Below are 72,089 nucleotides of genomic sequence, written 5' to 3'. Positions count from 1 at the left end.
ATTAACAACTAGCGTAGCTCACGACTTGTGGGTAAAGTTGTGCAACCTCTCGAGAGTGTAAAACTGATATATCAGCTGTGCTCACAGTCATGAGCGGCCCAGATCCTCCGTCTGATTAGTGGGTTGTACCTTTGGTGGTTTTGGCTTGGTTTTCAGTAGTCTCATGATTAATTTTGATTAACTTTTATGTAACTTGGGTTATGGTAATTCATCCACTGGTAGTAAATAGCTTTAATAAAATTTGCCAAGATTAAAAGCTAATGCAGTTGAGTCTGCTAACCTTAGAGCCTCATGCTCGTGTTATACTTGTTGAGTACAAGTTGTGTACTCACACTTGCCTCTTCCTCTCTTCTGTTCTCGTTGGGACATCTTCGACTGCTGCTCAGTACCAGGAGACGTGGAGGACTACATCAGCGGACTCGACGATTTCTAGGCGTTGTCTCCCAGTTGATGTCCCTGTGGCGCCCCGCTCTTCATGTATTTATTTTACGCTTCCGCATTCCTTGAACTGATTCTTGATTCAGTTGTAATAAAGATATTCATTTTATAATTTATATGCTTTTAATTCGTGACATGTGTTGTGATATCTTGATAATCTGTTGTATATATGCGTGACTTGATCCTGGCGCATATATGATTGCTCGATTTATGTTCTTATAAATCGGGTGTGACACTAGAACTCAGCATCACTTTCTCCTCTAAGCAGGAATTATAACAAGCGTGAGTACACTTATGGTTGGTACTCAGCAAGTGTTGGGAATTATATGACATGAAGGCCAAAATCAAGGAAAGGCTGACTGGCTTACTTCGATAAGTAATTTTACTTGGTCAAGTTTTATTAGCACCTGATTACTATAGTATAAGTTCATACCAAAACCCACATTAAAAGAGATAGGAGAGATACAGCATAAGCATAACCATAACCATAACCATAAACATGGTCCACGATTTAATTCATCTTCAAGTTCAATTATCATGCGAGGGTCCAAGCCGCTCTTAACCGTGAGCACGGCTGATATATCAGTTTTCACTCTGCAGAGGTTGTACACTTTATCCATAATTCGTGTCTCCCAATTTGCCCGAGGTAGCTAGCCTCTTAAACACTTCCGAGGTGAGTGGTAAGGGATTCACTACGAGGCCTTTACAAAGATTCCCTAACTTATGACAATCAGCTAAGGTTTCAAGTTAAAGCGGTCATAACTCTCCATAATAAGGTAGACGCCTTAACCAGGACCATATCATACCCTCAAGAGGACCGAGCAATACCCCGATGATGCAACCCCTCTTGCCCTTTCGGTAAGATCGTCATAAGCTAGTGTTTCTAATTAATCAGCCAAGATAAGAGCCATGTAGTATTGTGGTTGCACTGTTTTCCTGGGTGGTTCTCCATGTTCCAATTAAAACATATTGTCTTGTGATTAACAACACAAAGAGCATGAACATGGATAAAATAGGTGTAACATCATCATTCTTGTCATCATGGTTATATATTATTCCCAAACCAGAACTAGTTATAGCAACTAAGTAATAGCTACCCAACATAAAGGTAAAACCTAGGTTGACAAGGAATGATCATAAAGACTAGGCATATCGTTAATTAGGATCCATCAAAATTAGGACACATGCATGCATAAAGAAAAGTTATATTTATTGTGATTATTAGGATAAAAGCATGATCAAGGAAACATTTCCCTTTCTTTTAGAGAATGGCTGCTTAGAGTCTTCAACTCTTGTTCTTAAAACTCTAAATCTTCAAAGCTCTTGGATCACGCTCCTTCTCACGTCACACAAGTATCGGACTGAAGCATACAAGAAACCAAACAAACAAGAACGACTAAGAACAGATACACCAAAGAAAAGGAAAGCTTCAAAAGAGTGTACAAAAGGACTAGCTCGCTGCTACGGTCACGAGAGCGCAAGAAACACGGAAAACGGAGCTAGGGTTGAAAAGAAACACCTATCGGAAGATTTATGTTATAAAAGAGAACAAATAAACTATAAGCTTCATTTATTTTAATTTGGAAAACTAATGTAAAATATATAAAAGAGAATATCCATAATTATAATTAATGCATATTATATTTGCATTTATAAAGATGAAGTACAAATCAAATTTTATATATAATTATCAATGTACAAATTATCCTATTTAAACAATTAATTATAAAAGAAACTAGTGAGAGCATATAAACGCATAACTTCATATGATTCATGTTGAGCTAACAAATTAAATTACAAACATATTTAAGTTAATATTAATCAAATTAACATTAATTATGAAAACCGGAGTAAAGACTTAATTGGAATTTAATAGGAAAAAGCTAGATGAGAGGACATTAATCAAATTAAATCTACATTTAATTTTAAAAATAGGAATTATGGTACAACAGCACTACTAAACGATAGCTTTGGGTTTTAGAAGACTAACGCAAAAAGAACGGATCGAAACGAATCTAAAACGCGAAAACTACGCATGAAAAATTGTTACAGGGACCTATACATAATTAACTATAGACTTCAGGGGCTAGCAGCAAAGAATAGCAAGACATAGAAAATAGTGCTTGCAAATTAGGAAAAATTTATGGTTAGATCTGAAAAATTCCACGGTGGCGCTGGATTGAGAAGATGTAATAGATCTAGGGGGTTTTTTGAAATTTTTGCAAGACACAGAAAAATACACGATAATTATACATTTCTCCAGGGACTAAATTGCAAAAAGCTTCAGCACTCAGCAATGGTGACCGGCGGCCACTGTTCTCCAAATTTCCGGCAATTCCGGGCATGAGAGGTCGCAAGAAGCGGGGCAAATGAAAGAGGACGATGAGGGGATTCGATTCCATACCTTACTTACCACGGGGATGCATCGTGGTGATCGAATTTCGTCAAAGAAGAGGTGACGGCGGGTCTATTGCAGGCGGTTTCACTGCTGTTCGTGGTGGCGGTACTGCAGGGCACCAAGGCAGTGCAGGAGGAGGTGCAGGGTGTGGCGCAGGAGGAAGAACAGGGCCAAGGCGCATAGCTGGGCATGGAGGAGCGTGTCAGACCCGGGGCCACCGGGTTGGGCACGTTACTTAGTCTAAGAGATTAAGCCCGTCTTATCTCTTATTCATTTTGTTTATCTCTTGTTTATCCCGTTTAAATAGGAGATAGAGCTAACCAACACGAAGAGGATCTACTCGAGATGTGTTCTGGCGTGATTCCTCGACGGGAGTTGGTTAGCACCTTTGTGACTCTGACCTCTCGGATATATAAGGGAGGTCAGGGACCCCTCTCAAAAAAAAAAGATCATTAGGTCATTCTACATTAAAGGCAATACAAACCATACAGGACGTAGGGTGTTACACTCCGTGCGGCCCGAACCTGTCTAAGTCTTGTGTTCCTTGCACCTTCGAGTTCCTAATCTCGGCGTCTCCTCACCTAAAACTTACCACCTTGGGCATATCCCTCGGTGGGCAGCCGGTTAAACACCGACAGCTGGCGCGCCAGGTAGGGGTGCGCGTCGAAGATCCATCGGCGAGCTTGATGGCATCGTTCAAATTCATCAGGTCAGTTCCCTCTCAGGGCACGACATTCATTTTTGGTTCATGGGTCTGCGTCGCAGATGGTGCGGGCAGTTTCCGACAATTCCTCATCGACATGAAGCCAAAGACCTCCGTTGCGGATCTCCGCGGCGACCTCGACAAGTTCGTCGACGGGCTCGACAACTTGTCGCTCCACACTTCCGCAGCACAGATCGAGATGGAGTCCGCTCCAGCCTCGACTTCTTCTGGTGTTGCGGCAATTCCCCCTGGTTTGGACTCGTTCCAATCTAGGGATCTGCATAACCGATCTCAACTCGGCTTGTGCGAATCGGCCACTAATCTTCAGGAGGCCAATGCCTCTGGGTCCCTCTCCATGTTAGAGAAGGACCTAGACTTGCTACTCCAAGTCGGAAAGCCTGAAGTCACCGCGTGTCGGGGGGCTTCGGGTTGTTCCGGTACCGGTGATTTGGTGGTCACCTCTCCGTCGGAGGGGTACGTGGTGCACTGGAGGGGCATGACGCTCCCCAATCTACTCAAGGCAGAGGGTCGACTCGTGGCCCACCTTGAGCCCTTGCCTTTTCAAGAGGGCAGGCCTTTGGCCACCATGGCGGAGGGGTTGACTGAACTAGTCGACGAAAGTTCTCATGAGCTTTCCTCCCGCCAGGTGCTGATGGCCAAAGAAGGTGAGGGCGATGGGGACCTCCTCATCATCAACTTTGAAGCGATCTCTAAGGATGAGATCACAGCCGACGCCGTTGACGAGAACGACGCCGATCGCGAAGCGCGGAGGGCCACGAACAGGGCCCGCGCGATCCGGCGGAGGAGGGCCAACGAGCGAAGGCGATCTATGCATCGCGAGCTCGACCCTGAGTTTGCCGCCGTAAGCGAGCGGGGTTTCCGGACTCCGGTGGCCAACATCGCCAGGGTAACGGCCATCCTCGAGCACAGCCATGATCCGGAAGTGCGTCAAGCGCTCCTTTATGCACAGAGGGCCTGGATCCAGTTGGATCAGCACAACCCGGCGCCCACCATCAGGAAGGAACGCGTGGGTGAGAGCCGGAGCCAGGCTCACAGCCGAACGGCTGGCGGCCGTCCTCGACACCAGCCCAGCAACGACAACGCTCGTGGGAGCCAGACCCCTGGCGGGAGGCAGCAGCCACCGCAAGGGGGTCAGCCACGACAAGCCAATCATCGACTTCCTCCGGAGGATTTGCGCCAGCACATCAATGAAGGCCGCGATGCGCGGACCGTGATTTCTTCCAGGCGCAAGACCTGCGAAGAAGTCGAAAATGAAGGTACTGACTGTAGCGATCGATTTCCTGGTTTCTCTGCACGTTTCAGCAGCTACAAGTACCCAGAGGGTTTCAAACCCATTGGCATCACCAAGTACGACGGCAAGCAAGCTCCTCAGCAGTGGCTCCGTTGTTACTCCACGGCTATCGAGGTAGCAGGGGGCTCAAACGTCACCAAGGTCGTCTACTTCCCGATGGCTTTGGATCCTGCGCCGCTCACTTGGCTGGAGAGCCTCGGCAGCAACTCCATCGACTCCTGGGAACGACTTAAGAAGGTCTTCATCGACAATTTCCAGGGAGCGATTGCTCGTGCAGGTACTCGACATGATCTTGCCCAGTGCAAGCAAGAATGCAACGAGCTCCTACGGTCCTACACGCGTCGCTTCTTTGACGTCCGCGCCACCATCGCGAACATCTCGGAGGAGGACATCATCGACTATTTCTACAACGGCATCACCGACCCAAGCATATACAGAGACTTCGGGCGGAACAGGCCGAAAACTGTTGCGGGCCTTCGTGATATGATGCATGATTGGTCCGAGCAGGAGGAGAAGATGCGGGAGCGGTTCCCACGGCACCACGATAGCAGTCTGCGGTGCCCAAACGACAACCGCAGCGACAAAGGCCAGCGGGACTTTTCCGGGCCACCTCGGAAATGAAAGCCAGATGATGTCATCGCGGCTATCGATCGTCCTTCGCGGGGCAAGAAGTCGACAACTCAGGAGGAGTTCGAGAAGCTCCTGCAGAAGAAGTGCCCGTGGCACCCGGGCGCCAGCCACGCCACCATCGACTGCTACCACCTTCGGAGGACGTTCAGCAACTCTGGTGGTGGCAAGAAGAATAAGAAGCCTGCTGACAAAGAACCCGAGGACGATGATCAGGAGGATCACGGGCGCAACCCGAAATTTCAGGATGTGTCCAAGGTGGTCAACGTCATCTTCGGGGGGGGGGGGACGAGGATTTCTGTTCCACGCGGGATCAGAAGCTGCTCCTCCGAGAGATTTTGTCCATCGAGCCAGCGGTACCACGACCACTCCGTTGGTCGGAGGTCCCCATCTCGTTCTCTCGTGATGACCAGTGGACGAGCTTTTCCGAGCCTGGCAAGTTCCCCTTGGTCCTGGACCCTGTGGTGGCGGAGGTCAAGCTTACCAAGGTCCTCATCGATGGCGGGAGCGGGCTCAATCTCATCTTCGTCAACACTTTGAAGAAGATGGGCCTGGATTTCAAGGAGATGCTGGTTCCCAGCAAGTCTCCCTTCTACGGCATCATCCCAGGTAATGCGGCGCACCCGCTTGGTACGGTGGTCCTCCCAGTCACCTTTGGCACGCGGGAGAATTATCGTACTGAATTCATCAAGTTCGAAGTGGCTACTTTTGATTCTTCTTACCATGCAATACTGGGTTGTCCGGCACTTGCCAAGTTCATGGCAGTGCCGCATTATGTCTACCTGCTTCTTAAGATGCCAGGACTCGATGGAGTGCTCACCCTCCGCGGCGACTTGAAGAAGTCGTACGACTGCAATCAGGAGGCGATCCAGTACGCTTCGACTACTCGCGTGCCAGATGCTTCGGGAGAAGTACTCGCGGCCGCGCAGCAGCTCTCCCAGACCGGGCTGGAGATCCCTTCCAAGAAGGCCAACAAGTCGAGCATCCAGTCGACTGATGATATGGCCCTCAAGACGATCCAGCTCCAGGAGAGAGATTCATCCAAGACTGCCATCATCGGTGCGGGCTTGGGTGACAAATAGGAACTCGTGCTCGTCAGCTTTCTTCGGGCCAACCGAGACATATTCGCATGGAAACCAGCGGATATGCCAGGGGTGCCCAGGGAGTTGATCGAGCATGCTTTGAATGTACACCCGAAGGCTACTCCTAAGAAGCAACGCCTGCGGAGGTTTGCCCACGACAAGCGTGAGGCCATTAAACGGGAGATCGCTAAACTTCTCGCAGCTGGATTCATTAAAGAAGTAATCCATCCAGAGTGGGTAGCGAATCCCGTCCTTGTAAAGAAAAAGAACAATGAATGGAGAATGTGTGTCGACTACGCCGATCTCAACAAGCATTGCCCAAAGGATCATTTTGGGCTGCCGCACATTGACCAAGTCGTCGATTCGACGGCTGGATGTGTCCTTCTTTGTTTTCTTGATTGTTACTCAGGGTATCATCAGATTGCGCTCAAGGAGGAGGACCAAATCAAGACTGCATTCATCACCCCGTACGGGACTTACGCCTACAAAACAATGTCCTTCGGGTTGAGCTGTTGTTCCTTGAGCTGTTGTTGCTCATAGCTTGTTGCTCCTTGAGCTGTTGTTGGAGCTCGGAGTTGGCCTTCTCCATGTTTTTCAGGTCATTCTTGAGCAGCCAGGTCTCTCGAGTCCTTTCTTGCTTCAGTATATCAAGCTCTCGCTGCAGATAGTAATTCTTTGTGATTTCCTCGGAGATGCGCTTGTCCAGGGCGGCTAATTCCCGCGCGTCACTCACAACCGCGCGGAGTTTCTCCGACTTCTTCTAGGATTTGGTGATTACATGCTGCGCCAAAGGAGGAGAATGAGTCCTAAACAACTCACCAATGCGCACATCTGGAACATTACCCGAGTATTACCATGGAGAAGTCGTATAGCTCCTTGAAGGTGCTCTTGAAGGTCTTCAGGTTCTCTGCCGACAGCAGGAGGTCATCCACCAGGTCGGTGGTGATGACGTTCTAGTGCCCTGGCCCGGCTCTCAACACCTCACGGGGACTCCCCCAGGGCCCGGCGGCATCCCCGGACAGCGGCGGCTGGACACCTGCAAGCATACGAAGTGGTCACCACATTATGCCCAGACCCCGGCAGCTAGTCGCGGGCGGGTAACTGCGTACCTGTGCCATCGGTAGGAGCGGCACCAGGGGCCACGACTTGTTCCTCGCCACCGGGTCCGGCTCCCTCTTGTCGGGGCTCGGGAGGCGGCAAGTCGGGGAGCGCCGCATCTGCTTCAGGGGCCACCTCTGCGGGTACTGGCCCCCCAGGCGCCGAGGGCTCGGGGGCTGCTACAGCCGGGGCAGGCGCCGCAGCCTTGCCTGGTTCCAGCTGGAGTTGCACTGCGCTTGCAGCCCTGGTGATATCGACAACATTGTTATCCAAGTGGGCACGGTCAAGATCTTCAAGCGATTGAAGTAAAACTTACAGTGTCGACTTCTTCTTGGCGGCCTTTTTCACCCGCCAGGCCCGTCGAGGAACGCCCGTCGCTGATGGCGAGGCCTGGTCAGCCGATGGAGGGGTCCCCGCCACGGCAATTGTCACCGCCGCGGCGGCGGAGGGGCCTGTCTCCACCCCTTCGGGTTCAGTTCCGGGTGCAGAGAAGGGAGACTGCAAGGGGGCGCTGTTAGTATTCAGCATCATTGGTACTTTGCAACTGGCCAAAACAGCAACTCCGTACCTGGAGGACTCGATTTCTTCGGCCTTGCGTTTGCGCGTCTGTCGCTGGCCCTTCGGCACCGGTGGTAGAGCGCCGGCCAACTCCAAGCTCTGGTTGGAGGAGTTCTCCCGGCGCGTTTCCCCTTCGGTTCCTTCACTCGCCTGCGAGTCCACGCACTCGGAGGACTCGCCGCTGCCTTGAACCGTAGCAAGGCGAGTCGTCTTGGTGGCAACGGCGGCAGCAAGGCGCGGTCCTCCTTCGGCTTCTTCCCCCGCCTGCGAGTCCACGCATTCGGCGGACTCGCTGCGGCTTTGAGCCGCAGCAAGGCGAGCCTTCTTGGCTGCCGTGGCTGCAGAAGGGAGGAGGTGATACGCTCGGGGGATGTCCAGCTGCGGCGGGTAGCTGCAGTACAGCTCCGAGTGTCCCTGCAGAAAGTTTTTCAGTTCAGTACCGGTGCAGTAGCAGATTTCTTCAGTGAAAGAAGTCGAATACTCACCGGCGGGGGCGGATTTCGCGCGGAGAACAAGATGGGCACGTACGGCACGGCGTTCACGTCCAGCAGCACCCGCTGAACTCGCTGGAGCGCGACTTCGTCTGGCACCTCCTCTGTGCACATGCGAGAAGGGTCAGCGGGGCCGGTGTACTCGAAGCCCAGGCAACAGCGCTGTTGGATGGGTTGGACGCGGCGCTTGTAAAATGAGAACATGACGGAGGCGCCGGTCACTCCCTCCTTCTTCTGTGCCTCGATGGCCTCCAGCAGCTCTCTGACCTGTATCATCTCCATGCCGGAGGGTTCAAGGTTCCATTCCCCCCTCACCACTGGCGGTCCGCTCGACTTCGTCGGCAGGTGGGGAGCATGGTTTTCGATGTAAAACCATAGGTTTTTCCATCCAGGAAGGTTTGAGGGGAATTTATATGAAAGGTATTTTTCGCCGGCCTGCTGTCGCAGTTGGATGCCGGCACCCCCCACTACGGCAAGTTTCTTTGTGGTCGGCTAGGGTTTGACGCGGAAGAGGAAGCGGAACAGATCCCAGTGGGGTTCGATTCCGAGAAATGCTTCGCAGAAATGGATGAAAATGGAAATATGGCAAATGGAATTCGGGTTGAGGTGATGGAGCTCAAGCCCGTAGTAGTAAAGAAGGCCACGAAAGAAGGAACAAGTGGGGAGGGCCAATCCCCGTTCGGCAAAATGGAAGAATGTGACGATTTCGTCAACATTCTCCATGGGGAAGGGCTCACGGAACGAGGGGCGCCAGTTGACAAGGTTCTTTTCTTGCAGCAACCCCTCGGAAACAAATTTTTTCAGATTGTTGAGGGAGCACTTACTGTGTGTCCACCCCGTCGTCAATAGCTCCGCATCCTTCTTCATTTCCTCGATCTCTGATTTCTTGGACGCCATCTTCGATGCGCCGGCCACGAGATGCTCGGGGGCTGCGGGGAGAGGGGCGGGGAGGTCGGAGTGGGAGGTTTTCTTGGGGGGAAGGAGGCGGCGTTTGGCTCAGATTGGGGTTTTGGTGGTTTTTGGCGGAATGCGAACTGAAAGCATAATTTTCCCTCCTATTGCCGCGGGGTTAAGTAACCAGCGGGATGGGGAAAAGTTACTGTTCTAAAGTTCAAGAGTCGTTTTGTGGAATATTCCGAAGGTGAGGGGTCATTTGGTGATTTGATTGGATTAAAAATTCGATTAATCATTTTTTCAGGGCTAATTAGCCCGAAAAAAGGGGTTTTTTGAATCTTTGGTCTAATTACATCATTTGTATCATCACTTTGGTCTCCCCTTCAAGTGTCATTGTTTAGCCTGTATGCCACGATTTTTGGACCCTTATCTCCAATTTTGTGGGATTTGGATTCAAGGCTCGGGGGCTGCAGGGTACGTGGCATCAACTACTTATTTTTCAAATTTCTTTGAAGGATAAGGAGGATTATAGATTAATGGGACCCTCATCATGATTCTCCAATTCAACCTAAGGCTCGGGGGCTACTCCATATGGAGTGCGATTTTTCAATCGCACACCTTAGCAAAAATAAAATTCGGGGCATGAGCACCTCATAGCTTCGATGCAGCCAAGGAAGTACTCGAAGGAGGATTTCACGATGAAGCTTCAAAAGAAGTCGAAGACTACTTCGAAAGTACTCGATAAGCCTGCAGAACTCAGCTACGAAGAGCTCGGGGGCTTGTCAGACCCGAGGCCACCGGGTTGGGCACGTTACTTAGTCTAAGAGATTAAGCCTGTCTTATCTCTTATTCATTTTGTTTATCTCTTGTTTATCCCGTTTAAATAGGAGATAGAGCTAACCAACACTGAGAGGATCTACTCGAGATGTGTTCTGGCGTGATCCCTCGACGGGAGTTGGTTAGCACCTTTGTGACTCTGACCTCTCGGATATATAAGGGAGGTCAAGGACCCCTCTCAAAAAAAAAGATCATTAGGTCATTCTACATTAAAGGCAATACAAACCATACAGGACGTAGAGTGTTACGCTCCGTGCGGCCCGAATCTGTCTAAGTCTTGTGTTCCTTGCACCTTCGAGTTCCTGATCTCGGCGTCTCCTCACCCAAAACTTACCACCTTGGGCATATCCCTCGGTGGGCAGCCGGTTAAACACCGACAGAGCGTGCACAGGGCAGGGACAGTGGCGTGCTGGTGGCTGGCGGTGGTTCTACTCGTGGTGGCATGGTAGCAAGGGGAAGAATAGGCGCAGGAGGTGCAGGGGGAAGGGCGCGTCCCATGGTGGCCGGCGGCCCTACTCGTGGAAGCAGATGTGCAAGAGGAGGAGGAGGCGGCGTTGGGTAGGGACGCTTTTGCTCGTCGTCTCCTGGCGGCGGTGGGGTTGCAGGGTCACAGGAGAAGGAAGGGCAGAGCAGGATGCGCATGGCCAGGGGTTGCGGTAGGGTAGGGGCTCAGGCGCCTGGAGGAAGGGCATGTGCGGCACTGGCTGCATGAAAAGAGAGAGGAGGCCGCGATGTAGGGCTGTGCACGAGGGAGACGCAGAGGCTACGGGGAACGGAAGATGCAGGGCGCGTTTAAATAGACCTGGAGATATCGTGCTAGGCTCAAACTCGGACGAGGATAAGGACGCGGTGGCGCATCGAGCTGGGACTCATTCTTGAGCCCAGATTGCTCACGGGAGATGAGATAGGGCTGACCAACGGGCCCCACAAGTTAGCGAACAAAGAGAGGAAGGAAGAGGTAACGGAAAAAGTTAGCGTCAATGGTTGAGCGAGTTCGGTTAAGGGTGTTATCACCATAATTTGGCTGGGCCAGAAGGTGGGCCGCGAGCAAGATGGGCTTAAAGGATAATTGTAATGGGCTTGCGAATTGGCTCCTGCGCGGGCGGTTTAAGGTCGGGATTGGCCATGTATCTAGATAGGTGTGTGCGTTTAAATTAGTTTAGATAGAGATAGCCAGGATTCGTGTCGTAGTCAGTTTGGATTAGTTAGGAGAGGCAAGTCTTGGACTATAAATATGTATCCTAGGATATTGGAAAGAACGAACAACAACCATTCACAAACAACTCTCAGCGCATCGCCACCCCTGTTCTAGGGTTTGTCTCGGGTAAGTGCTATGCAGCCCCGATACACTTCGCGTGATCGGGGCAGCATCATTCCTACCTATTTATCTTTGTGCTTCTTGTGCTGAAGCGTTGTTGATGGTGAGTAATACTAGTTATCTTAGCGTTTAGAGGGTTGGGCTCTTATATCTTATTCATACATCGTTTGCCGCCTGTAAACGTTTAGCTGTCCTCATGCCCGAGCTCGAGTGCGAGGGCAGCACCTTGCTCTGTTTTGATTAGTAGATCCAATCTGTTATGGTTAGTCTTTGTTCATCAAAGATTTAGCTTAATATCCACATGGTTAGGCCCTTCAAACGGGTTGAATGTGCCGATAGTACGTTTGATGCTTTATATCGATCTAAAGAGGGATTGTTCTGGGAATCGGCTTTTTGTTGGTTTTTAGGCCTCTATTTAGGTCATTATTCTTTTATCTTTCGCATTTGTTAGGCTTAATTACGTGAGGGATGTTCCGGTTATGTGGTGAAAGCTTTAACCGTCGTAGGTTGAATTAGCTTATTGTGACAGAGCAAGTTTATATTAGTATCGGATATATGCACTCTGTTTAGATATATAGATCCGATCTGATGCTGGGAGACAATCGGCTCTTTACAGCCGATATCGGGTAACACCCGATGAGCCAATAACAGCTCAGAATAACGTTTGAACATGTCTGTGTACGCAGGAAACTAACTGAAATAATATCTACACCTTCCTGATCAGGTATAGGTCAGTTGGCACGCCTAGCAAACCCAGACGCGAGGTTGTGTGCCGAATCCAGGGCTGTTGACCAAGGGATCGAGGCCCGTCAGCAGTCCCGAGAGCCTCCCAGCTCCTCGAGTTGCCTATCGCTGCTCGCCAGGGTTTCAACTGACAACACGTTCTGGCACGCCTGGTGGGACCATCTTCATCGACTACATCAACTTCCGCTGTCGGGATGTCGAGGGAGGATCCAGTCACGTACGAGGAACTGCTTGCTGAGCACAAGCAGAAGTACAATGAGATCAAGGCTCTCTTCAAAGCCGATCTCATCGGCTCATTTGAGAGAACCCGCCACTACGCTTCAGAAGATCGTACCAGAGCTCTACCTGAAGGGGTTCTTGATGACGTAGACCTATCAACCCATTCAGAAGATCGTACCAGAGCTCTATGTCAGGAGGTGAACTACATGGTGGCTCATTCACTTCATCAGCACTCTGAGAGCCTGGTGAACGCTTTTGAGCGTGTCGCGCTGCGCGTGGTCCAGGAAATCATGAAGCATCAGTACTCTCCATCGGGACCTGCCCTGGGGAGTCACAAAGGGGAATTGCCGTTCCAGGCCAGGCCACCACTACCCTACACATTCGCGGCTCCAGAATCGCAAGGTCCACTGGCATACGTCGTCTACAAGATGGGTGGTGATCCTGCGGATCATCAATTCTTCAGCGAGCCGCCCAAGGAGATCCCACATGGGTACATGTGTGTGTATATACTGGACGGCAATAATCTGGTACGTTCGGTGCAGAGGGCGGCTGGAGGAGTTTCCGGAGTAGATGTTGATAAACAAGCGTGGCTAGCTACTTACGCCACCGGGCCGAGTCATGAAAGCACGCACTCGGTCCCAGGACTGCAAACGGTAGACCAAATCAGCGCCATCTTAAGTGATCAATTTGGTATTTTACCAAAGAGGCGGGCGATCGGCTATACCAAGCCATATCCAAGTGAATATGACTTGATCCCTCTACCACCTAAGTATCGGCTCCCTGAGTTCACTAAGTTCAGTGGAGTGGAAGGATCTAGCTCCATCGAGCATGTGAGCTGATACTTGGCACAGTTAGGGATGATCTCAGTGTCGGATCCCTTGCGAGTAAGGTTCTTCTCGCAGTCTCTTACAGGGCTAGCCTTTGGATGGTACACTTCATTGGGCCCTGACTCGATCCGCACCTGGAAGCAGCTGGAGGAGCAGTTCCACATTCAATACCACTCAGAAGCTGCGGAGGCCGGGATTGCCGATTTGGCAAAAGTCCGACAGAAGCGAGGGGAAATCGTGACAGAATATATCCAACACTTTAGAGAGGTCAAGAACCGATGCTACTCGACCCGTATTTCAGAAAAGGAGGCAGTCAAGCTGGCATCCTTGGGATTGGTAAAGCTGATCAAGGATCTGGTTTTTCAATTGGAGTTCAATTCTTTGGCTCATTTGGTGCAGAAATTGACATCTACGAGCAGCGTCACCCAGAATTGTACCAGGACATGTTCAAGCGTCAGGTAACATTGATTGACACAGAGGATGCTAAAGATTCTGGGATGATCAAGAGGTAGCAGTTGCAGAGTGGACTCAGGGGGCAAATCCCGTGTCCTGTAAGTGGGTGAAATAGCAAGGACCCACAAAGGGTTTTGACTTTGACGTGAGCAAGGTTGAGCAGATATTTGATCTGTTACTGAAGGAAAAGCAGTTGAAGTTACCTGAAGACTGCAAGTTTCCTACAGCACAAGAGCTGCAAGGGAGGTCATATTGCAAATGGCATCATTCTTTTACCCACAACACTAGCGACTGCAAGGGACTCCGTCGATAGATGCAATCGGCTATTGAACAAGGCCAATTGATCTTAGGTCAGTATGCCATAAAGGTCAACACCCAGCCTTTCCCAAGCGTAAACATGGTAGAGGGTTGTGACCGATCTGCAAGACGACAATTGGATTTCGCATTTGGCATCAATATGGCAGGGCCTGCGCCACGTCGCTATGCAAGGAATGAAGAGGCTGATCCCTACGATCGGCCCCAAAAAGGGGAAAAGGAATACATCACAGAGGGGCAAGTAAGGCATGTCAAGAATCAACGGCCGGCTTCTTCCCATCTCCTCAAGGAGTATGAATACCAGTATCAGCAACGTCTCCAGCTTGAATTGGAGGATGAAGAGTATGAGCATCATACTAGGAAAAGTTTGAAGAAGCGGGGAGATACACACGATCATTGGCATAGCCCATTCTTCAGGTATTGCTGGGATTCCGGTATAAGCCGATTGCCTACTATCAAGGATTGCCCGGAGTGCGGATCTCGAAAGCGTGATGCAGATGGGGTCTCGGTGTTTCGGTGTTCGGGACCTGTGCCGCCCTAACATGAGCAAATTAAGCCATCATGCAAAAGGGAGGACTCTGAAGAGGAGGAGGACAAATAACACCAGCCGCGCTGGTGCCCTGATGGACTTAATCATTCCTAGAAGCGTAGGGTGCAGCGGCTGCGCAGTTTGGAGGAAGTCGAGGCCAAATATCTCAAGGTGCTAAGAAAGGCGCGCTCGGATCTGGCGGATAAGGTTCACCACACCCAGAAAAGGGAATCATGCCCTTCTTGGAAAGAGTGGCGTCCCAAGCCAACAAGAGCCGATGCGAAGACATCAGCTGACATGCATATGGTGTTCGTACTCCCTGCGGAGTTCCATGCCTAAGGCCGTGAAGAGTTACCAATAGCCCAGCTTGACTTGGGGCCATGGCCAGTCATATTCGAGAAGCCCCGAGTAAAGAATTATAGGCATTTGAAGGCTTTATACCTCAAGGGTTACATTAACGGCCAGCCTGTCAACAAGATGTTGGTCGACACCGGTGCTGAAACGAACCGGATTTCCAAATCGAGGAATTTGACTCCCTGTATCATTGTGATAGTCCCTGGATCAAGCGCTATCACATACAGAACTCATTTCAGGCATAATATCACAGTCATACTCATTATAAGGTCAAACACGGGTTTAATTATTACATAAATCCAAAGGATCTGTAGTACGGAATTTATTACAAGCCTCTCGGCTAGATCGAACAAGCAGAAGGCGCCAAAACGGTAGCTAGGTCTTCGGCCACTCATTATCTTCGGGAACCTCCTCCACAGGCGACTTGAGCGTAGCTCGGGCCTCAGTTGTACCATCTGTCGTCGTTGGGGTCGAACTCCGGATCGGATCCTGCATCATACCAGGCTATCCCCAAGGATTGGGATAGGTTCACGTCACCATCTGTATGCAAGCTTTATCGTGGTCCATACTACGGATATAACAGAGTTCAAGAGGTAAAGCTGGGGTTTCCCTATGCATGCAATATGTATTTATATATATATATAAGTATACACTTCTTCCTTCATTCCCGACTCGGGCCCTTCCGGCATCCCGGACTCCCGGTCACACACACCTTCCAAAACTACCAAGTCGATGCGAGAACTCCCTCTCCTCGCATCTCAGCTGCCCCTGGCAGGAAGTCATTCTAGAGGGAGGTAGAAATCATGAGTAACACTAACTAATAAGAGCAACAGAGGAGTAGGGATGTCCATAACCGAGAACGCGGCTATACATATAGTTTTCACCCTGCAGGGGTTGTACACCTGGACCCACTCGAATCGACTCTAGCCGGGGATCAGCCGACTAGTATACGAAACACCGGTCTACAGAAACGGAACTAGGAGCCACGGCACCATCTGGCTTTCCCGGGTCTTGGGCGCATCCTCCCACGGGAGGTCGCCCTGGGACTGTGAAGCCACCCTTGCGTCTCGGGGAATGTGAGGTTAGCACCTCCTCCCCCTGCACTGATACTCGATCCTCCCACCGGCTTGGTACCGCGCTTGCTAACCCCGGACCAGGCCCACCCTCATAATGGGTAAGTGGTGTGCACGCTTAACAGATTCCCACAAATCATAGTTACTCTCACTCGGTCCTTAACTGCCGAAGCGGGCATCTTCGTCAAAAGCGTATCCACCAAGATGGTCCGCGACTGCACCCTTAACGGGTGCCTCTAACACCTCAATCTCGTAACCAAAACTGTACCCGCCACAGGTACTCCATAGGGTGTGCCAAGATACACACCCCAAGCCCTCGATCCACGATCGAGTTAGGTTGCCCACTCCCGGCTAAAACCCTAATCACCAACTCCTGATGAGTACCACTTCACACACGCCAAGACTATCCATCCATTTCCTACACATACACTTTCAAGGATTTACAAGGCATTTCATATAATGAACAAGTAAGATAGGTTGGCAAGGAGTAAGGTACATGAAGTGGGCCATGCAGGTTCATCTCGATATAAGTAAACATATAGCGATAGCATATCTACAAGCAAATGCCTAATAGGAATTCAAATCGTAGATGGGCATCAACCTGGCGTCTCTTCGAAGTCCTCCTGGGCCTCCAGGTAGTCCTGGCCGTCGGTCAACTCCTCGTGGTCGGGTCCTATTCATAAATACGAGTAAGAGTAGGGCCAAAGTGCAAATATGCACAAAACGCTACAATAAGATCCAAATCACCACAATGCCTACCCTAACAGGTGGTTCATGATTTTAGAAAAATTATGGAACTGGTTTCATAATTTTCCGAGGTCCGGTTGATTTATTATGAATTTTCTACGGAAAAACCTATTTCTGAAATTAATAAAAGAATTTCGGAAAAGAAAATCATTAAACAGTGACACGTGGCAGCACCAGGTCGTGCCATGTGGCATGCTGATGTCAGCATGACGTCATCAGGGGGTCTGGGTCTGCTGACGTCAGCAGTGGGCCCTACTGACGTCAGCGTTGACCGGTCAACGTTGACCGGTCAATGTTGACCGGTCAACGGTCAACGGTCAAGGTGGGTCCACGGTCAACGGGCCCCACTGGTCAGCCTTGCCCCAAGGCTGATAGGTGGGCCCCTCGGGTCAGGCCGGGAAAATAAAAAAAAGGAAAAAGGGCTCGGCTTGATTCTGGGCTCATTTCAGTTGGGTTGGCTCGATTGGCCCAACAAGGCTCGGCTCGGCTCGTGGTTCAGCTCGGCCTGCGGCTCGGGCAGTGGGCAGTGGGCTGGCTGGGCGTGCAGGCTGGCTCGGCTTGGATTCCTTCGCAGGCCGGCTCCTTCCCCCCTGTGGGCTGGGCTCGCCTCATCGCCCTCTCCTCCTTGCGGCCCGGCGGCTTCAGTTCATCTCCTCCTTGCTGACAGAGAGGTCCCACGTGTCGGCCTCCGCGGGATCTGGTGCGGCGGGGATCGTATCCTGTGCGGCAGGCGGGTGCGCGCGTGTGCGTGTGGGCGACGTGAGCGCGTGCGGGGGTGACCGCCCGGAGGGTGTTCGGGGGAAAGCCCCAAAGGGTCGGCCGCGACGCGAACACGACGTCGCGGCGCCTGCGTGTGGTCACCGCGCACGGCAAGGCCGTGGCGGGGTCGTGGCGAGGTCGTGGCGAGGCAAGGCTGGGGTGCGGCTAGAAGTGAGGGCAGGCTCGGCCGTGTTGGTCTGTGCGGGGGCGTGCGTGCGCGCGGCACGGTGAAGGCGAGGCCAGCGGCGACGCAGCGGCGGAAGGACGACGGCGGCTGCGGGTCGATGGGCGGCGCGATGGGTCCTTGCACAAGAATGGCACAGAGGCCAGAAGGGAAAGGGGGGTCCTACGGCTGGCTACGGAGGGTTCCTCGGTGGCGCTAGGCATCACGCCAGCAGCAGAGGGGAAAGGAAGGGAGGCGGCGGTGTGGCTCACGGGCGGGGCTGGAGAAGAGGGCGCTCGGGGCTGCGGAGAGGCGAGGCTACGTTGGTGTCGTCGTACGGGCGCAGGCGCAGTGGTGCTCCGGGGACGGCGTCGGCGTCCTCCTCCTCGGGCTCTTCTCCTCCTTCTCCTCCTCTCCTCTCTCTACTCCTCGTGCGGCGGCGGCGGAATGGCGCAGAGACACGGGTGGCTAGGGTTTTTGGCGGCGACCGAGGGGTTCTTATGGGGGCGGCCCCTAGGGCTTGCGGCGCGGGTCCGAACGCCGAGGGCGGCGCTGCCTGGCGTCCTTGCCACGGCCACGCGGCACACATCTGGCGGCTGCGGCGCGGGGTTAGGGTTTGGCGGCGTAGGCGGCCGAGGCGCGGGGGGGGGGGGGGGGGGGGGGGGGGAAGGGGCGCGCGCGGGCGGGCGGTTACGCCGGTTGTCGTGGAGCGGAGCGGCGTGCGGGCTGGCGGATGACGTGAGGGAGCGGGGCCGCGGCGGGAGGAAAGAGGAAAAGAGAAGCGGGCGGTTGGAGCTTCTGTCGCGGAGCGGGGCGACGCGGCGGAGGCGAGCGGGCTGGAGCCGAGAGAGGGAGCGGGCGAGAGGAAGGGGAAAGCTTACGGGTGGGACCCGCCCGTCAACTGCCCCGGGCGGAAGGAAGGCAAGGCGTCGCGACGGATCGCGACGCTAGGCTGGGCCGTGTCACGCGGGCTGGCTCGCGTGCGGGGAAGGAAAGGGAGGAAAGGAAGTGCAGCTGGGCTTGGGTTGCGTGGGCCGGTGGGCTGGTGATCCATGAGGGGTATTAGAGGGAGGTTTTGGATTTGAATTTGAGTGGTCTACTCAAATTCAAATCCCACACATTTAAAGTGGCAAAATGGGAAATTCCAAGCAAGTAAAATACAACAACAAATTTAAATCAAGTTAATCCACAAAGAGTTTTTGAAATTCAAATTTTTTTGCTATTTAAACACCCTAGGGTAAAACATGGAATGTTATAGGTGCAGCGGTCAACATAATGCCTTACTCAGTGTTGCATCGGTTGGGGCGTTCTATTAGAGATTTAATCAAGACCAACGTCAAGTTGAGTGACTTCAACGACCAAACATTAGAGGCACAGGGCGTCCTTAATGTGGATCTGACTGTGGGAAGCAAGACTGTCCCCACCTCTTTTTCATCATCAACAGCAAGAGCACTTACACCATCCTACCGGGGAAGGATTGGATTCACGCCAACTGCTGCATTCCTTCCATGATGCACCAATGTTTGATTTAGTGGGATGGAGACGAAGTAGAGGTGGTTCATGCGGATGATTCGATCAAGATTTCACATGCCGCTACGAGCATTTGGGACGCAGAAAATCCAGAGCTGATTTCAGGAATCAGTCTGAAAGGCTGTGATCGTGTGGAAGCTACAAAAAATGGGGTGAGGCTGGTCTTATCCACTGGCCTTACAGAGTAGATGACACATCAAGGGTGAGCTGTTCTGATGCACTTGGCAAGGCTGATCCTTGCGATCAGCCCCAAAAAATAAAATGTAATCTCCTGATGACAAGTATAATGCATAATTGTGGCAATTACAAGGAGGCCCACTCTAGCAGCCGGCCATACATTAATTGTGAAGTTTCAAAGATTAATGAAGATTATAAGGCAGCCGATCTTAACGATCGGTCGAAACTCTTTTCGTCATATTCTTTGCCCATTTGCAGCATTGACTCGACAGATGACGGAACGTTAGGATATGGGTTTACATTGGCTGACGAGCTAGAAGAAGTCGACATCGGTCCTGGGGATAAGCCACGACCAACATTCATCAGCAAAAAGTTAAGCCTGTGCCTACGAGAGCTGATGATAGCTTTGCTGATGGAGTACGCAGATTGTTTGGCCTGGGATTACACGGAGATGCCTGGGTTGGACAGGAGCATCGTCGAGCATCGGCTCCCTCTCAAGAAGGGATTTCGGCCGTTTCAGCAGCGAGCGCGACAAATGAAGGCTGAAGTTCTAGAAGAAGTCAAGAAAGAAGTGGAGAAAATGCTAGAAGTAGGATTCATCAGGCCGTGCAGGTATGCCGAGTGGATTTCGAGTGTTGTAACTGTGCAAAAGAAAGATGGCCGATGGCAAGTCTGCATGGACTTCAGAGACCTCAACAGAGCTACACCGAAGGACGAATTCTCGATGCCTATTGCAGAGACATTGATCAACGCGGCTGCTGGTTACAAGATCTTGAGTTTCATGGATGGCAACGCCGGCTACAACCAGATTTTCATAGCTCCGGAGGATATACACAAGACCGCGTTCAGAGTGCCTGGGGCGGTGGGATTGTTTGAGTATGTGGTCATGACCTTCGGGTTGAAGAATGCCGGCGCCACGTATCAGCGTGCCATGAACTACATCTTTCACGATCTGATCGGCAAGTTGGTGGAGATATACATTCATGATGTCGTGGTTAAATCTGCATCAGTTGAGGGACACTTAGAAGACGTACGGCAAGTTCTAGAACGAACCAGAAGGTTCGGGCTTAAGATGAATCCGAAGAAGTGCGCTTTCATCGTATCTGCCGGTCAGTTCCTAGGTTTCTTGGTTCATGAAAAAGGGATCGAGATCGGCCTAAAGAGTTAGGAAGCAGTAAAAACAATGGTGCCACCTACTACAAAGAAAGAGCTCCAGCAACTCATTGGCAAGATCAACTTTGTCAGAAGGTTCATTTCCAATCTCTCCGGACAGATCGAGCCGTTTATGGAGTTAGTGAAGATTAAAGTCAACGATGAATTTTGCTGGGGGGCAGAGCAACAATGGGCGTTCAAAAATATCAAAGAATATTTGTCAAAATTACCCGTGTTGGTTCCGCTCCAGTAGGACAAACCATTCTACATTTATTTGTGAGTAGGCGACACCTCCATCGCTTCGGTGGTGATCCAAGTGCATGATGGCAAGGAGAGGGTTGTATTCTATCTCAGCAGAAGGATGCTAGATGCGGAGACCAGGTACCCTGAGATTGAAAATTTATGCCTGTGTTTGTTCTTTACCTGTACAAAGCTTCATCATATCTTGCTATCAGCCGAAACGGTCATCATCTGCAAATCGGACGTTATCAAGCACATGCTATCGGCTCCTGTGTTGAAAGGCCGACTTGGAAAGTGGATGTTTGCATTGTCAGAGTTCGATATCCGATACCAACCCATGAAGGCAGTCAAAGAGCAAGCGCTGGCAGATCTTATTGCAGAAAGGATCAATAATGACATAGCAGCACTGTCCATGCGCGCATGGGCCATGTACTTCGACGGATCGGCTTGTGGAGATGGATGTGGCATAGGTATCCTGCTTGTGTTATCTCGGGGGGCAACTTATTCTTTTTCAATCAGATTACCTACCGCTTGCCCCAACAATCTAGCAGAATATGAAGCGGTACGTAATGGTATGGAGTTGCTTCTTGAGGCCAGAGCTGAAGCAGTAGAAATTTTTGGAGATTCAAAGCTGGTGATCTCTCAGCTTACAAAAGAGTACAGGTGTGAGAGCGAGTCGCTTTTCCCTTTGTGGGAACAGTGTCAAGAGCTGATGGCCCAATTTAGGTACATAAATTTCTATTGGATACCAAGGATACAAAATTCGGAGGCCAATGATCTCGCACAGATGGCTTCAGGATACAAGGCTGTGGCAAATGGAGCCAATCTTTAGGTACACCTGCTGGACCAAGGAGACTGGAAGCCGATATCTTCAATTACTTGAAGGATCCAGCTCAGGGGGCACCTAAGAGGATACGTTAGACTGACTCCAACAATGGAGACTCAAATCCACGACCAATACCCGAAATCGGTCATAACGGGCTCATGGAAACAAGACCCAAAAGCTCGCTTCTCCAACAGACGGAAGAGAATGGGCCTCCGTCAACTGTTTTAGCGTCAAGAGGCGGGAAGCCAATATTCTGTCCCGTCTCCTCCCGCCCAGAAACGAGGAACCCGTCGCCCCTCGCCCGGCACCGATCGCTCCTCGCCCCTCGCTCGGCACCGATCGCTCCTCGCCCCTCGCCCGGCACCGATCGCTGTCAGCCTGGTCGCCCACTCATCCAGCTGCTTGAAGGTACCTTTGTTTTCTCCTCTCCTTCAAGGCAATGTTGTTGTTCATCTCTGTTGTCGGTCAAAACCCGCCGGCGGGCAGCGACAGGCAACACGAGGAGCCGGGAGGCTTCCGGGACGGCTGGTGGGCCCCGGTCCCTCGGTCAACGGCCCAGTGATCTGGCGCGCGCCCTGGCTGAGAGTCGCTAGGCGTGCCACCTGATCCTATACCCGATCAGGAAGGTGTGACGTGTCGAACTCCTGCATACACAGACATGCGTATAGGTCAATCCGAGCCGTGATCGGCTCATTACCTCCTCCCCGGTATCGGCTATGAAGAGCCGATTGCATCAATACCTGATCGGATCTTTGGAACAGGCAATATGGAAACTGGTATGTATGTATATATTTAAATAAAACTTGCTTCATAAATGCAATCTAATCCAATCCACAACAACTAAGCCCTCACTACACGATCGGAACATCCTACACGTAATTGAGCCTAACAGATACACAAGAGCATCGACAAAACAATCTAAACAGAGAGCAAGAGAATAACGGAAAGCCGATTCCCAAACAACCTCTATTCAAGCACAAGCCGATACAGAGCATACTACCGGATCATTCAATTCGTTTGTAAGGCCTAATCGTGCACATATTGAACCAAGCTTCTAAATACATAGAAACCAGCCATAACAGATTGGATCTACTGACAATTACGAAACAAGATAAAACCATCATACCCACGATTGAGTACGATGATCAAACATGCGAGAACGATGCATAAAGCACAATGAAAGCACCAAAAGAAAAGATTATTCAACGCATGCTAAGATAAATAACGCTACTCGCCATCCACAAGGCTTCAGCGCGAGCAACGTATAAGCGAACGAGCAAGGGTAACGCTACCCCGATCACGCAAGACGTGATCGGGGTCGCGTGGCGCTTACCCGATGAAGAACCCTAAAACAGGGGAGGCGATACGCCGAGAGTTGATGATGATTGATTCTCTTTCTCGTTTATTCATGGTACATATTTATAGTCCGTAGACTTGTTCTCTTTAACCAATCCCTAACCTAACACAACACGAATCTTAACTGCTTACTCCTAATTTACGCGGCCTTATGGCCTCCATCTTCCACGCGGGCCCAACTCGCAAGCTTTGTCACGACCGACTTCCAAGCCCATCTTGCTCCGTGGCCCACTTCTGACCTGGTCAAAATACGGTGATAACACATGCCCCCCTGGTTTCGGTAATAGAAATTCCGAAATCATTACTACCTTGACCCTTCGTCTTCCGATCCGTACGACCGCGCCCTTTCGGCTCCCGATGGACGTGACTGCTCTGCATCGACCTCCTGGGGAACCGTTACGGTGCCGATTCATTTCATCCACTCGTTGGCTTTATAAATTTGTTTCCAGCACCTTCTTTACCCACTTTCCCTCACAACCATCGTCGACTCCCTCTCCTTCCTTCACCATGGCCTCTTCTTCCTCTGCTTCCTCTGTCATCTCCTACGAGTCCGGAACAACACGAGAACCCACTCCAGAATATGACCCAATCGCCGCTTATGAGGTCCGTGCTCCCCTGCATTGGGACGCGGTGGAGTGGGATTTTGATTACCAGTCCGAAGATGACGGCTCTCTGACTGACGGCGAGGATCTCGCTCTCCTCCTCGGAGCCGAGCTGGAGGAAGAGGAAGATGATGCCCTTTGGGGAGAAGACCTTTCTTTCTCAGAGGAAGGATCCGACTCCCTCTCCTCCGAAGAAGATCCGATGGCAGGTAACTTTCTCTTTGACAGGTCATCGGACGACACTTCCAACAGCCGCGGAGGAACCGACGATGATGACGGCTTCACCAGTGGCAACGATGGGAACGACGCTGACGATGATGGCGACGACGGTAGCAGCAGCAGCGGCGCCAGCATCGCTCCACCGTCCAAGCGCCGCAAAGCCTCTGATGTGCACTGGTGGTAGATTGTAGTACCCCTGTTAGGTTGTTTCCAGGAGTAGCTAGTTCCTCTTTTGTTCTTGCTGACTTGCCATGAATACAATCTGCTTTGTGTTAATCCCTCTTATTATGCACAACAATTCATTCAAGAGCCGATGGCATCGCATCGGCTTTAAGGTATGCCACCCCGGATCTGAAACCGCTCTTCAATTTACTTTACCTTCTGCCAGTCAATCCAGCGCAAACCTCTACAGGCCGATTCCGATCCCCTTTTCGCTCGCAAACCCTAGCCGCAAGATCTCCCCTAGTCCTTGAGACACACGCTCGATCTTGCGCCGCCACCCTAGATTCATTCTCCAAGGTTTCGATCCACGTCTCCCGATGGCGGGATCTTCACGCACCGCCGCCGCCGCCTTTGGTCTGAAGGTAAACTCCGACCCCCATTAATCTAACCTAGCATCCGCACATTTTTTTACTGCGCCGTTAAATGACTTTTCCCCCGGCGATTTTTTGGGGTTTTTCAGGCTTCCGATATCTTCTTGCCACATCCTTCCTCCCCCGATTCCTTTTGCCTTGGACCTCGCTCTTACGAAAAACCCATAGATCTGATCTCGTGTGAGGCCAACCGAATCCCCTTTGTGAGCCAGAATGTAGACCTAGAATTTTGGTCGGATAGCCTCCGCGCCTGGCCAAACCCTCCTGAAGGCTGGGTGGCTTGGTACAATAGGGTAGCGAACACCTACCAGCCCTTGTGGGAATCAATTGGAATAGCCGATGCCCTGTCTTTATCACTCTCTCCTCTTGAGAAAGATGAAAACCTTCTGAAGACCATTGGCTATTTCTGGTCTGATGCCTTGAATTGTTTCCTCTTCGGACATAGCCCATTAACACCAACACTGTTAGATGTTGTGATGATTACTGGCCTAAACATATCTTCAGCCTGCCCTTCTGCTTACAGCCTCCATGTGGTTCCTTACAAATTATCTTCGAAAACTGAATGCACCAACTGGAGCACATACCTGAGCCAACACCAGAAGAGCAAAGGCCCTGTGTCGGAAAAGGAGCATACGGCCTTTCTGAACTTATGGCTTGAACACTTCCTTTTCTGTGGTCCTTCCCTTGCCCCGACCAAAAACTATCTTTCCTTGGCTTATGAACTGGCCAAAGGTCAACCCATTGGCCTCGGCAAACTATTTCTAGGGGAACTCTACCGTTATCTTCATCTGATGACTTCCAGCCTCCTTACCCAGAAGAAGATTAGAACCGGTGGCCCGTGGTGGTTCATTCAATTGTGGGCTCGTCTTTACTTCCACAATTCTGATCCTGATTTCCCTTCCTTGGTCGGTAATTCCTTCCCTGATCTGAGTGGGAGACAAATTAGATGTACTAGCTTTGGGCAGGCCCTATACAGTCTCCCTGGCGGGAAACTGAATCCCCCAGATGCTTCCCGTTGGTTCAAGATTTTCTATAAAGGCCTCGCCAACCCGGACTTCCTTCCTTATGCCGACTCTGAGCTCTTTGAGAACCCAGCTACCTTCCGTTTGGCTGATATTGCCGATGATGCTGACACCAGGCATCTTTATTCCATCATGGTTCGGCCTTGCCTTCTCCCAGTCGGCATGAGCACCTCTAACCGGATTCTTAAACCCGGTTATGAGTTTTACCAGCCGGTCGTAGCGGCCCGGCAATTTGGCCTTGCGCAAGTACCTCCCCACTTCCTTCTCCACCTGCTAACATCCAGCAGGGTAGACCTCCCCGACGCTCTAACCGCCCAGAGGTGCTACAGTCTGTTCTCAGACCTTCCCCTGTCCGTTCCTGCCAACTTCACCTTCACCTTCTCGGCTGTTGACTTCGATGGATGGTGGACGATGTGGAAAACTCATGTTTTCCGAGGAGCTCTGGGTCCGCTGCTTCAACAGATCGACCCTGAATATGACATCCCTGATGGAGAGGTACCCCCTTTCTGGACTAGCATTCTTTCTTTAAATTGCGTTGGATCCTTCCTGAATCCACCTTACTGCTGCAGCGAGAAGATGGCCCCGAGCCACTAAACGAGGATGGGTCGCTTTTTTGCTTCCGGGCGGTCGCTCCCGTGGTTCTTTTCGGCAGGAACGCACCCCCTCCCTCGAAGAGTGTAATGCAGATCCAGCCGAGCACCGCCAAGTTGACCCCCAAGCGGAAACGGCTTTCTGAGGCTGCTGCCCCCCGGGTCTGTGCTAAGACGAGAAAGACCCTTGTCAGAAAGGTCCGGAAGGGAACCGCGCCGTCTTCTCCCAATCCACCACCTCCAGTCGCCGACCAGGTTCGGCCCCTCTTTCCTCTTCGCAATCGGATTTTGTTCATCCCCCTTTTAGTGACACTCTCTTTTCCTGCAGCCTGCTGTTGTAGAAGTTTCCAGCGGGGAGGAACCTCCATGTCAGAAAGGTTCGTCTGTGGAGACGCCAGAGGACGTGGACGTACCCATCAGGGCCTTGATCACCCTTTGCAATCCTGGTGTGACAGACTCGGAAGGCCCTTCTGCATCGGCTGCTGCCCCAACTGCTTCGCTAGGTCTGCAAGTCATTGACTCCTGTCTGGAAGGGCCCTTCCCCGCCTCGGCTATCGCTGATTCCCCTGCACGAGAGGTACGCCCAACGGAGCCGATCGCCGTTTCATCGGCTGTTGCTGATTCCCCTGCACGAGAGGTACGCCCAACGGAGCCGATCGCCGTTTCATCGGCTGTTGCTTCTGTAAATCCGACTGCTGCTCCATCGGCTGTCGCTCCTCCCTCTGGAGGCGCAATCCATGCGGCCTCTGCCGCCACCGCTCATTCCTCGGGAGGGGCACCCTCCCGGGAGCCGATCACCCCTTCGTTGGCCATCGCTGCTTCCTCCTCGAGACAGGTACATTTTCTCTCTGTAACTATTTTGGTTTTTTTTTTTTTTTGTAACGCCTGTCTCACTCTCTTCTCCTTCAGAACCTGGATCTTTCAGAGCTCCTTGCGTTTGACCCTGCCACGATTGGGTCAACCATACTGGAGGCCGATGATTCTTCCTCAGGCCCAACCAGCGCTGCCGATCAACTTCTCCGTGTGAAGGACCTTCTATCGGGCCCTATCTCTGCTTTGATCCAGGATTCTAGTGCAATCAAGCAGATCCTCGACGAGGTTAGCTCCCAGCTCCCTGTCAGCCTCCAGGTCAAACTTTTGCCAGCAGGGTACCTTTCTTCCTTTCAAGCGAAAGTAGCAGAGGCTCGCCGCAGGATCGAGACCCGGCGTTCCCAATCGCTCCTGAGGACCATTATCGCCGAAATGTGTCAGTCGATCAACAAGAAGAAAGCCGCACTCGACGCCAAGATCGATACATCTGCTTCCGCCCATCGGCTCCACCTCTTGGAGAAAGAATTGGAAGACCTTGAAGCTAGGGTCCAGGCCACCAAACAGCGCATCCAAGAGGAGAAGAATCTCATCGCGGGTTCCAAGCAGGAGGCAGAAATCCTAACCACTGAACTGAAGACGGACTTGGCCCAGCTGAACAGCTTGAACAAACAGGTGGTGCCGGGGGCGGACGAAGAGGACGAAGCAGTACTTGATGAGGTTGACCGCATCCGTCTTGATGCTATCGCCGCTATCGACGCCTTCCTTCTGCAGCCTTGTCCGAGATAAACCTTGTGTTTGTGTGGTAAACCTGTGGTGTTTTTTATGTAGCGAATCTAAAGTCGATGGTGGCACATCGGCTGTTTGGTAACCTGTGACTTCTGATTACCATAAGCACAATTCTAGAGCCGGTGGCACCACATCGGCTGTTCTAATCTGATCGGGTCGATCGATACTTGTTGTTCTTTCTTCGTCTCCTATAATGCCGACACCGATCCTCGTCGACTCGGCCTTTGCCCCCCTACTTAGCTTGCTGGTCGCATCGGCTTCATTGTTCATCAGCCCACATACTTGGGAAGTACCTCTTAAGGTGTTGGCCATTGACTGCTACTGGGAATTTAACGCCGTCCAATTCTTCAAGCATGTACGCATTCCCTGGTAGGACCTGGTCGACCCTGTACGGCCCATGCCAATTTGGAGACCATTTGCCATAAGCCGCGTCTTTAGTTCCCAATGGCAATACTGCTTCCCAAACCAAATCTCCCACCTGAAACTCCTTCGGCTTAACCTTTTTATTATATGCGCGGGCCACCTTAGCCTTATTTTCCTTGATCTTCTCTAGTGACCATAGCCTGAGTTCCGTGAGATCTTCCACATTGTCGCTCATCAGGGTAGCATACTCTTCAGCGGACAAATCATTCTGGAATTCTACACGCCTTGATCCGGCCGTAACCTCCCACGGCAACACGGCCTCCTGCCCGTAGACCAAGTGGTAAGGAGAAGTTTTTGTCGCTCCGTGACATGATATGCGGTACGCCCAAAGTGCTTCTGATAGGACCTCGTGCCAACGTCTAGGGTACTCATCAATCTTCCTTTTGATCAACTTGATAAGACTCTGGTTGGACGCTTCGGCCTGTCCATTTGCCTGAGCATAATATGGAGACGATCTAATCAGCTTGATTCCCATATCAGCAGCAAACTTCTTGAATTCTTCTGAAATGAAAACCGAGCCACCATCCGTTGTAATAGTCTGTGGAATTCCGAATCTGTGAATGACGTGCTCTTTGACAAACTGAATAACGTCCCTGGACGTCACTGACTTCATCGGAACCGCTTCCACCCATTTGGTAAAATAATCTGTGATAGCTAGGATGAACTGATGACCCTTGCTAGATGGGGGACTAATTTTGCCGATCATGTCCATACCCCAGCCTCTGAACGGCCATGGTTTAATGATGGGGTTCATAACGGACGCTGGTACCATCTGGATTTTTCCAAACTTCTGACATGCCTGACACCCTTTATAGTATTTAAAACAATCTTCAAGCATGGTGGGCCAGTAATATCCTGATCGCCTAATCAGCCATTTCATTTTGTGTGCCGATTGATGGGTCCCACACGTTCCTTCATGAACTTCATGCAGGAGCCGATTGGACTCCACTGGCCCCAAACACTTAAGCAGTAACCCCTCTAAGGTCCTGTAGAACATATCATCCCCTATGAGAACATACTTCATAGCTTTGTATCGTATCCTCTTGGGTGCCCCCCGAGCCGAATCCTTCAAGTAATTGAAGATATCGGCTCTCCAATCTCCCTGGTCCAGGAAGCATACCTGATGAACTGACCCATCGGCTTTGTACCCTGAAGCCAACTGTGCTAGATCATTGGCTTCGGCATTCCGAGCCCTGGGTATCCAATAAAAATTAATGTATCTGAACTGGGCTATTAGCTCCTGGCATTGGACCCACATTGGGAACAGCAGCTCGCTTTCGCACTTGTATTCTTCTGTAAGCTGGGAAACCACCAATTTTGAATCCCCAAAAACTTCCACTGCCTCGGCTCCGGCCTCTAAAAGCAATTCCATACCTTTTCGTACCGCCTCATATTCTGCAAGATTGTTGGTACAGGCGACAGGTAATCTGATCGAAAAAGAATACGTTGCCCCCCGAGGCGATACCAGTAATACGCCGATGCCGCATCCATCCCCACAAACTGATCCGTCGAAATACATAGCCCAGGCTCGTATAGAAAGCGCTGCAATATTGGTGTTAACCCTCTCAGCAATAAGATCCGCTAACGCCTGCCCTTTAACTGCTTTTGCAGGTTGATATCGGATGTCGAATTCTGATAACGCGAACATCCACTTCCCCAATCGGCCTTTCAAAACAGGAGCCGATAACATATGTTTTATGACATCCGATTTGCAGATGACGACCACTTCAGCCGATAGCAGGATATGGCGAAGCTTGGTGCACGTAAAGAATAAACATAAACAAAGTTTTTCCATGTCGGGGTACCTCGTTTCCGCATCCAACAATCTTCTGCTGAGATAAAAGACCACCTTTTCTTTGCCATCATACAATTGTACCACCACTGAAGCAATAGAAGTGTTGCCCACTGATAGATATATATGAAACGGTCTATCCTGTTGTGGTGGCACCAGCACAGGCGGTTTCAACAAATATTCTTTGATTTCCTCAAATGCCCGCTGTTGGTCTGCCCCCCAGCGGAACTCGTCAGTCGTTCTAGTCTTGACTAACTCCATAAAAGGCTCGATCCGTCCAGACAAATTAGAAATAAATCTCCTGACAAAGTTAATCTTACCAATGAGCTGCTGGAGCTCTTTCTTGGTGGTGGGTGGCACCATTGTGCGTACGGCTTCCTGACTTTTTAGGCCAATCTCTATCCCTCTTTCATGAACCAGAAATCCCAGGAACTGCCCAGCCGACACACCAAAAGCACACTTCTTTGGGTTCATCCGGAGCCCGAACTTTCTAGTTCGTTCCAGAACCCGCCGCAGGTCGTCTAAATGTCCCTCGACCGATGCTGACATTACCACAACGTCGTCGATATAAATTTCTACTAGATTACCGATCAGATCATGGAAGATATGGTTCATAGCCCGCTGATATGTAGCACCAGCATTCTTCAAGCCGAAAGTCATAACCACGTACTCGAACAAACCCACTGCTCCAGGCACTCTGAACGCAGTCTTGTGTATATCTTCAGGGGCCATGAAGATTTGATTATATCCGGCATTACCATCCATAAAACTCAAAATCTTATGACCGGCGGCAGCGTTGATTAATGTCTCTGCAATGGGCATCGGGTATTCGTCTTTTGGAGTGGCCCTATTAAGATCCCTGAAGTCCACGCACACCCTCCATCGGCCATCTTTCTTCTGTACGGGCACGACGCTCGAAATCCATTCGGCGTACCTGCAAGTCCTGATAAATCCGGCTTCCAGCATCTTTTCTATTTCTTTCTTTACCTCGACCAGAACTTCGGCTTTCATCTGTCGTGCTCGTTGCTGGAACGGCCGAAACCCGCTCTTGAGGGGAAGCCGATGCTCTACTATTTTCCTATCTAGTCCAGGCATCTCTGTGTAATCCCAGGCGAAGCAATCGGCGTTGTGGCAGAACCAACCTGAATTATACCGGCTCAAGTACGCGAGTCCAATCCTGAGGGCTCCAACGTGCTTCAAACGGTATAATCCCTTGGCCTGTCGGGTAACGTCCCGATAAACCACCGATACACAGGATCAAATAAGGTTACCTCACACGAAGGTGAGTCCAGAGATACAATCACCATCACATTTTACATCACAGAGGAATTTATGTTATAAGGGTTTCCAAAAGAGGTACGAAGATTAATTTCAGAGAGAAGATTACAAACTGTTAAACTATGGATTTTAGCAGCGGAAAAACATACGCGATGCTTACAACTCGTCGATAAGACGGATGTCATGCTAAGCCCGAGCACGACATCGCTCGATATCACCAGTGCTGGCCGGGGACGGATCCCATTCCACGGACCAACCTTCTGGAAAAGCACAGGGCCAAGGCAAGGGAAGAGTAGGGTCTTCAAGACATTACCTGCAAAACATATAACTAGCAAGGCTGAGTATACTAATATTCAGCAAGGCTTACCCGGGGTTGGGTATACTTTAGCCCATAACTAGACTTATGGAAGCTTATAATGGTTCTGGGTTTAGTTTCAGCTGAAAAGCAACAAAGAGTAGATCCTTAATTTCAAGTTTTAGCTTTCAGATTCTAGTTAATTATGCATTCTAGGTAAGCATCTATAACTAAGCAAGCATGGTATAATCTTTGGTCAAGCATCATCTTTGATAACCATAATGTTGCTCTTGTTACTCTATGTGATAAAGGGATTAAGCAGTCTCAATCTTCGTGAGAGGCGGACGATTCTGAATCGAATTTTCAACCTTGCAAGGTAAACCTAACTCACACGCTTGGAACTTCCAACGACAGTTCCGAAGCAACCGTTTGCCTTTCATTCCGACTCGTGGATCAGAGCCACCACAAGCGACTGCCGGAACATACGCACATCACTCGTGCAGGACATACGTCTGTAGCGCGACTACAAAACCCGTATTCCTGGTTGCCCTTGCAACACGTATTTCCTCAGTCGAACATGAGTAACCAGAAGAAGCAAATCGAGTGGTGGGAGGTATGTCCACTCCTCGGGCCGATTGGCTACTAGGCTTACCGCTTACCATATTTCGCGGCATGTGGTTAGTACTTTCAAATGCTTAACCACCGCTAACACACCCCGCGGCCTTATTCAATTCAACAACTCAGACGGGGTATCACCTCAACCATGATACCGCACAAAACTCCCGTCCGGCATCCTTATAGTGAGAACAGGAATGTAAACATTATAACCCCTATATCGCGCGAGTGACAGGAAATCACCCGACTTCTACCGGTCCTATTTAGCGGAGCATCTATCCGATAAGGACTCGGGAGCATTACATTGGATTCCTAGGATTCATGCATCTAGGGTTTTCACTTCAACTCCTAGACTTAATGCAAGATACAATATAGATAGAGATAGATTGCAGTGTAAATAAAATAGTGGAATATGTCCGGGGCTTGCCTTTACTGGCGGGGCTGGGGTTAGTCAAGTTAATAACGTCCGAACTTTGGTTCGGGCCTTCCGAGAATTCCCTGACGAAGTTCTTGAGGTCTTCAGAACAACCTCCTTCTGGTTCCGGGATTAGTTGGTAACTTCCGTCAGCGAGGAAGAGATCGAGTCTACATGATATGCAAGATGGAGTTCAATGGATGCATACACTTTCATTTCAATTCACGATAAAGTTGCAATTCAAATAAAAGAACATTACATTTTGACAAACAATCTAACTACTCTGTACTGGGCAGTCATTTATCGGGTATCAACCAAACTAACTAGTTACGTTAAGCAACAGGGTGGTTACCCTAAACATCTATACTAACTTCATTAGGTAGCATGTTTGGTTATCTAATGGGTTGATGTATAGGTCTTGGCCGTAACCGATGAGGATGCATCAGGTTTAGCCGATTGACGTGCTTTGGTCATGTCTAACAAAGGCGTGTCTACTGTGCGATCTTACTGATTCAAGGTTGTGCACTTTGGTCTGGGTAGCCGATTGATAGGTGCACTGGTTTTCTAATTGATCGATGAAAACATCGATCACTTTAGCAGAGGGATGCTTCTTAAAGCAGTTATGTCTTAACCGAAATGTGCTTAAAGGTTATCCTAGGTAACTAGGTGTGGTTACATCGGCTGGATTATGTCAACACAACAATGGAGTGCCGTACAGCCGATAGGGTTAGCTAAGTTAGACTTATTTTAAGAATTAGGTGTAACAGAACACTAATATTAAATTAGGTTAGAGAGACCACAAGTGTAAAACTAGTCTAACGAGAATGTGGCCGATAGGTGTATAGTTGATGGGTTGTATGTGACCGACTTCTTAGCCGACAAATCGGCAGATAGAAGTGTGCCGGTAAGAATTGGAAAACTAAGAATTGATCGGACACAATTGACCTATATGGAAAACAACTAAAATCAGCTTGGATTAGCCGAAAGCAAGAATCTTAAGATCTAGTGTGAAACTCAGATAAATCGGCTGTTTAACAGAGGTTCACACATAGCCGATTCACATTTTAATCTGACAGAGTACCTAGCCGATAGGTATGTAGTCGATAAGTGTATCCTAAAGGTATGTGATCGATAAAGGCTGGGGTGTGCTGATTTTACAGAAAAGGTCCTAGCAAGATTAAAATCTACGTACAAACATTTCATCAACTACAACACAAAGGCACTTAAATTCTATAGTTAAAGAGCAGGAAAAGACTTGAAAATTTTTACACAAGGCTAAACAAGAAGGACACAAGCTATATTTCAAAGATTAGCTGCAATCCAAAAGGTTAACACTCAAGCACTCATGGCATAAAAAGGAATCTAAGCCTTCAATCATAAGTATTATCCCATGACTAAAGCATTAATTTAATTGAAAATAGAAATTAAGTATTCAAGTTTAAATTAAATTCAAATTTGAATGTGAACCCTAAGTAATTAGAGTTATAAAGTTTCGAAAACTTAAACACAGCTTATTGGATAATTAAAAGATTTTGATTAAAAGATCTAATTAGATAAGCTTCACTGAAAAGATTTAGTTAATTGTATTATAAACGAATTGAATTAATCCAAGATAAATATTAAAACATAAATTAGAGTTAATTTTAGATTTAGATTTGAATTTAAACTTTTTGAGTAAAGAATGTTATAAGATTTTGAATATTTAAAAATAGATTACTTCATAATTCATGATTAAGATATCTAATTGATTAAAGTTTAAAAGGTATGCTTAACAAATTTTTGCTCAGAATAGTTTGAAATGGTTATCTTAAAAGAAATTAAATTATACCATGAATTTAGATTTGAAGATTTTATATCACTTTATATGTCCTATAGAAATTTGTATACCAGAAATCATGATCACAAAGTTAACCTTATAGGGTAAAAATTGGAATTACGGATAAGATATTACATTTTCATGTCTTAAATTCAATATAGATTCAAAAATATTTTGTTTCAAATCAAACTCACTTAATAGAAATTATAGAGTTCAAAACCTAGTTTCCAACAAAACTGGTTTTGTAATTTTTGGAATTTCCTACAATTTTCTATTGAATTTACAAGCCGAAAATATCACTCACATGAAATAACGAGCATCCATTCACTTCTATTCTAAATACAGTACAAACCATCCATTTTTACAGCATGGTCATAAAACAAAAGTGATAGGATTTGAAATGAAGATTCACATGCAACTGGTTTCATAATTTTGTGAATTTTATACGATTTTCTAGGGATTTTCAAAGTTCAGTACATTGAAAAGGGAGAAAGGATTAAAAACTCTCATACAGGCCCTCGGAAAGAACTGACTTTTCGCAGATTGGTCCCTCTGCCATTGCCGGCCGGGGCAAGCTCGGTCTAGGGCCAAATCCGGCGAAGGGAGAGCTTGGATGGCAAGGGGAAGGGGGTGGGGAGTGAGAGGACACCGAGACATACTCGTTTGAGGACTTAGCCGGGCTCGGGGAGGCCGGGAAGGGGGTCGCCGGCGTGAGCAGTAGGGGCGGCGGTGTGGTGGTGCTGGGAGCAGCGCTCCGGCGAGGGGAGGCGCAATGGAGTGGGGGATTAGCATCAGGAGACCTCAGGGCAGCTACTTATAGGGAGGAGAAGATAAGAGAGGGCACAGGGCCGGGAGACCACGGTGGCGTGAAGAGGCAGGGCCGGCGGCGCTCAGGCAGTCGGCGTGCACGCGTGGCCGAGCAGGAAGGGGCCACGGAGGCAGGCTGAAGCGGCGGGCAGGGCTAGGGGCGGCACGCGAGGGTGAGAGGGCAGGGGGGCTGCACTGCCGCGGCCTGATTTCGAGGAACGGCGGCGGCGGCGGTAAAAACAGAGGAGCAAAAGTAAACAGCCAGAGGAAGAAGAAGGAAAGTTGGGGACGACTGGACCAAAATGTAATTTTCCAAAATTCCAGGGACCTGTCTGTAAACCAGCGATAACTTTTAAGCTAGGGCTCAAAAGGAAAAGTGTTCAAAATGAAAGTTGTAAAACTTTCCAAGCTCTACAACTTTGTTTTAGGTTTTGAAATCAAAAACTCGAAGTATGCAACGTTATTTTGAAACTTGGAACAAACTTTAAAGTTTATAAAGATTTTGTCCTAGTTAACTATTTTACACATAACTTGGGCCTAAATGCAAGTTTTCAAATAAGTCATGATGACTTGCATTCTTATAATTTGGCCCCTAGTAACTTTTTGAAAATTACTTTTGTAACTCAAATATTTGCGCATAAGGACTTATACTTTTATAAAATTACATAAATATCCTTGTTTTTACCACTTTACCCAAAATTTTTACACACTTCAACAAACACATTTCCAATGAAACTTTTGGATAAATATATCTTTACAAGGGTTAAAACAAGGAAAACATGTTTACAAAACCACTTTCACTTATTTTGAAATTACCCTAATCCAAATACATTTTGCAAAAACAACCCTATGTTTTTCTGTAATTACAAAAATACCCTTTTTACTTGTGTTTAAATTTTCAACAGTTTCACACAAACACACAAAAGTTTTATACTAACAAGCGTACACTTCACACTATCAAATTATAAGCCTAGCTTACAGATACATGAACTGTCACAGGCGTATCCCTTTAGCAATGCTATCATCGGCTCTCGTAGTGCTGGGTGTAACTTCTTACTTATGAAGGTTGGTCGTGGCTTATCCCCAGGACCGATATCTATCTCCTCAAGTTCATCAGCCGATGTGAAACCATACCCTAACTTCCCTTCTTCTTCCATTAGATCGACATTGCAAATGGAAAAAGGACACAGCATAAAAAAATTCGGCCGATCGTTAAGATCGGCCGTTCCATACATCCCTTTATTTTCCAAGTTTTTGTACGAAGAACAGGGCCGGCTGTTAATGCTGGCCATTTTATAACGCCTACGAAACACATTTATATTTACAACTTTGACCCTTTGGGGCCGATTGCAAGAACCGGCCTTCATGACTCCACTACCTCGTGTTGTCTCCTTTTCCTTTACTCTGTGAGGCCGGTGGATAAGACCAGCCTCACTCCGTTTTTTGTAGCTTCGATGCGATCACACCCTTCCAGGCTCATTCCTGAAATCGGCTCTTGATCTTCCGCATCCCAAATGCTCATGGCCGCATGCGAAATCTCGATCGAGTCGTCTGCCTGTACCACTTCCACCTCGTCTCCGTCCCATTGGATCAAACATTGATGCATCGTGGAAGGGATGCAACAGTTGGTGTGGATCCAATCCCTGCCAAGTAAAACATTGTAGGTGCTCTTGCTATTGACGACGAAGAACGAAGTCGGGACAGTTTTGTTTCCGACGGTGAGATCCACACTGAGGACACCTTGGGCTTCTGAAGTCTGGCCGTTAAAATCACTTAGGGTGACATTGGTCTTGATCAAATCTGCGGTGGACCGCCCCAAACGGCGCAGGACTGAGTATGGCATAATGTTGACCGCTGCCCCCGTATCCACCAACATCTTATTCACGGGCTGACCGTTAATAAACCCCTTAAGATACAAAGCTTTCAGGTGTTTGTAATTCTTAGCTTGCGGCTTCTCGAATATCACTGGCCGAGGTCCCAAATCAAGTTGGGCCACCGACGGCTCTTCCTGGGGCCTCGCATGGAACTCTGCAGGAAGCACAAAAACCATGTGTGCATCAGCCGATACCTTCTTATCGGCTTTCGTTGACTTGGGTCGCCACTCCTTCCGGGGCGGGCGCGACTCCTTTTCCTGCACATAGTTAACTTGTTCTGCCAAATCTGGTCGTGCCTTCCTTAAAGTCTCGATGTGCTTAGCTTCAGCCTCCTCCAAGCTACGCATCCGTTGAACCCTGCGCTTCTGGGAACGACTAAGTCCATCGGGACACCAACGAGGACGATGATACCTGTCTTCCTCTTCATCTTCCATTTGTGATGACCGAACCCGCGCTTGCCGGATTGGGGCAGGTCTTATCCGCTGGAAAACTGAATCCCTTGCTTCCGGTTTCCTTGGTCCACACTCTGGGCAATCCTTGATTGTAGGCAATCGGCTCATACCTGAATCCCAACAGTACCTGAAGAACGGGCAGTGCCAATGATCGCGGGCTTCTTCGTGCTTCCTCAGGCGCTTCCCGGTTCGGCGCTCATACTCCTCTTCCTCAGACTCCCGATGGAGGCGCTGCTGGTACTGGTATTCGTACTTCCTGAGAAGATCAGAAGAAGTTGGCCGTTGGTTCCTTACGTACCTTACTTGCCTTTCTGTAACATATTCACTCTTTTTATTTTGGAGCCGATTGCTTGAATCGGCCTCTCCGTCTCCAATCTGGCGGCATGGTGCCACCCCCGCCATGTTGATGCCCAGTGCGAAATTGAGCTGTCGCCTTGCCGTCCGATCGTTACTTTCCACCATATTGACACCAGGGAATGGCTGAGTGTCGACTTTCATAGCGGTCTGTCCCAATATCAATCGGCCCTGCTCAATAGCCGATTGGATCTGCCGACGGAGCTCCTTACAGTCGCTTGTGCTGTGGGTAAAAGAATCATGCCATTTGCAATATGATCTTCCCTTCAAATCTTGCGCCGTAGGGGGTTTGTAACCTTCTGGAAACTTCAACTGTTTTTCTTTCAGCAATAAATCAAAAATTTGTTCCACTTTACTTACATCGAAATCAAACCCCTTTGCCGGTCCTGTTTGCTTTACCCATTTGCACGATACGGGATTTGCACCACGAGCCCATTCTGCGACTGATACTTCCGCTTCTTCCCCGGAGTCATCGGCTTCTTCAGTATCAGCTAGCGCTACCTGGCGCTTAAACTTTTCCTGGTACAGCTCAGGGTGACGCTGCTCATACATCGTCAACTTCTGGACCAGATGTGCCAGTGAAGTAAATTCTAATTGAAAAGCCAGATCTCTAATCGGCTTCAATAACCCTAGAGACGCCAATTCCACAGCTTCCTTTTCTGGGATCCGTGTTGAATAACACCTATTTTTCATCTCCCTGAAGCGTCGAATGAATTCCGCCACAGTTTCTCCACGCTTCTGTCGCATTTGGGCCAAATCGGCAATCCCTGCATCTGCAGCTTCTGAGTGATACTGAATATGAAATTGTTCTTCCAACTGTTTCCACGTACGGATGGAGTCAGGACCCAATGACGTGTACCACCCGAAGGCCGATCCCGTAAGCGATTGTGAGAAGAACCTTACTCGTAGCGGATCCGACACAGAAATCATACCTAATTGTGCCAAATATCGGCTCACGTGTTCGATAGAACTAGCACCTTCTGCCCCACTGAATTTGGTAAACTCGGGGAGCCGATATTTGGGTGGTAATGGAATTAGGTCATAATCACTCGGATACGGCTTTGTATAGCCGATCGCTCTCCTTTTCGGCAAAATACCAAACTGATCCCTCAGGATAGCACCAATCTGCTCCGCTGTTTGTAATCCGGGGGCCGAGTGCACACTATCATGACTCGGCCTGTAGCATAGGTTGCTAACCAAGCTTGCTTATCCGCGTCAGCTCCAGGAACCCCTCCAGCTACTTTCTGTGAGAGATGCATTGGGTTATTGCTATCCGGGATGTATGTGCACATGTAACCATGTGGGATTTCCTTGGGCGGTTCGCTGAAGAACTGGTGGTCTGTAGGATCACCTCCCACTTTGTAAACCACGTAAGCTGGAGCACCATGTGATTCCGCTGCTGCAAGCGCATAAGGCAAAGGAGGCCTAGTCTGGAACGGCAACTCTCCCTTATGGCTTCCCAGAGCGGGTCCAGTCGGAGAATGTTGATGCTTCATTATTTCTTGGACCACCCGTAAAGCCACACGCTCAAAAGCATTAACCAGACTTTCAGAATGCCGGTGCAACGAATGAGCCACTGCATAATTCACCTCCTGCCGCAAAGCTCTGGTACGATCCTCGGACGGGATAGACAGATCCACTCCATCAAGAGCACCCTCAGGTGAAAAACCTCTCCACCTGATACCATGGTTGCGAGTTCTCTCGAAAGAGCCGATGAGATCGGCTTCAAACTGAGCCTTGATTTCGTCGTACCTTTGCTTGTGCTCAGCAGAAAGCTCCTCATAAGAGATCGGATCCTCCCTTGCCATCTTGTTGACTACCACTGACGGAGTCAATAAAGATGACGAAGTCGATGAAGAAGATGCCGATGATGATGACGAAGTCGATGAAGAAGGTCCCACCGGGCGTGCCAGAATGTGTTGTCGGTCAAAACCCGCCGGCGGGCAGCGACAGGCAACACGAGGAGCCGGGAGGCTTCCGGGACGGCTGGTGGGCCCCGGTCCCTCGGTCAACGGCCCAGTGATCTGGCGCGCGCCCTGGCTGAGAGTCGCTAGGCGTGCCACCTGATCCTACACCCGATCAGGAAGGTGTGACGTGTCGAACTCCTGCATACACAGACATGCGTATAGGTCAATCCGAGCCGTGATCGGCTCATTACCTCCTCCCCGGTATCGGCTATGAAGAGCCGATTGCGTCAATACCGGATCGGATCTTTGGAACAGGCAATATGGAAACTGGTACGTATGTATATATTTAAATAAAACTTGCTTCATAAATGCAATCTAATCCAATACACAACAACTAAGCCCTCACTACACGATCGGAACATCCTACACGTAATTGAGCCTAACAGATACACAAGAGCATCGACAAAACAATCTAAACAGAGAGCAAGAGAATAACGGAAAGCCGATTCCCAAACAACCTCTATTCAAGCACAAGCCGATACAGAGCATACTACCGGATCATTCAATTCGTTTGTAAGGCCTAATCGTGCACATATTGAACCAAGCTTCTAAATACATAGAAACCAGCCATAACAGATTGGATCTACTGACAATTACGAAACAAGATAAAACCATCATACCCACGATTGAGTACGATGATCAAACATGCGAGAACGATGCATAAAGCACAATGAAAGCACCAAAAGAAAAGATTATTCAACGCATGCTAAGATAAATAACGCTACTCGCCATCCACAAGGCTTCAGCGCGAGCAACGTATAAGCGAACGAGCAAGGGTAACGCTACCCCGATCACGCAAGACGTGATCGGGGTCGCGTGGCGCTTACCCGATGAAGAACCCTAAAACAGGGGAGGCGATACGCCGAGAGTTGATGATGATTGATTCTCTTTCTCGTTTATTCATGGTACATATTTATAGTACGTAGACTTGTTCTCTTTAACCAATCCCTAACCTAACACAACACGAATCTTAACTGCTTACTCCTAATTTACGCGGCCTTATGGCCTCCATCTTCCACGCGGGCCCAACTCGCAAGCTTTGTCACGACCGACTTCCAAGCCCATCTTGCTCCGTGGCCCACTTCTGACCTGGTCAAAATATGGTGATAACAATCTCTCCGTCCAGCAACTCTCTGGACTTGGGTCTTTTTGAGGGCACGCACAGCCAAAAAACAACCAAATTAGGAGTAGGTTAGTGTTTGAGAGAACACATGGCATGCTGTTTCTGCTCTCAACTCCATTATCTGTACAGATCCATTATTTTTACTACCCTACCTGACTAAATGAGACACAAGGATTGATCAATCAAATTAGTCATCCTATTTGTTAGTATTGCAGAAGAAGATTTCAATTCTACAGAAAATCAACTACTTAGCTCTTGGCAAGATTGAAAGGTGAAGTAGTGCTTTGGTGCAGAGCGGGCCGTGCGTCGTCCGAGTTGCCTTTCTTTTCTCTTATCAGTTCAGCTATCCTTGTTTGCTCCTAAGCGTGTTATCTGTTTTTTCTTTCTTTCTTTTTTTCCCTTATGTGCTGTTGCTGAGCGCCCTACTTGCGCCTCATGCTCTGTGTATGACTCTGTCTACTGCTCTGTGACAATTTGATATGATTTTTCATGCAGCCATGGCCTTTAACTACTATCAACGCACATGGTGTGGATCTGCTGCCGCTACTACTAATTATGATGAAATCGAAGCATGTGCTGTTGTCGTTTCAACATTAAGGAAGAAACGGCGCTGGGGAGGCTCTGTTGTTGGCCACAAGACAAAAAATCGTGACCGTATTGGTGGCAACATTCAATTGAACAATGATTACTTTATTGAGAGGCCATTGTTCAATGCCGAGGAATTCCGTAGAAGGTAAATTGCTACTGCAATTGTAACACTGCATTAGTTAAAATTTCAGTCCCTAAAACTGTCAATGACTCCATGCTCAGGTTCCGTATGCGGCAATCCCTTTTCTTGGAGATTGAAGACAAATTGGCAACTGCAAGTAAGTTCTTCAGACAAGAAAGAAATGCAGCTGGTGTGTTGGGATTCTCCACTAGACAAAAGTGCACTGTGGGTTTACGGATGTTGGCTTATGGAGGGCCAGCAGATGCACTAGATGAAGGTTTGCGTATGGGAGAAAGCACCGTCCTTAAAACTGTAAAGGAGTTTGCTAAAGAAATAATCAAAGTGTTTGGACCTAAATATCTTAGGCCTCCTACAGAAACTGAGTTGAAAAAAATTTTATTGGAAAATAAGGCACGTGGCTTCCCTGGCATGATGGGTAGTCTGGACTGCATGCATTGGGAATGGGCAAACTGTCCGACAAGTTTGGGTGGGATGTACAAGGGACATAAGGGAAAGCCTACAGTCATTCTAGAGGCAGTGGCAACACAGGATTTGCGATGTTGGCATGCATTTTTTGGTCTTCCAGGATCTCACAACGACATCAATGTGCTGCGCCGCTCTCCTATTTTTGATGATTTGGCAAATGGCAAAACACCACCTGTTAACTTTGATGTCAATGGTAACACTTACACCCTTGGGTACTACCTGACTGACGGGATTTATCCTGATTGGGCGACCTTAGTGAAAAGCATAAGTTGTGTAAAGAGTAACAAGCAGTCGGTGTTTGCATCACAGCAGGAAAAATGCCGCAAGGACATAGAGAGATTTTTTGGAGTACTTGTAGCCAAGTGGAAGATTTTGCATAATGCTGCTCGTTTGTGGAGTCGGCGTGACCTCAACACCATTGTGCTGGCCTGTGTCATCCTACACAATATGGTGGTGGAGGATGAACGTGGAGTTGATCTTCCAAGCGTGCACGTGTCAGAGTGGCCAGGTGCAGCTAACCCTCCAATAACTACAAGCAGATCAATGCCTACAATTGAGGAGGTCAATGAAGCTTATTCTTTGATCGAAGAGAAATCCACTGCCCAGCAACTAAAAAAAGATCTTATTGAACATATGTGGGAATTGTATGGGTCGAAGTCTGGACCATTTGCCAAAGAGTCAGTACATCTGAACTAACATCTCAATTAGTTTTAGTAAGAGATATGTGGCCTTCTTTTGTAATATGGCTGAACTTACAGCTGAAATAGTGATAGATCATCATATGGTTGTGTTCTGAATTAATCTATACTTAGTCTGATTAAATACTGCTCTGATCATGGCAGAATTTTTGTAATTGCAATTTCAATGTATTGGTCTGAATTCTAGCTGGTCTGATCATGGCAGATTTTCTGCAATTGCAAAAAATAAAAATATGGCAACATGCCATCTGAATTCTAGCTGCTCTGATCATGGCAGAATTTTTGTAATTGCAAACTCAATGTATTGGTCTGAATTCTAGCTGGTTTGATCATGACAGAATTTTTGTAATTGCAAACTCATGTTCTCAAATAAATAGGCGCACACATTCATGTTCTCGAAGAAACACACGTACAAATTTCTGTTCTGAAAGGAATACAGATACAAATTTAAATTCTTATTCTAGCAGTCATATAGGTGTGACACATTCACACAGTACAAGAGGTTCTATGCTCCATCGGAGTTCTGAGAGGTTCCAATGCCTCTACGTTTCATAATTTCCTGCTGCATGGTGATATAGTAGGACCTCACTTGAGGAGAAAGTTTATCTAAATCAGCTCCCATAATTCCAAGCTCTGCAGTGAGGAGTTGTGCCTCACTTTGTTTCGCCCGGACTTCTATGTCCTGTTTAGTAAGATTGAGCTGCTCCTCCTTGTACTTGTTCCTGACTTCAATGTCATGCTTGTGCAGATCAAACATTTGTTGTGTAAGCTTCATTTTGTCCCCCTTCAAGCTTAAAATCTCTTGCATTTGGGCATCTTGCTTCACTTCGGTCAGTTCATTCTTTTGATGAATCTGCTGCAACACTTCAACAGCTGCATTTGAGGATGCAGATTCTTCCTTGGCCCTTCTTCTTTTTGCACTATCACGACCCTCCGGTCTCTCTAGTGGATCACTTGCACCTTGTTGACCCAGTGGATCATTTGCACCTTGATCACCTACTGGATCATTTGCACCTTGTGTAACTACTGGCTCGGATGCTGCAGGTTCTTTACGAACATTTCGCGTGCTGTTCACTTCCAGCAGTTTATCGTTCCATTTTGCCTCATAGCGAAGAATCTTCCAACAATGCATAAACTGAAATGGTTCCTTTTGCTCATACATCTTCACAGCATCCTCAATCTGAAATTTAAAAATGGTACATTTTTTTAGATCGTATACCCAAACAACAAACAGTTTTGTAGAAATCAACAAAGTACTTACCCTATCATATTCATTCTTTCCACTTTCGTTTCTCCTATCCACTTTACTTTTGCATGCAGAAAATGTAGAAACAGCCTTCTGTATGGCACCCCATCTTTTTTGTAAACCAATCTGACTTCTTATTGAGCCATTTGGTTTGTGCTCAGAATAATAATCATATATTCTCTTCCAGTAGGCACCCATGTTTTGATTAACACCTACAATAGCATCCTTACTTATGTTCAGGTAGGCCGAACAAAGAACGGCGTCCTCTTCCTTTGTGAATGCAAACCCCCTCCGAGCAACATTTTTCTGCACAACTCGTTTCTTCCCTTTTTGCATGTTGTTGCACTGCATAGGCAAGAGCACTAGTAATTTCTAGCAAATGCAAGATCAGGACAAGAAGATTAACTAACAAATAGCCTCACAATCCTACCTGTGCAGCAGTAGCAATATCTACATCATCCATTGGAACACCATGTGAGGAGGCTCCATCATTGTGGTGAAACAATTCTTGTAAATCCTCCTCTCCTGACTGACCATACTCCATTCTAATCATAGCAAATAAACTTTGAATCAAACAAACAAAAAAAATCCAGCCTAAACTGCATAGACCGTATCATTGGCTCACTAAAGGATGCAAGTAAACAAGAAGCCATTTAAACTGCATAAACGTAACAATTTTGCAATTTAAACAAGAAGTCATTAGTCATGCAAACCAATAAAAGTAATCCGTAGTTTTTGTCACTCATGCTTTGTCGCTGGCATAGCCTAAAGTTCAGAACAAACTTGGCACACGCACGCTGCAGCCTGGCCAGGCGGTGGCCATCCGCGGTGGTCACTGCCCACTGCCTGCTGCTGCAGGATTGGTTGGGGGCTCGCCGGGACTAGAGTTAATCTGCAGAAGCGGTGCCGGTCTGTAGAGACATCGGAGAACCGAAGTAGTTGAGAGGCAAGTGAGCTAGCTGGGGGCGGAGCGCCGGGGCACCAGCCTGGCCGCCCGGCGACTACGGCCCTGAGTCCGCCCCTGCCCGTGAATCTCTCCTCATCACCAGGTCAACTCAGACAAGACGAGGGGATCGAATCAGGAAAGAGGAATCAAGTCTGGAGGTACCTCGCCGCCGACGCAAACGCAGGATAGGGGCGGTCGTCGCCGCCAGAGCTCACCCGTCGGTGTTGGTGCCGCTCGATCCACTTTCTCTCTCTATTCCGAGGGTGGGCCGTTGGTACTGGGTCGCGGCCGAAGGCGATCTATTTCTGGGTCGCGCCGGGAGCTGCTCTATTTTTGGATCGCGTGTTTCGGTCAGCTGTTGGAGGCCTACAAACTTGTTTCTCGGCCCATTTTAGGTCTAAAGGATCAAATAGATCACCTGTTGGAGTCAGTCTTACAAGGCCATGAAGTACGTCCTGATAGGAGATGACATGTTCTACAGGACTTTAGAAGGATTGTTGGTCAAATGCTTGGGGCCAATTGAATCCAATCGGCTCTTACATGAGGTCCACGAAGGCACTTGTGGGACTCACCAATCGGCTCATAAGATGAAGTGGCTGATTAGGCGATCGGTGTATTACTGGCCCACCATACTTGAAGATTGTTTCAATTATTATAAACGATGTCAGACCTGTCAGAGATTTGGGAAGATACAAATGGTACCAGCATCAGTAATGAACCCTATCATCAAACCATGGCCATTCAGAGGCTGGGGTATGGACATGATCGGCAAAATTAATCCTCCATCCAGCAAAGGCCACCAGTTTATCTTGGCCATCACAGACTATTTTACCAAGTGGATAGAGTCTGTCCCTATGAAGTCAGTAGCATCTAAGGATATCATCAATTTTGTTAAAGAACATGTCATTCACAGGTTCGGGATTCCTCAGACCATCACAACAGATGGAGGGTCAGTCTTCATATCAGAGGAGTTGAAAAAATTCGCTACTGACATGGGCATCAAGCTGATCAGGTCGTCTCCATACTATGCTCAAGCAAATAGACAAGCTGAGGCGTCCAATCAGAGCCTTATCAAGTTGATCAAGAGAAAGATTGATGAGCATCCTAGGCATTGGCATGAAGTCTTATCAGAGGCATTGTGGGCATACCGTGTTTTGTGCCATGGAGCAACGAAAACTTCACCTTATCACCTAGTGTATGGATAGGAGGCCGTATTATCGTGGGAGATTACGGCCGGCTTGAGACGTATAGAGTTCCAAAATGACCTAACAGCTGAGGAATATGCCACTCTGACGACAACACCAAAGACCTTATGGAGCTTAGACTTTGGTCACTTGAGAAGATCAAAGAAAATAAGACCAAGGTAGCCCGCGCATACAACAAGAAAGTCAAGCCAAAAGAATTCCAAGTCGGAGATATGGTTTGGGAAGTGGTGTTACCGTTGGGGACTAAGGATGCAGCATATGGCAAGTGGTCTCCGAATTGGCATGGGCCTTATAGAGTTGACCAAGTCCTACCTGGGAACACATATATGCTTGAGGAGTTAGATGGCGTCAAGTTTCCAGTGGCCGTCAACGGTCAACATCTCAAGAAATACTTCCCAAGTATGTGGGATGATGGGCAATAAAGCTCATGCTACGCATCAAGCTGTGAGTCGGTACTTACGAATTGATGATAAAGATGGTGGGTAACAAAGCCGATGCTACGCATCAGGCTGTGAGCCGATACGTACAGATTGGTCCGTACAAGCAAAAGCCAATGCTACATATCAGGCTGTGAGCCGATATGTTCAGTTGGTCCGTACGAGCGAAAGCCGATGCTACACATCGGGCTGTGAGCTGATACGTTCAGTTGGCCCGTACAAGTGAAAGCCGATGTTACGCATCAGGTTGCATACAAGAAAAGGGGCCGATACGTTCAGTCGGCCTGTAAATAGAATTTTTACCCAACACACTAAGTTGATCAAATAGCCGATGTATAACTATCGACTTTAGAACTATAATTTGAGTACATGCAGGTTTTGAACGACAACGGGCTATAGGAGGTGATTACAAAGTAATGTACTGAAGGAACTCGTTGATGGCTGCGATAGCCTCAAGACGGACGCGATCAGCTTCAACAATCACTGCTTCATCATCCTTGTCCTCACCTAACACTATCTGCCGACTCAAAACACTTAGCTCTGTGGGTTCTATCTTCAACTGGGCAGTCAGGTCCTCTGCTTCTTGTTTGGATCGGGCTATGAGGTTCTTCTCTTCCTGGATGCGTTGCTCAGTTGCCCGGACCTTTGCCTTGAGGTCTTCCAACTCCTTCTCCAGAAGTCGAAGTCTTTGAGAATGTGCAGAAGTGTCAGTTTTGGCTTCCAAAGCCGCCTTCTTCTTGTTGAGCAGTTGGCACCTCTCGGCAATATTGGCTTTCAAGGGGGCTTGTGAGCGACGGGCTTCAATCCTCTATCGAGCCTTTTCTACCCTTGCTCGAACGAAAGAAGATGTTCGGTTGGCTAGAGCTTGATCTGAAGGTCTTCTAGGAGTTGGGGCTTGATCTCCTCAAGAATTTGCCTCACTCCGTCGGAATCCTAGACCAAAGCATCAATTGGAGCCGATAGCAGGCCCTTTATGCGGAGAAGTTGGCTGGCGACACCCGTCGGCTATGGTGGATGCTCATCTGTTTCGAGTATGGCCGAGCGAACGGATGCAGGGTCAAATGAGAGCAGCTCCGAGATGTTCAAGCCTTGACGAGAAGGCAAAAGATTAGTATGGTACAGGGAAAGGAAGATGCAAACGGCACAGAGATATAACACACCTTTTCTGGAGAAGGATTGATAGCCGGTGAGGTGACAATCGGCTCCTGCAGACGCACCTGTTCTAGAGAAGGATTGATATCCGATGAGGTGGCAATCGGCTCCTGCAGCTCCTGAAGGTTGACCAGAGTATCAACTATTGTTGCAAGATTCTCAGGAGTTTCTAGGATCGGATCCTGGAGGTTGACCAAGATGTTGATTTCTGTCATAGGATTCTTTGGAACCTGTAGGGTTGGGTCTTCTTGGCGCCCTTGCTCTTCCCCGTTGGAAATATCCACGATATCAGCCTGCAAGCAAGGAAAGAGCAATTGAGTCAAAGTATACATATTCAGAGGACCAATTATAAAGGGACAATCCAAACCTGGTTGACGTTCGGAGTTTCTTGATCCATAGAAGATGGTCCGGCCTCCTTCCGAATCTTCCTAACAGTCATCTTCTTCGCCTTCACCTAGGCTCGGGGGGCAGCAGCGTCGGAAACTCATTTTCGCTTGGAAGCTGATTTCGTAGAATCAGGCTGGATCCGCATTATGACCTTTGACAGGGGAGGTGCGTTCTTGGCAAAGAGGGCCACGGGAGCAACCGGTAAAAACTTGAAGGTGGAGCCGTCATCGTTCTTAGGCTCCAGACCATCCTCCTGCTGCAGAGAAAACAAACAAAATTAGAGAAAGGGTTAAGCGGAGTCATGAAGAAGTACTAAACTGATGGTAATACTTCTTCCTCAGGGGCTTCATACTCAGCGTTAATCTGTTGCAGCATTGGCCCATAGGCTTTCCGAAAGACATGAGTCTTCCACATTGACCACCAGTTCTTGAAGCCGATGGCCGAAGAAGTGAATGATAAGTCGACAGGGATTGGGATGTGAAGATCAGTAAACAGGCTATAGCACCTTTGGCTGGTGAGAATATCGGGCAGATCAGCTCTACTTATTGTTAGATAGTGAAGGAAGAAGTGGGGAGGAACTTGCCCAGGCCAAATTGCCGGGCTGCTACGACCGGTTGGTAAAACTCATAACCCAGCTTGATGATTCTGTTGGAGGTGCTCATGCCAACTGGAAGGAAGTATGGCCGAATCCTGATAGAGTATAAATGCTGATCATCATAGGCAAAATCAGCCAATCTTAAGGCGATTGGGTTTCCAAAGATTTCAGAATCTGTACAAGGGAGGAAGATTGGGTTGTCTAGGCCTCGGTAGAATATCCTAAACCAGCTTGAGGCGTCTGTGGGGTTCAACTTGCTACTAGGAAGACTGTACAAAGCTTGGCCAAAGCTGGTACATCTGATTCGTCTCCCACTCTGATCTGGAAAAGAGTTATTGGCCAGAACAGGGAAGTTTGGTATGTGGTTCTAAAAATATAGGTGAGCCCATAACTGGATGAACCACCAGGGACCACCGACTCTGAGTTTCTTTTGGGTAAGCAGGCTCAAAGACATCAGGTGAAGATATCTATAGACATCCCCAAGGAACAATTTACCAAGGCCAACAGTAGTACTTCTGGCCAGTTCATATGCTAGGGAGAGATAGTTTTTGGTTGGGGCAAGGGAAGAACCGCAGAATATGAAGTGTTCCAACTAGAGATTCAGAAAGGCCGTGTGTTCTTTCTCAGTTATAGGGCCTTTGGTTTTGATGTGCTGGTTTAGGTAGGCACCCCAGTTTGTGCACTCTGTTTTGGAGGACAATTTAAAGGGGACCTCAGGTAGTGTGAAGGAAGAGCGGCTGGGTGACGCAATCTCCAAGCCAGAAATCATGATGACATCCATGAGGGTTGGAGTCATCGGCCCATGGCCAGATAAGAAGCAGTTCAGGGCGTCAGACCAAAAATAGCTGATGGTCTTCAGAAGGTTCTCATTCTTCTCAAGGGGGGTAATGATAAAGATAGAGCATTGGCTATTCCTATGGTTTTCCATGTGGATTGGTAGGTTTTCGCTACTCTGTTGTACCAGGACACCCAGCCTTCGGGAGGATTTGGCCAAGCACGCAGGCTGTTGGCCTAGGAATCTAAATCTATGTCTTGGCTTACGAATGGGATCCTGTTAGCCTCACAAGAAATTAGATCTACTGGACTCTCATAAAAATGAGGCCCAAGACAAAAGGAATTGGGGGAAGAAGGATGCGGCAAAAGAATGTCTGAAACCTGAAGAATTGATAAGAGCCAAATAATAGGAAAAGATCATTGAATGCTTCAAGGGTTTGAATAATCACTTCATTAAATGAGCGAAAGGTCGAAGTTTTACCTTCAGACCAAGGACGCCCGCATCAGCACTCGAGGGTTCCGCCATCTGAAGCTCCAATGGTGATCGAAGGCTCGAGATTGGATCTAGGGTTTGCTTCGCGAGTTTGGAGTTCGCGCTCTGAGGCTTTGACCTGGGGTTTTGCGATTGAGTTTATGAGCGAGGGTTTTTGGAGTGCAACTTGGATCCAGGAAACCCGTGTAGATTTGTTTCGGGAAAGTTCCGGCTTTAAGCGGAAGATTAAGTTGGTTCAGGGATCGACTCAGATCTGGATCGGCACTTTGAGGGAAAGGACCGATGCGTTGCCATCGGCTCCAGGTAAATCAGCTTCTTGACAATTGCTGACCAAAATGAAAGATTTCATTCGCAGGTAAAACCATTACAAAGGGGAGCCGATTGCTTCTAAAAGCCGATCCATCGGCTTAGTACATGGCAGTTAATACTAATCCTATGGTCTACCACCAGTAGGTGCCTAAGACCTTGCGGCGCTTGATCGGAGGGGCTGCACCAATGTCGCTGCTATCATCACCGCTGTCATCGTCGCTGCTGCTATCATCTCCGCCACTGTCATTGCTGTAGCCGCTGCTGTCTTCGGTCTCTTCATTGTCATCATCATCGTTGTCCTCCGATGGCCCGCCACGCAGGAAGCCTTCTGCCACCGAGTCTTCCTCGGTTGATGGGGCATCGACTTCTTCGTCTGAGGAGGAGAAGTTCCCCTCCCAGGACATGTCGTCATCGTCATCTTCATCCAGCTCCCCGCCAAGGAGGAGCTGGAGATCTTCGCCGTCGGTTAGGGATTCATCATCTTCTGACCAAGCTTGGAAATACCATTCCTCTGCATCCCAGTGCAAAGGAGCGCAGGCCTCGTAGGCAGCAATGGGGTCGAACTCTGGGGTCATCTCTCAGGTTGTCTCGGATTCAAAGGAGATGACGAAGGAAGCAGAGGATGAGGAAGCCATTGCGAGAGAAAGAGGGGCGTACTGGTGCGGTTGCTAATGGCTGATGGAGGAAGATGAGTGAAAAGGAAATCTAACAGGAGCAGGCTTATAAAGGCAGGAGTGGAATATGAATCGGCATCGTGATTGTTTCCAAGGAGTTAGATGCAGAGTAGTCACATCACATGGAAGTGGAAGCGGCACGCGTGTACAAATTTTGGAAGCCGAAGAGGCGAGGCGATGAAAAGGAAAAGAATGGTTTTAGAATTATTATTGCCAAAACCAGGGGGGCATGTGTTATCGCCATAATTTGGCTGGGCCAGAAGGTGGGCCGCAAGCAAGATGTGCTTAAAGGATAATTGTAATGGGCTTGCGAATCGGCTCCTGCGCGGGCGGTTTAAGGCCGGGATTGGCCATGTATCTAGATAGGTGTGTGCGTTTAAATTAGTTTAGATAGAGATAGCCAGGATTCATGTCATAGTCAGTTAGGATTAGTTAGGAGAGGCAAGTCTCTAGACTATAAATATGTATCCTAGGATATTGGAAAGAACGAACAACAACCATTCATAAACAACTCTCGGCGCATCACCACCCCTGTTCTAGGGTTTCTCTCGGGTAAGTGCCATGCAGCCCTGATCACGCTTCGCGTGATCGAGGCAGCATCATTCCTACCAATTTATCTTTGTGTTTCTCGTGCTGAAGAGTTGTTGATGGCGAGTAATACTAGTTATCTTAGCGTTTACAAGGTTGCATCGTCTCTTATATCTTATTCATACATCATTTGCCGCCTGTAAATGTTTAGCTGTACTCGTGCCCGATCTCGGGTGCGAGGGTAGCACCTTGCTCTATTTTGATTAGTAGATCCAATCTGTTATGGTTAGTCTTTGATCATCAAAGATTTAGCTTAATATCCACATGGTTAGGCCCTTCGAACGGGTTGAATGTTCCGACAGTACGTTTGATGCTTTATATCGATCTAAAGAGGGATTGTTCCGGGAATCGGCTTTCTATTGGTTTTTAGGTCTCTGTTTAGGTCATTATTCTGTTATCTTTCGCATTTGTTAGGCTTAATTACGTGAGGGATGTTCCGGTTATGTGGTGAAAGCTTTAACCGTCGTAGGTTGAATTAGCTTATTTATTAAAGAGCAAGTTTATATTAGTATCGGAGATATATGCACTCTGTTTAGATATACAGATCCGATCTGATGCTGGGAGACAATCGGCTCTTTACAACCGATATCGGGTAACACCCGATGACCCGATCACGGCTCGGACTAACGTTTGAACGTGTCTGTGTACGCAGGAAACTAACTAAAACTACATCTACACCTTCCTGATCAGGTATAGGTCTGGTGGCACGCCTAGCAAACCCAGATATGAGGTTGTGTGCCAGATCCTAAGCCGTTGACCGAGGGATCAGGGCTCACTAGCAGTCCCAGGAGCCTCCCAGCTCCTCGTGTTGCCTGTCGCTGCTCGCCGGTGGGTTTCGACCAACAACAAAGGGCCAGAATAGGTTTGGGTGAGGGCCGAACATGAAAACGGGTTGAAAGAGCTGGTTGAACATGAACGGGCTCTTCGAGAACGTGAAATAGAAAAGAGAGAGATCAGGCCGAGTCGTTGGAGCTGACGGTGATTGAACTTCGTCCGAAAAACACTGAAGACAAGCCACGAGGCATCGTTTTCAAGCATGACTTGATCGCAGAGAAAAGTTAGAGAATCGAAGCTAGATGGGGCATCTTAAGGATTCGGAGAGGACAAGGTTAAAAGGATGTACAACAAAGATACGGCTCGGTCTGACTACGATGAGAATTTGATATCAGAATTGAAATATTGCCCAGAACTTATTTTTAAGCTTAAAATAAATCTAGAAAAGTCCAGATATATATTTTTAACCATGAAAAATGTATCCAGAAGAATCCCAAAAAGTCCGAGGAAAACTCTGGAGATAATTTGGGACACGAGGATTCCAAATAAAATATTTGGGACTCATGAAAAAGAATTTTAGAGCCTTCCAAATAAAAATGGATCTAGCTCTATGATAAATGAGAATAATTGCTAGAAAAATCTTTAAAATTCTCGGAAAATCCTATTGATAGATGAACATATTGTAAAAGATATTCACATTCTAAAATTAAATATTTTAGGGTGTAACAGAACTACCCCCTTAAATAGAATCTCGTCCCGAGATTCGAAAGGGCTGGTGACAAAGAAGGGAGTTAGGGGAAAAAGGTTTCATCAAGGAGGCGATAAGATAATAAGATGGGTATCGAGAAAAGAGAGAATTTGGATTTGGATCTCTTTCACTTGCTTTCAATTGGATTGAGCAGAAGGCGTTGATGAGAGATTCACAAAGTCTGGTGATAAAAGGGAGAGATAAGACAAAGGGCTTCTAACAAGGAGTAAAGCGAGATGACAAGATGGGTAACAAGAAAATGAGGGACATGATTGGGTTTTCTTCACATGCTTCCAAGGAGATGGGATTGACGAGAGGTTCACAAAATCTGGTGGTAGAAAGGAGACAATAAGGTAACAAGATGGGTATCAAGAAAAAGAGAGAAAACGGATTTGGGTCTTCTGCGCTGACTTTCGCTATGGAGCATGAAGATGGCGTTGACGAGAAAACTAAGGAATGAATGATGTCATTGTAGGCACAAGTCCCACAACACATCAACAAGCAAAAACAAGGAATCTAAACAAACAAGAACAAAACAACAAGCAACCAAAACCAACTATCAAACAATCGAAACTAACGTTTTACAACTAAAAAGGGAAAACCTCCTAAGTATGGGTCATATACTAAAGCTTCAGCATTCTTGATGTAGGCATCCCTCTCAGCTTGTCTGGCAGAACATTAACTTCTTGAGTGTAACGCCTATGAGTCCAATGTAGTCTTCAATTGCTCTGGCTTGACTTCTTGTAGTAGACTGCTACTTCCATTCTTCATGTCGGGCACAAGATTGGACAATCTAACATTTGTAACCAGAGGAGAGAAGCTAAATAAATCTATTTGGAATAGAAGACAAGGGGATTTCCAAAGTGGCCAAACTTGAAATCAAGGAGGAGGTAAATTGAAATAAATGGATACAAGGTTTCCAATATCAATGAGGGTACAAGTAGACAAGGAAATTGTGAGATGTAAAAGCAATGGAAAGGAGGTGATAAAAGAAAATGGTACAGAGTTAGATAAAAGCAGCTTCAAGGATAAGATAAATGAAGAAGGATGAGGAAGAAATAACAAAAGGCTAAAGGGTATGGTAAAATATGACTTTTATGTCAAAATAGATCTTAGAAAATGACCATTGCTATCTAGGCTGGCGTTCTACAGTCGACACAGCTCTGATACCACCTATGTCACACCTGGTTTTAAAGGATAAAACCGAATGCATAACTATATATGACAGGATCAAGTTCCATACATATAGTAACTTCATCAGTAACTAATCAGCAACAGTATCATGAAAAGAGAATTAAAAGACTAAAGATTATTAGAGTTATACAGCTTATCCTGGAAACGAAGACTCCAAACTTCACAGGTAATCGACCGGGGGTTGTGTAGGCCTAGAACTCAGCATCATCTTCAAAAGACTTCACATCACTTTCTCCTCTGAGCAGCAATTATACCAAGCGTGAGTACACTAATGGTTGGTACTCAGCAAGTGTTGGGAATTATATGACATGAAGGCTAAAATCAAGAAAAGGTTGATTGGCTTACTGTGATAACCAATTTTAGTTGGTCAAGCTTTATTAGCAGCTGATTACTATAGTCTAAGTTCATACCAAAACCCACATTAAAAGAGATAGGAGAGATACAACATAAGCATAACCATAACCATAAACATGGTCCACGATTTAATTCATCTTCAAGTTCAATTATCATGTGAGGATCCAAACCGCTCTTAACCGTGAGCATGGCTGATATATCAGTTTTAACTCTGTAGAGGTTGTACACTTTACCCACAATTCGTGTCTCCCAATTTGCCCGAGGTAGCTAGCCTCTTAAACACTTCCGAGGTGAGTGGCAAGGGATTCACTACGAGGCCTTTACAAAGATTCCCTAAATTATAACAATCCGCTAGTTTCAAGTCAAAGCGGTCATAACTCTCCCTAATGAGGCAGACACCTTAACTAGGACCATATCATACCCTCAAGAGGACCGAGCTATACCCCGACGATGCAACCTCTCTTGCCCTTTCGGTAAGATCGTCATAAGCTAGTGTTTCTAATTAATCAGTCAAGACCAGAGCCATGTAGTATTGTGGTTGCACTATTTTCCTGGGTGGTTCTCCATGTTCCAATTAAAACATATTATCTTGTGATTAACAATACAAAGAGCATGAACATGAATAAAACAGGTGCAACATCATCATTGTTGTCATCATGGTTATATATTATTCCCAAATCAGAACCAGCTATAGCAACTAAGCAATAGCTACCCAACATAAAGATAAAACCGAGGTTGATAAGGAATGATCATAAAGACTAGGCATATCCTTAATTTGGATCCATCAAAATTAGGACACATGCATGTATAAAGAAAAGTTATATTTATTGTGATTATTAGGATAAAAGCATGATCAAGGAAACACTTGCCTTTCCTTTAGAGAATAGCTGCTCAGAGTCTTCAACTCTTATTCTTGAAACCCTAAAATCTTCAAAGCTCTTGGATCACGTTCCTTATAACGTCATACAAGCATCGGACCGAAGCATACAAGCAACCAAACAAACAAGAACGACTAAGAATAGATACACCAAACAAAAGGAAAGCTTTAAAAGAGCGTACAAAAGGATAGGACTCGCTACTACGGTCACGAGAGCGTGAGAAACGCGGAAAACGGAGCTAGAGTTGAAAAGAAACAGCTATCGGAAGATTTATGTTATAAAAGAGAACAAATAAACTATAAGATTCATTATTTTAATTTGGAAAACTAATGTAAAAGATATAAAAGAGAATATCCCTAATTATAATTAACGCATATTATATTTGCATTTATAAAGATGAAGTACAACTTAATCCAATTTTATATATAATTGTCAATGTACAAATTATCCTATTTAAACAATTAATTATAAAAGAAACTAGTGAGAGCATATAAACGCATAAATTCATATAATTCGTGTTGAACTAACAAATTAAATTACAAATACATTTAAGTTGATATTAATCAAATTAACATTAATTATGAAAACCGGAGTAAAGATTTAATTGGATTTTAATTGGAAAAAGATAGATGAGAGGATATTAATCAAATTAAATCTATATCTAATTTTAGAAATAGGAATTGTGGTACAACAGCACTACTAAATGATAACTTATGGTTTTAGAAGACTAACACAAAAAGAACAGATCGAAACGGATCTAAAACGTGGAAACTACGCATGAAACAATTTTACAGGCACCTATATGTAATTAACTATAGACTTCAGGGGCTAGCAGCGAAGAATTACAAGACATAGAAAATAGTGTTGCAAATTAGGAAAAATTTAGGGTTAGATCAGAAAAATTCCACTATGGGGCTGGATTGGTAAGATGTAATAGATCTAGGGGGTTTTCTGAAATTTTCGCAAAAAAGAAAAATACACTATAATTACAGATTTCTTCATGGACTAAATTGCAAAAAGCTTCAGCACTCAGCAATGGTGACCGGCGGCCACTGTTCACCAAATTCCCGGCGATTCCGGGCAAGAGAGGTCGCAAGGAGCGGGGCAAATGAAAGAGGACGACGAGGGGATTCGATTCTATACCTTACTTACCGCGGGGATGCATCGTGGTGATCGAATTTCATCAAAGAAGAGGCGGCGGTGGGTCTGTGGCGGGCGGTTTCACTCCTGTTCGTGGCGGCGGTACTATAGGGCACCAAGGCGGTGCAGGAGGAGGTGAAGGGTGTGGCACAGGAGGAAGAACAGGGCCAAGGCGCGGCGCTGGGTGTGGAGGAGCGAGCACAGGGCAGGGACGGCGGCGTGCTGGTGGCTGGCGGTGGTTTTGCTCGTGGCGGTGCGGCAGCAAGGGGAAGAATAGGTGCAGGAGGTGCAGGGGGAAGGGTGCGCCCACGGTGGCCGGCGGCCCTGCTCGTGGAAGCAGATGTGCTGGAGGTGGAGGAGGCGGCGTTGGGCAGGGACGCTTCTGCTCGTCGTCTCCTGGCAGCGGTGGGGTTGCAGGGGCGTAGGAGGAGGAAGGGTAGAGCAGGGCGCACATGGCCAGGGGCTGCAATAGGGCAGGGGCTCAGGCGCCTGGAGGAAGAGTAGGGCGACGTGCGGCGCTGGCTGCAGGAAAACAGAGAGGAGGCCGCGATGTAGGGTTGTGCACAAGGGAGACGCAGAGGCTACGGGGAACGGAAGGTGCAGGGCGCATTTAAATAGACCTGGAGATATCGTGCTGGACTCAAACTTGGACGAGGACAAGGACACGGTGGCGCATCGGGCTGGGAGTCATTCTTGAGTCCAGATTGCCCACGGGAGATGAGATAGGGCTGACTAGCGGGCCCCACAAGTTAGCGAAAAAAGAGAGGAAGGAAGAGGTTACGGAAAAAGTTAGCGAGAATGGCCGAGCGAGTTCGGTTAAGGGCTAAAATAGGTTCGGGTGCGGGCCGAATATGAAAATGGGTTGAAAGCACAAACGGGCTATTCGAGAACATGAAATAGAAAAGAAAGAGATTAGGCCGAGTCCTTGGAGCTGACGGTGATCGATCTTCGTCGGAAAAACACTGAAGATGAGCCACGAGGCATCGTTTTCAAGCATGACTTGATTGGGGAGAAAAGTTAGAGAATTGGGAGCTCAATGGGACATCTTAAGGATTCGAAGAGGACAAGGTTAAAAGAATGTACAAAAAAGATACGGCTCGGTCCGACTACGATGAGAATTTGATATCAAAATTTAAATATTGCCGAGAACTTATTTTTAAGCTTAAAATAAATCTAGAAAAGTCCAGATAAATATTTTCAACCACGAAAAATATATCCAGAAGAATCCCAAAAAGTCTGAGGAAAACTCTAGAGATAATTTGGGACACTAGGATTTCAAATAAAATATTTGGGACTTATGAAAAAGAATTTTAGAGCCTTCCAAATAAAAATGGATCTAGCTCTAGGATAAATGAGAATAATTGCCACAAAAATCTTTAAAATTCTCAGAAAATCCTATTGATAGATGAACATATTGTAAAAGACATTCACATTCTAAAATTAAATATTTAGGGTGTGACAGGTTACTAATTCCTAGAATATCGAGCATCTATGTTGTTTTTATCCTTAATCAACCAAGACATCTTCTGACGGCACCTGGAGATCAATACTTCCAGTATAACTCCATTTTACTGGTTTACGATTGGTATTACGCGTAAGTTTGCTGAAGGAGCCTCGCTCCCGTACTTCCAGTAATAGATTACTAGTTTTCGACTAGTATCCTATGTTACTGAAGGGGCATCGCGCTCATACTTCCAGTATAACTTCGTTTTACTAGTTTACGACTGGTATTACGCGTAAGTTTGCTGAAGGGGCCTCACTTCCATACTTCTAGTAAAAGATTACTAGTTTTTGACTAGTATCCTATGTTACTGAAGGGGCCTCGTGCTAAATACTTCCAGTATAACTTCGTTTTACTAGTTTACCACTAGTATTACGCGCAAGTTTTCTGAAGGGGCCTCGCTCCCATACTTCCAGTAATAGATTACTAGTTTTCGACTAGTATCCTATGTTACTGAAGGGGCCTCGCACTCATACTTCCAGTATAACTCCGTTTTACTGGTTTACGACTGGTATTACACGCAAGTTTGCTGAAGGGGCCTCGCTCCCATACTTCCAGTAACAGATTACTAGTTTTCGACCAGTATCCTATGTTACTGAAGGGGCCTCGCGCTCATACTCCCAATATAACTCCATTTTACTGGTTTACGACTAGTATTATGCGCAAGTTTGCTGAAGGGGTCTCGCTTCCATACTTCCAGTAATAGATTACTAGTTTTTGACTAGTATCCTATGTTACTGAAGGGGCCTCGCTCCCATAACAAGGCGTTTTACTAGTTTACGACTAGTTCTACACATGTTCGACTATTTCGACTACTCATCTTGTCTACAAACCGACTACGGCCAGACGGCTTCATTAATTGATTCAAGATCCAGTGGCAACTTGGCCATTGCCTCGGCTCGGGGGCTGGTGCCAGCGACTGCTAGGTATACACTATTCTACTCATCTAGCTCCTTGGCTTGGGGGCTGGATGCGACAAGGCACTGAGCGTGCTTTCAGTGACACCTCTCATGCTTTAACGCTGGACGCTGTAAAACTACTCGGAAGTTTCCGATTCAAGAGGCTTTTGAAGATTTCTCTCAGGAAGATGATTGTTAACCATTATTTCAAAGATTTTATTCCAAAATAAGGGGTTTTTTCAGATTATTTCCCAGAGGTCTTATCTAATCATTGACTCAGGGAACAAGATCTAATTTGAGTGGTAATTTTAGGTATTTTTTTGAGAGTTATTTCCTTAACCATTTTTTCAAGAAAATCATTCTGAAAAAAGCGGTTTTCGAATTTACTGAACCGATTTGCCCATCTTAACCATCAAATCTTTATTGTCATATATTGCATGCAACGATTATTTGGATCCTTTATTCCAAACCTTGGGGATTTGGATTCAAGGCTCGGGGGCTGCGGGACACGTGTCATCGGCGACTTATTTTTCAAATCTATTGGAGGATAAGGATAGAAGACTCAAGATTAAATTGACTCTCAGCTTGATTCCACGAGTCAACCTAAGGCTCAGGCCTACTCCATATGGAGTGCGAGTTTAGTCGCACCCCATATAAAAGAAGACTTAAAAATTACTCGGGGCATGAGCACCTCACAGTATCGATGCAGCTAAGGAAGTACTTAGAAGACACCTTCAACATGAAGTTCGGGAGAACTCAAAGATGCCTTTAGAAGTACTCGAACGCCTGTAGTACTCGACTACGAAGAACTCATGGGCTTGTCAAACCTGGGCCCACGGGACTGTGCACATAGTGTACTTTTTCTAGGATAAGGGATGGAACATGGCCCACACTCTACATCTGTTGTAACTACTCGTAGCATAGTAGGACTACTCATATAGTAGTAAAACTAGTCGGACACGGTAGGAAACTATTCGAAAAGTACTTGGGTAGGACTCCTGAGCTTGTACCCGACTATATAAGGGCGGACAGGGACTCCCTCCAAACAGGAGACCACTCGATCACCATCTAAGGCAATACAAACCACACAGGACATAGGGTATTACACTCTTAATGGCCTGAACCTGTCTAAACCTTGTGTTCCTTGTACCTTCAAGTTCCTGATCTCGGTGACACCTACCTATAAACTCACCACCTCGGGGGGTATCCCTCTGTGGGCGTTGATGAGGACATCTCTCCTTTGCATACAATACAAGGACCGATCACTAGAGCACGTGCGCAATAATTGGATCTCCAGGAACAATGGAGAGGACCAGCAAGGACTTGGAGAAGACCAAGGAGTCAAGGAGAAGGAGCTAGGACGTCCACACCAAGGAGGAGTCCAAGTCCAACTCGACTTCGACTCTACCTCGGATTCCAGAACCTGACTTCACCAAAATTGACGCCCTGGCCATATACGGAGTCGGATTTGGACGTTCTATATATGGTTGTAACCAGAATTTCATAGAGCTTCCAATGGCACCAGTTCCACCATAAAATTTCTTCTGACTCGATAGGAATCGTTGAAACGAGTGGGCATCCAGAATCTGTCAGAGTGCTGTGTCACCGTCTGTTGGGCCGTTGGCCCGTGTACCGTGTTGGAACCCATTAGGGTTGCGTCTAGGGGACTTACACGCCCCTAACTCCTTTTTATTCAGTAGCCATCACCACATTAGGGGGTTTTTTGCTTAGATTCAATCTGTCATCAAACAGTGTCACCGTTCATCGGTTTGTGAGACCCCATCTCATAACCAAGTTTGTTTGATTGCATCTCCTGTTCTTGCTTGTGTTCTTGATTGTGCTTGCAGGGATAAGCCTTTGTGGCGAGGTTATCTATGTGACATGGGTGATAACCAATGGAGCAGTGGTGTAGTGATTGCGCGGTTCCGATCGTTCGAAGCCTTGGTTCATCAACGTCGTGTTCTCCACCAATCAAGTTACCGTACCTCTCGGAAGATCGGGACTCATCCTTTTATCAAGTGGTATCAGTTATCAGGTTGCCCATGAGGTATACTCGTGTGCCTTTAGGTTCATTTTATTTCCATCCTATAGTCCACAAAAAAAGCTACAAATTTGTTTTTACTCTTTCCGACCCACAACCCTCGCTCAGCCTTTTGCATAATTTAGTTTCAAAGTCCATAGTTCTGAGTTCATGTCCTAGGTTGAGTTTGGTTGTTGGTTAAACTTTGTTTTAGTTCAGTTTTGTTTCTTCCATCCACTGCCATCTACAAAAAAAATCAATCTACAAAAAAATTTTCCATCCACCGTCCACCGATTTGCATCCGATTCAGTTTCCACCACACAAAAACCTAATTCGGAAGATCCTCCTTAAAACGGGCACAACTTTTCGCTCGGAACTCCGATTGAGGTAAATTGTTTTTCCTGGAAAGCTCTCGAAAAATTGCACATATGATAACCCTGCTAAGCTGGGCAAAGCATTCTCAAAAAACTAAAAAAAATCAGGAAGGCACTCGATTCGAGCTCCGAATTTCCAGCACCAGTTTTTCCAAACGCTCCTGAATTTGTACCGATCGCATCTTTTATTGGTTTGAGCTGATATTTGGTGGTGTTCATTCCCTTGTGCCCCTGGTTGAGAAAAAATATCCCTAGTGCTAAAAGATAAAATAGGGGGCAAATTTGCTGTTTTCTATGTGAGCTGCTGGATACTTGCTGATACTGCCTTTGTTGTTCATCATCTTTCATCCTTGTTTCTTGCTTGCTACCACAACTGTTCTAATACATCTTTAGGCTAGCAACTAGGTCAAGTTCTTTGGATACTTCTTCAGTATTGCTATCTGTTACTAACTTATGTGCCACATACATATACTGCATTTGAGACTTCCCAAGCTCCACCTTCTCCCGAGCAGAACAGGTAACCTTTGCAATCACACCCACTCTCTTCATGTTATCATACCGGTCACCATTTGCCACCTGCAGTGCTGGTAAGACACTTGTAAAAGCGGGTTAAGACGCATCTTACTGCTTGTTTTCCACTTCCACTTCAGAGAGTGTAGTCGTAGGGTTCACAACCTTTTGCCTTCATTTCTGTTTTGTTCTAACCATGACAGGAAAGGAGCCGATGGATGAGACCTCTCCTTCTACACATCCGGACGATAATGAGTGCGTGTCCCATATGGAACTAAAAGACATGATGCGGGCGATGACTGACGCTTTCAACAAGTACCAGACCACTACAACAGACACCTTTCAGAGGATTCATACAAGTGTTGATGGTCTTGCCGCACGGCTAGATGCGGTGGAGTCTCGTTTTCCCCCACCATGCTCCACCCCCCATCATCCCTGCTGCCGGCGGCCTTGCTCACAATGACATAGAGGATGAGTTCAACGACAACGAGGTTGATGCACAACAGCGCCATCGCCTTCTACGTCATCATCAAGGTATGGAAGGTAATGGTAGACGTCATCCTCATGCTCCTGAGCAAGATAATGATCCTTATGCTAAGATTAAGTTTTCTATTCCACCATTTTATGGATCTTATGATGCTGAGACTTACTTGGATTGGGAGATGATGGTAGAACAAAAATTTAGCTCGCATCTTGTTCTTGAGCATCATAGAGTTAGACAAGCCACTAGTGAGTTTAAAGATTTTGCTATCATTTGGTGGAATGAAGTTGTCAATGGACGTAATGCCCCACAGACATGGACTGCGTTAAAAGAAGAGATGCGCACTAGGTTTGTTCCTCCATCATATAGACATGATCTTCATAAGAAATTACAACACTTTGATCAAGGTGACATGTCTGTCCAAGAGTACTACCAAGAGTTGCAGAAAGGTAGGCTTCATTGTGGGGTAGTTGAGGATCAGGAAGACCAGATTGTTAGGTTTTATGGGGGCTTGCGGTATGAGATCTAGGACATAGTTGATTATAAGGAATATCATTCTATACAACATTTGTTTCAACTTGCTATGTTGGCAGAAAAAGAACTGCAGGATCACCAACAGTAGCGGCGGAACAACACCTTCATGCCACGGCAGCTTCCGGCGCCAGCCAAAGCGGCGCCCTCTCGAGCGTACGTGCAGCCACACCTCCCTCCACCGCTGTTGTATGCAGCACCGCACCTTCAACATCAAAGGGACAAGATAGTGGTAAGGACGCCTTCTGGTGTTGCAGCAAAGGCTATGGTGCCCAACACTTCCACTGGTCGCACCTCCGACATCAAGTGCCACTGCTGCTAGGGATTTGGCCATATGCAGCGAGATTGCCCTAGCAAACGGGCGATCACTGCTATTGCTGACGGTGGGTATGTTAGTGCTTCTGATATTAAAGATGAAAATATTATTGCAACTAACATTTCAGGTTCCGATGACGGTGCTGAGGAGGTTCTTGGTACATCTGCAACCAACAACTACAGGACCTTAATTGTGTACCGAGCTTTGAGCGCCATGGTTGGAGAGGACGACAAACGCCAACGTCACAACCTTTTCAATATGTTTCTTGTCGTCAAGGACTGCCGTGTGCATACAATCATTGACAGAGGTAGCTGCAACAATTTTATGAATGTTGAGGTGGTCAAGAAGCTTGGCTTGACCACGCAGGAGCATCCACATCCTTATCACATTCAATGGTTTAACAACAATGGTAAGGTAAAGGTAACAAAAATAGCAAGGATACATTTTTCAATTGGGTCTTACCATGACTTTGCTGATTTTGATGTGGTGCCTATGGATGCTTGCTCTCTTTTTGTTGGGACATCCTTGGGAGTTTCATACTAATGCTATTCACCATGGTAGATCTAATAAGTATACTCTCATGCATAAGGGTAAGAAAATTGTGTTGCTGCCAATGACTCCTACTGAAATTGTGCAATTTGAGAATGAGAAAAAGAATAATGCTAAGTAAAAGGATGTTTTCAATTCTGAAAATCAGCAACTTATTAAGTTAAAAATTCTATTTTGTTTGCAACTAAATCTGATCTTAATGAGTTATCTGCCTCTACTGGACCTTGCTATGCTTTAGTGTGCAAACATGCTTTATATTCCATTGAGGTCACGTCCATTGCTTTCCCACCTGTTGTTGCTAACCTTTTGCAGGAGTATATGGATGTCTTTCCGTCGGAGATACCCCTCGGATTATCACCAGTGCGAGGCATTGAGCACAAGATTGATTTGATTCCTGGGGCGAGCTTGCCAAACTATGCCGCCTACAAGACCAACCCCAATGAGACTAAGGAAATTCAGCGACAAGTCCAAGACCTTCTGGACCGCGGGTACATTCGTGAGAGCCTTAGTCCTTATTCTGTTCCTGTTCTTTTGGTTCCTAAGAAAGATGGCACTTGGCGCATGTGTATTGATCAAAGAAATGCTTGATGAGCTGAGTGGTTCAATAACATTACCATTTGATATCGTTATCCTATTCCTTATTTGGATGACATGAATGATGAGTTGAGTGGTTCTGTTATTTTCTTCAAGATTGATTTACGTACTGGTGTCAGACCCGGGACTATGGGACTGTGTACATAACGTAGTTCATACAGGAATAGGGGATAGGACATGTCATATACCTTATCTATGTTGTATTCTACTCGTATGCGAAGTAGAACTAACTGATATAGAAGGAAGCTACTCGAGTTGTACTCGAGTACGATTCCTAGGCTAGTGTCGGACTACGATTCATGTAACCCTATCCTCCCGGATATATAAGGGCGGGCAGGGACCCCCTCAAAACACATCAACACCCAAGGCAATACAAACCACCAAACAGGACATAGGGTATTACGCACATCACGGCCCGAACCTGTCTAAACCTTGTGTTGCTTGCACCTTCGAGTTCCTGATCTCAGCATCACCCTACCTAAAACTTACCACCTCAGGTATACCCCTCGGTGGGCAGGCGGTAAAATACCGACAGCTGGCGCGCTAGGTAGAGGTGCGCATCGAAGATCCACCGGTGAACTCGATGGCATCGTTCAAGTTCACCAGTCCCGTGCTCCCCGAGGGCACGACATTCATTTTCGGTTCATGGGTCTATGTCGCAGACGGCGCGGGCGACTTCCATTGATTCACCATCGTCGTCATGAAGCCAAAAACTCTCGCAGTGAGCTTTCACAGCGAGCTCAACGAGTTTGTCGACAATCTCGACGACTCGTTGATCCATGGCTCCGCCAGGAAGATCGAGGAGGAGTCCGCTTTCAACATGATTCCGCCCCGTGCTGCAACAACCACGCTCGGATCAGACTCATTCCAATCTGAGGACTTGCGTAGCCGATCACGACTCGGTCTACACAATTCGGCCACTGAATTTCAAGAGGCCAACAATTCCGAGTCCCTCTCCACATTGAAAAAGGACTTGGACTATTTACTCCAAATTGGAAAACCCGAAGCCACCGCACATCGGGGGGCTGCGGGTTGCCTTGGTGACAATGGCCTGATGATCACCTCCACTCCAAAAGGCCGTTTCGTGCATTGGAAGGGCATGAAACTCTTCGATCTACTCGAAGACGGAGACCGACTCATGGCACACCTCAAGCCCTTGCCTTTTCAGGAGGGCAAGCCATTAGCCACCATGGCAAAAGAATCGACCGAGCTAGTCGAAGCAAGCTCCGACAAGCTCATATCACACCAAGTGCTGATGGCGGAAGAGGGCGAGGATGATGGCATCTCACCCAATGAAGCACTTGACATGATATCCAAAGACGAGACAATAGCCAACACCGATGATAAAAACGACACCAAGCGTGAGGCACGAAGGGCCAGGAACAGAGCCCGCGCAGCCCAGCGAAGGAAGGTCAACGAGCACATGCGATCTATCCATCATGAGCTAGACGCCGAATTCGCTGCCATGAGCGAGCGGGGCTTCAGAACTCCTGTGGCTAACATCACCAGGGTAACTGCCATACTCGAACGTAGCAATGATACAAACCTGCGCCAAGCACTTCGCTACGCACAGAGAGCATGGATCCAGCTTGATCGACAAAACCAGGCGTCGACCATTGGAGAAGAACACGTGGGCGAAAGCTGCAGCCAGCCTAATAGTCAAACGGCAGGCAGCCGTCCTTGACCTCAGCGAAGCAATAACAACGACAACACCTGTGGGAGTCAGGCCACTGGCGGGAGGTAGCAGCGACCTCCAGGAGGCAAACCCGACAACCTAATCATCCTAACCATCGGATGACTCCAGAAGACCTGCGCCAGAGAATCAATGAAGGACGTGATGCGCGATCCATAATTGATTCCAGACGCAGAGAGCGTGAAGTAGCCGATCCAGAGGGTACCGACTGCAGTGATCGCTTTCCAGCATTCACAGCACGGTTCAACAGTTACAAGTACCTTGAGGGCTTCAAGCCGATTGGGATCACCAAGTACGACGGCAAACAAGCTCCTCAGCAATGGCTACGATGTTACTCTACCGCCATAGAAGTTGCAGGAGGCTCCAACATCACCAAGGTCGTCTACTTCTCGATGGCTTTGGACCCTGCGTTGCTCACATGGCTGGAGAGCCTCAGCAACAACTCGATCGACTCCTAGGAGTGGCTCAAGAAAGTCTTCATCGACAACTTCCAGGGGGCGATTGCCCGCGCAAGTACTCGTCATGACCTTGCTCAGTGTAAACAGGAACGCAACAAGCTCCTCCAGTCATACACACGCCATTTCTTCGACATGCGAGTCACCATTGCGAACATCTCGGAAGAGGACATCATCGACTGTTTCTATAATGGCCTCACCGACCCAGACATTTATAGAGACTTTGGGCGGAACAGACCAAAAACTGTTGCAGGACTTCGTGACATGATGCACAATTGGTCCGAGCAAGAGGAGAAGATGCATGAGCGGTTCCCGAGGCGCAATGACAACAACCTGAGGTGCACAAATGACAACCGTATTGACAAGAGCCAGCGGGACTACCCGGGTTCATCCCGAAAGCGCAAGCCAGACGACCTCGTCGCAGCTATGGATCGTCCTTCACGAGGTAGGAAGACAACGACGCAGGTGGAGTTCGAAAAACTCTTGCAGAAGAAATGCCCATGGCATCCAGGTGCCAATTATGCGGCAATTGATTGCTACCACCTCTGGAGGATATTCAGCAATCCCAATAATAACAAGAAGAACAAGTCAGCGGATAAAGAACCCGAAGAGGATGACCAAGGGGACAAATCGCACAACGTGAAGTTCCAAGATGCCTCGAAAACCATCAACGTCATCTTCGGAGGTGATGAAGAGTTTAGTTCCAGGAGGGAACAGAAACTGCTCCTCCAAGAAATCATGTCCATCGAGCCGGAGGTACCCCGACCACTTCAGTGGTTGGAGGTCCCCATCTTGTTCTCACGAGACAATCAGTGGACCAGCTTCTCAAAGCCCGGCAAATTCCCCCTGGTCCTGGACCTAGTGGTGCAGAGGTCAAGCTCACCAGAGTACTCATCGACGGTGGAAGCGGTCTCAACCTCATCTTCGCTAGCACCTTGAGAAAGATGGGCTTGGACTTAACGGATATGCTCGTCCCAAGCAAGTCTCCCTTCTACGGCATTGTCCCAGGCAACGCAGCGCATCCACTTGGCACGGTGGTCCTTCCAGTCACCTTAGGCACGAGGGCAAACTACCATACCGAGTTCATCAAATTCGAAGTTGCCAACTTCGAATCTTCATATCATGCCATACTGGGCAGGCCGGCACTAGCCAAATTCATGGCAGTGCCGCATTATATTTATTTACTTCTCAAGATGCTAGGATGAAGTGGGGCACTCACTCTCTGAGGTGACTTGAAGAAGTCGTATGACTGCAACCAGGAGGCCATCCAGTATGCTTCGACTACGCGTGTGCCAGATGCTTCAGGAGAAGTACTCGCGGCCGCGCAACAACTCTCCCAAGCCGGGCTGGAAATCCCAACGAGGAAGGCCAGCAAGTCGAGCATCCAGTCAATCGGCGACGTGGCTCTCAAGACGATCCAGCTCTAGGAGGGCGACTCATCTAAGACCGCTGTCATCGGTACAGGCTTAGATGAGAAATAGGAAATCGTGCTCATCAGTTTCCTTCGGGCTAACTAAGACATATTCATGTGGAAACCAGCGGATATGCTAGGGGTGCCTAGGGAACTGATAGAGCATAGTCTAAATGTACACGCACAAGCTGTGCCCAAAAAGCAACGCCTTCGCAGGTTTGCTCAAGACAAACGCGAGACAATCAAAAGGGAAATAGCTAAACTCCTCATGGCTGGCTTCATTAAAGAAGTAATCCATCCAGAGTGGGTAGCTAATCTTGTCCTTGTAAAGAAAAAGAACAATGAATGGAGAATGTGCCTTGACTACACCGATCTCAATAAGCATTGCCTAAAGGACCACTTTGGACTACCGCGCATCGATCAAGTTGTCGACTCGACAGCGGGTTGTGTACTCCTCTGTTTCCTTGACTACTATTCGGGCTACCACCAGATCGCGCTCAAGGAGGAGGATCAAATAAAGACCGCGTTTATCACCCCATTCGGGACATATGCCTACAAAACTATATCTTTCAGGTTGAAAAATGCAGGTGCAACCTATCAGCGCGCAATTTAGATGTGCTTCGCTGATCAGCTGCATCGGAATGTTGAGGCCTACGTGGATGACGTGGTCATCAAGATCAGGAACCCCAACGATCTGATTGCAGACTTGGAAGAGATGTTCAACAGCTTACGCAAGTTTCGGTGGAAGCTCAACCCAACAAAGTGCGTTTCGGAGTACCATCAGGAAAATTGCTCAGGTTCATCATTAGCAACCGGAGAATTGAAGCCAATCCTATGAAGATCACGGCCATCACCAATATGGAGGCTCCGGCCACAATCAAAGATGTGCAGAAACTAACAGGATGTATGGCAGCCCTAAACAGGTTCATCTCCCAACCCGGGGAGAGGGGACTACCCTTCTTCAAACTCCTGAAGTGCCAAGACACATTCTAGTGGATGGAAGAGGCCGAGCGGGCCCTGCAGGATCTGAAACAACACCTACAATCACCCCCGATCCTTACAGCACCACTGCCGGGAGAAGATCTACTACTCTATATTGCGGCGACAACTCATGTTGTCAGCAGTGCTATTGTAGTTGAGCGCAGCGAGGAGGGCCATGCGTTTGGAGTGCAGAGGCCTGTGTACTTTGTCAGTGAGGTACTCTCCGAATCTAAGGTACGATACCCGGAAGTTCAGAAACTTCTATATGCAATACTGATCACATCAAGAAAGCTGCGCTATTATTTCGACGAGTACAAGATCACTGTGATTACGAATTTTCCGTTGGCAGATATTCTACACAATCAGGATGCCACGGGACGTATATCAAAGTGGGCAGTAGAACTGGAGGCTCTGTCAATCGAATTCAAGCCATGCACTGCAATCAAGTCTCAAGCTCTAGTCGATTTTATAGCCGAGTGGAGAGAGAACCAAATTCCAACTCCAATCGACAAGCCAGAGCACTGGACCATGTATTTCGATGGAACTCTTAAGCTCGATGGTGGAGGTGCTGGAGTCCTATTTATCTCCCCGAAAGGCAAACAACTGAAGTATGTCCTCCAGATCCTTTGGGAGGTATCCTATAACGAAGCCGAGTATGAAGCCTTGCTTCACGGGTTCCGTTTGGCGATATCACTAGGCATCAAGCGACTACTTATATATGGCGATTAACTTCTGTTCGTTCAGCAAGTCAACAAAGAGTGGGACTGCAACAAGGAGACAATGGACGCCTATGTACAAGAAGTGCTCAAGCTGGAAAATAAATTTTCTGGACTGGAGGTTCATCACGTGATACGGGAACACAATGTCGGTGCAGACATATTATCCAAGCTAGGATCCACCCGTGCATAAGTTCCAGTGGGAGCTTTCGTCCAGGAGCTGAAGCAACCATCCATCAAGCCCTCACCTTAGATAACCACTGATACCGACCTTCGGAAGCCCGATCAGGAGGTTATGATGCTCGGAGAGGACTCGAGAGAAACTTACATCGACTTCATCCGGGACCAAAGACTACCAGCGGAGATGGACGCAAGAAGCGCAGTGGCAGCTCATGTCATGTGCAGAAGTAAAGGTTTTGTCCTAGTTGACAATAAACTCTATCGGCGCGGTGCATGATCAGGTGTACTCATGAAATGTGTCACGGGAGAAGACGGCTATGACATACTCGCATGGCGCACGATCAGCTCGTGTCTGCTGAAGGCACTCGACGAACTGCTGCTCAGTATTAGCGATCACCTTCTGCAGCCTCTCGACGTCATCTGTACAGCGATACATCATATTCTTCACGTCAGTAAGTAACTCTTCTTTATAAGTTAAGAGTTTCTTATCCTCTGCGGTGAAGACAATGTTTCAGAACACAAGACCAAATGCTAGAGAAAATACTCGAGCAAGGAAGGGACTTGCCTTGATGCGCTTTTTTTTGCTCCTTGAGCTGTTCTTGGAGCTCGAAGTTGGTCTTCTCAAGATTATGGATGTCATTCTTGAGCAGCCATGTTTCCCGTGTCCACTCCTGCTTCAGCTTATCGAACTCCTTGCGAAGATATGTGTTCTTTCGGAGTTCTTCCTCGATGCGTCGATCCTTCGCTTGGAGCTCCTGGAGGCCACTCTTGACTTCTTTCAGCTTCTCAAATTTTTCTTGAGAGCATTTGGCCACATCCTATACAAGGGGGGAAGACTGAGAAGACAAAACAACTTGACAAAGCATAATGGACGAAGAGTAGTCGTGCCTTACCAGGGTAAATTTGTACATCTCCTTGGAGATCTTCTGGAAATACCGCATGTTGTCAACCGAGAGGAGAGGATCATCCAATAGATTGTTGGTGATGATGTTCTTGTATCCTCTCCCAGACATCAACAAAGCTCCAGAGCTGCTAGAAGTACCCGTTGCCTCTTTAGTTGGTGGCTGTGGGGCACCTGCAAGCTGAAAATGCGTTCAATACATGAAGCCTGCAATCAACGCAGTTAGCCGCAGGAGGTCAGACACTTACCTATGCCATCCGAAGGAGCGACATTGGTGGCCTCGACTTGTTCACCACCACCAGCGCTGGATTCGATTTTCTAGGGCTCGGGAGGTGGTGGGTCAGGCAGAGTTGCGTCCTCGTTCCCGGGCGGCAGCTATGTGCTTTCCGCTTCAGGTTCCCCGACTGGTGGCTCGGGGGTTGGAGTAGCCAAGGTTGGCTCTGGCTCATCCAACCCCAAAGCAGAGAAGTCCTAACAAAGCAGCATCAAATATATCATCAAACAAGTCGAAAGAGTAGAAGATATATTATGAACAAGGAGCTGCACTCACAGAGAGGATTTCTTTATGCCGGACTTCTTGTCTCCACCAATCAAGTTACCGTACCTCTCGGAAGATCGGGACTCATCCTTCTATCAGGCGCGGCGGTAAAACACCGACATCTGTAGAGGTACAAGCTGGGAGGAGAGTGCCAACACCCCGGCACTCCACCTAGCTACCCCTCACTCCCTCCCGGCACTACCTAGGCAGCACTAAGCCTCTATGGAGCCTAAAGCTCAAATGTAAGAGCGTAAGCACAAGATAGAAATGGTGAAGTGTGTCCTCATTCTTACCCCCTCCTCTACTATTTATAGGAGTGGCACATGAGTTGCTCTGCCGAGAAAACAGCTGCAAGCTCTTGGAACTGCCATCTGGAGCCAATGAGGAAGCTCCACGTGGAAGACGAAGGTCAGTGGCACCGACCTTGATTCAGCCGAACTAGCACAGCCTCCAAAACCGCCGCCCTTTGGTAGGGTGGCTGCCAACTGGGTCCCACATGCAGGTAGGCGTGCATGCTAAGTTTTCTTCATGGTTTAGGCTTTCAAGTGGGCCCTTCAATCCGTGTGCTTATCTCTAATTGGCCATGCTTTTGTGCCTTG

At 47.8% G+C, this 72,089-nt stretch overlaps 1 protein-coding gene and 1 long non-coding RNA gene across 2 annotated transcripts; both read left to right on the top strand.

Annotated features, from left to right (window-relative positions):
- The first annotated feature begins 21,973 nt into the window (after positions 1-21,973).
- On the top strand, positions 21,974-41,746 carry LOC112901692. Its single transcript, XR_003230337.1, has 2 exons — positions 21,974-22,272; positions 41,549-41,746. It is a non-coding gene; the product is annotated as an uncharacterized LOC112901692 (long non-coding RNA).
- Positions 41,747-41,855: 109 nt separating this feature from the next.
- Positions 41,856-42,944, top strand: LOC112899535. The gene is made up of 2 exons (XM_025968040.1): positions 41,856-42,039; positions 42,349-42,944. The coding sequence occupies exons 1-2, from the start codon at positions 41,856-41,858 to the stop codon at positions 42,942-42,944; spliced, it is 780 nt and encodes a 259-aa protein (XP_025823825.1).
- The last annotated feature ends 29,145 nt before the right edge of the window (positions 42,945-72,089 follow it).

This window comes from Panicum hallii, chromosome 7, assembly GCF_002211085.1.
Source record: "Panicum hallii strain FIL2 chromosome 7, PHallii_v3.1, whole genome shotgun sequence".
In the NCBI taxonomy this organism is placed as follows: Eukaryota; Viridiplantae; Streptophyta; class Magnoliopsida; order Poales; family Poaceae; genus Panicum; species Panicum hallii.
Note: the sequence above shows the minus strand (reverse complement) of the source record. Positions and strands in the feature narration are given on the sequence as shown.

What these genes read in the sequence shown, in the direction of transcription:
- LOC112899535 (XM_025968040.1), top strand. Translation starts at nt 41,856, where the DNA reads ATGCTCAGGTTCCGTATGCGGCAATCCCTTTTCTTGGAGATTGAAGAC. An exon ending in AGCAGATGCACTAGATGAAG is followed by an intron (nt 42,040 to 42,348) that starts GTTTGCGTATGG and finishes TTGGTCTTCCAG; the next exon opens with GATCTCACAACGACATCAAT.